General features: G+C 59.9%; 4 protein-coding genes and 1 long non-coding RNA gene across 8 annotated transcripts; 3 read left to right on the forward strand and 2 right to left on the reverse strand.

Annotated features, from left to right (window-relative positions):
* Positions 1-783: 783 nt before the first annotated feature.
* LOC120764163 (cilia- and flagella-associated protein 45-like) lies at positions 784-4,579 on the reverse strand. Its single transcript, XM_040087968.1, has 10 exons — positions 4,410-4,579; positions 3,929-4,070; positions 3,396-3,569; positions 3,069-3,247; positions 2,807-2,936; positions 2,417-2,563; positions 1,799-1,912; positions 1,405-1,598; positions 1,027-1,251; positions 784-862 (listed from the first exon to the last, which is right to left on the reverse strand). The coding sequence occupies exons 1-10, from the start codon at positions 4,577-4,579 to the stop codon at positions 784-786; spliced, it is 1,554 nt and encodes a 517-aa protein (XP_039943902.1).
* An 11,613-nt stretch (positions 4,580-16,192) lies between these two features.
* Positions 16,193-16,913, forward strand: LOC120764262 (uncharacterized). Its single transcript, XR_005704199.2, has 3 exons — positions 16,193-16,236; positions 16,692-16,712; positions 16,801-16,913. It is a non-coding gene; the product is annotated as an uncharacterized LOC120764262 (long non-coding RNA).
* Positions 16,914-16,917: 4 nt separating this feature from the next.
* FCRL6 (Fc receptor like 6) lies at positions 16,918-21,258 on the forward strand. The gene is made up of 9 exons (XM_058423757.1): positions 16,918-16,933; positions 17,278-17,492; positions 17,665-17,944; positions 18,774-19,043; positions 19,133-19,435; positions 19,787-19,873; positions 20,481-20,502; positions 20,587-20,657; positions 20,838-21,258. Exons 1-9 carry the CDS (start codon positions 16,918-16,920, stop codon positions 20,939-20,941), a joined length of 1,368 nt encoding a protein of 455 aa, XP_058279740.1. The 3' UTR covers positions 20,942-21,258.
* Positions 21,259-22,681: 1,423 nt separating this feature from the next.
* Positions 22,682-48,716, forward strand: SNX27 (sorting nexin 27). 4 transcript variants are annotated; one of them, XM_058423776.1, is made up of 13 exons: positions 22,682-22,946; positions 30,890-30,926; positions 31,951-32,145; positions 34,054-34,246; positions 36,101-36,165; positions 36,835-36,939; positions 38,172-38,250; positions 40,374-40,537; positions 42,639-42,728; positions 44,417-44,566; positions 45,750-45,878; positions 46,891-46,950; positions 48,578-48,716. In XM_058423776.1, exons 1-13 carry the CDS (start codon positions 22,687-22,689, stop codon positions 48,623-48,625), a joined length of 1,575 nt encoding a protein of 524 aa, XP_058279759.1. In that variant the 5' UTR covers positions 22,682-22,686; the 3' UTR covers positions 48,626-48,716. The 4 variants fall into 4 exon arrangements, with proteins under 4 accessions (XP_058279759.1, XP_058279758.1, XP_058279760.1 ...); XM_058423775.1 differs by lacking the exon at positions 30,890-30,926 and adding an exon at positions 31,639-31,675; XM_058423777.1 differs by lacking the exon at positions 30,890-30,926 and adding an exon at positions 31,822-31,858.
* Positions 48,717-53,638: 4,922 nt separating this feature from the next.
* Positions 53,639-65,668, reverse strand: CELF3 (CUGBP Elav-like family member 3). Its single transcript, XM_040088324.2, has 12 exons — positions 65,583-65,668; positions 63,576-63,624; positions 61,633-61,761; positions 61,268-61,347; positions 58,573-58,716; positions 57,660-57,798; positions 56,569-56,718; positions 56,424-56,489; positions 55,996-56,094; positions 55,432-55,575; positions 54,516-54,647; positions 53,639-54,063 (listed from the first exon to the last, which is right to left on the reverse strand). The coding sequence occupies exons 2-11, from the start codon at positions 63,622-63,624 to the stop codon at positions 54,520-54,522; spliced, it is 1,128 nt and encodes a 375-aa protein (XP_039944258.1). The 5' UTR covers positions 65,583-65,668; the 3' UTR covers positions 53,639-54,063; positions 54,516-54,519.
* Positions 65,669-68,060: the final 2,392 nt, after the last annotated feature.

Raw genomic sequence — 68,060 nt, forward strand, 5'->3', positions numbered from 1 at the left:
GCGGTTAATGTTGTTAATATTAAGATAATGATATAAGTTATAAAGTGGTTAATGTTGTTACAATAACCTAGTTGTGAAACTGGCTTTCACGAGGACAGTACGGTTTCGTGTGGTTGTAATGTGGGTTTACGTCGGACAGACTGTTGCTAGAAAAGCTTTGGAGACCTGACCTTAAAAGGAGCAGAGCTTCATCCGATGAGGACCTTGATGACCTCAGTGACAAAACTACACTGATGCTGGAAAGAGTGACACGGGGCGAGAACATGCAAAACCAGAAATGAATGTGCATGAAGCTGGGGTATGAAAGGCGGAGCCGCCATTTCCTGCACATTTTGCATTTTGGCGCACTCCCAGCGCTGCCCCTTTTGCTTTACCGACTTTTATTGCTCTCAGTAAAACTTCTATAACTCACCCCCACTGGGGTCTGAGTTGTTTATAACAGGTGGTCAGCCAGAGTGATCACCCACTTCTTTTGTTAACTCGCTCACCTGCCACCCATCCCCGGGGCATCATCCCTTCCTTCTTTCCTCATCCTTCAAACAGCTAATGGGAAAAATTCACTAACAGGCCTAAACCCATAAAACAACCCCAAAATGGGGCAGGGGGGACAGGGAACCTCAGGGCTCCTCCAGCTCTGTGGGCAGCTCCTCCCCAACAGCCCTGAGGAGAGGGAAGGACAGGAAACACCATCTTCTCGAACACATTGTTATTGGAAAATTTTGTCGGTGCAGATGGATCCCCAAATCTGCGGTGAATCGGAGCTGGTTCCTGGTGGGGCTGGGCCTAGGAGGAGGCAGCGCCAGGTCGGCTCTGGGCTTTGCGCTCCACATGGGCACAGTACTTTTCGGGCATTCCGGCGGCTCTGCAGAGGAGAGAATCCATCAGGCTCCCGATGGATCTGGCGCCCTGCAGCAGGCCCCGTGTGCTGAGGATGCAGAGGGAGCCGGGAGGTGGCCCGGGCTGGGACACCAGCAAGGACTCAGGGAGCCCAGGGAGCCCAGGAGAGCAGCGCCGGCAGCGCCTGACCTGAACTCCTGCAGCTTCTGCTGCCTGAGCTGGGCGAGGCACTGGCGGCGCTGCCGCAGCTCCTGCTCCTGCTGCCGGCCCTCCTCAATGACGGCCGCCCGCTCCCGCTCCCGCTGCTGCTGGAGCTCCTGGATCTGCTGCCGGAGATATTGGGCGTGGGCGCGCTGCCGCAGCTCCCTCTGCTCCCGCTCCAGCTTCTCCCGCTCCAGCTGCTCCTGATGGGCCCTGCGGGAGAGCCGGGCTGGCTCAGGGACCCTGCCGCGAGCCCTCACACCTGGCACAGCCCCCGGGCTGGCACCGGAGCCCCCAGAGCCACCAGCTGGCACCGGGAGCCCCCCGGCCACGGCCGCAGCAATCCCTGGGTCCCGTGTGCCTCACTTGAGCACCCTCTGGAACTCCTGGCGGTCCTGCTCCACCTGCATGGCCAGGTACTGCTCCTTCTGGGCCACCTGCTCCAGCCGGTCCTGCCTCAGCTGCTGCTCCAGCTCGGCCTTCTTCCGCGCCTTCTCCAGCTCCTGCCGGCGCCACTCCCGGTCTGCGACCTCTTGGTTCCTCTTGGCCCTCAGAGCGTCCTGCCCAAATCGGGGACACAGCCGGGCTTCCCTCAGGGGCAGCTCTGGAAGCCCTCGGCCACGGCTCTGGCTCTGCCGGCACCGCTCCAGGACATCCCCCGGCTCCGGGGGCCGCTCCTGCAGACCCCCCACATCCAGGCGCTGCCTCTCTGCCGGCCTGGGGACAGGGACGGTGACAGGGGAGCACCCGGGCCACTCACCAGCTCTGCCTGCCAGTCCTGGGCCTGCTCCTGCATGGCCCTGAGCCGCGCCAGCTCCTTCTCCTTCTCCAGGCGCAGCTGCTCCTGCTCGGCCTCCCAGGCGGCCTCACGCTCCTAAGGGGTGGGACAGAGCCCCGGGGTGAGGGACAGAGCCCTGGGGTGAGGGACAGAGCCCCTGGATGGGACAGAGCCGCGGGGTGAGGGACAGAGCCCCGGGGTGAGGGACAGAGCCCTGGGGTGAGGGACAGAGCCCCGGGGTGAGGGACAGAGCCCCTGGATGGGACAGAGCCCCGGGGTGAGGGACAGAGCCCCTGGATGGGACAGAGCCGCGGGGTGAGGGACAGAGCCCTGGGGTGAGGGACAGAGCCCCGGGGTGAGGGACAGAGCCCTGGGGTGAGGGACAGAGCCCCGGGGTGAGGGACCGAGCCCCAGGATGGGACAGAGCCCCAGGGTGAGGGACAGAGCCCCGGGGTGAGGGACAGAGCCCTGGGGTGAGGGACAGAGCCCCAGGATGAGGGACAGAGCCCTGGGGTGAGGGACAGAGCCCCAGGATGGGACAGAGCCCCAGGGCAGCTCCTGCAGCCCCTGCCCAGCCCACCAGGAGCTCGCAGCTCTTACAGCCTTCTGCCGCTGCTGCTCCAGCACCCGCTCGTCCTCCAGCCTCTCCCGCTCGTGCTGTTGATCCTTCAGCCTCTGGCTCTCCTCATTGAAACGTCGAATCTCGGCATGGATCTGCTTTAGTTTCTCCTGTTTCTGCTCCCAGGCCTGGAAATGCCATGCAGGGTTGAAGGCCACCAGGCTCAGTGCTCCTTCCTCCTCCTCCTCCTCCTCGCTCAGGGCAGGCAGGCTTTGGCTCATCTCCCAGGGATGCCACAAAGTCCCCATGGGACCACAGCTCTGATCCCGCTGGCTGCTGTCCCTGCTCCCTGAGCGTGGCTGATGCAGCACTGCCAGACCCTTTCCAGCCAGGTGGAAACCTCCCTGCAGCCCCCTGTTCCCTGCTCCCACCTTCCGATCCTCCCTCTTCATCTGCTCCAGGCGCTCCAGCTGCCTCTGGCCCTCCTGGTACAGCTCCTCGGCCCTCAGCGCCCTCTCCTCTGCGTTCTGCTCCATCTGTTTCACAATGTCCTGCCTGGCTCTGCAGTAGGAGAGCACCAGGTTCCCCCCGGCTCCATGCTGCTCCCCAGCGTGGCAGCGCTGGCACGGACGGGGCCGGTGTGGTGGGAACGGGCCGGATGCCTGCGTGGGGAAGAGGGAGCCCTGTGCCCACCTCATCAGCTCCTGCTTCCTGTGGCGCTCCAGCTCCTCCTGCACCTCCGTGCCCTTGTCCCGCTCCATTTCCATCATCTTGTCCAGGCGCTTCTCCTCCTCGGCCAGCTCCTTGTGGATCATCTGCTTCTCCAGCACTTGCTTGTCCCGGATCATGTTGCACTTGGCACTGAGGAACAGCTGCGGGGACCAGAGGTGTCTGTGGCTTGGAGCCGCCGCGGGGCACAGGGAGCAGGGAGGGCACGGGAAGGAGAGGAAGAGCCTGGCAGCACGAGGAGCAGGGGAGGCTCAGGCAGCGCCAGGTGACAGCGGGGAGCGCCGGCCCTACCGCGTTCAGTGCCCGCATCTCTTCATCCTGCTCCAGCCTCATCCTCGCTGCCCGCTGCAGCAGCTTCTGCTTCTCCTGCTGCTCCTGCTGCTCCTCCCGGTCACTCCCACGGTCCCTCTTGTCCTCCAGTTCTGCCTTTCTCTGCTCCTCCAGCTGGGCCTTTTTCAGGGTTTCCTGCGGGGACAGAGAGCGCTGCCCAGTCCGAGGGCTGGCCGGGCTCTCGCTCCAGGTGCCGCATTCCCGGCACAGGGTGGGGACGTGACGGGCTCCTGGGGCCCTGGCACGGCCGTGGGCACCCCTTCCCACAGCTCTGGGCAGACACTCCGTGCCTTTGGGAGGCTGGAAGCGCTGGGCACAATCCCAGGGATGCTGCCCGGCTCTCAGTGCAGCCCCGAGCCCTGCAGCCTTCGCTGTGCCCCAAACCGGGAGGGACAAAAGGGAGCCCCTCGGTGAAGCCCCCCCACCCCAGAGCCTGGCTGTGGAGCAGGAAAGGAGGGAGCAGGGAAGGAGGGAGCAGGAAAGGAGATGCCTACAAAAGCAGCGTCCTGTCTGGCTCTCAGGGTCTTCCGCCTGTCCCAGTGCTCCACCTCAGTCGGGGCTTGAGCTGATTCCTTGATCCTCTCATATTCCTTTTCCCCAATGATGAGACACGGCTCAGGCTTCTCCTGGGGAATGCTGGGGAGCACAGGGACAGAGCTCAGCGGCACCGAGCCCCCAGCAGCTCCCTGTGTTCCCTGAGCTGCCCGAGCTGCCCACTCGGCCCCGGCCAGCCCAGAGCAATGCGGGAAGCGCTGGGGAAGCCCTGGGCACCCGGCTCTCCTGATTTGGGGTGAGGCAGGAAGGGAAAGCGTGGTGAAAGTGGCACCAGGGGTGCAGGGGGGGCAGGATCCCCGTGGGTGGCCAGGGCACACTGCCAATCCCTGCTCCCCAGAGATTTTGGGATGGTGCAGTGACTCCCACGAAGCCCCAAACACCCCTCATAGCTTGACCAGACCCTTCTCAGACCCTTCTTACATGAGGTCCCGGATCTCGTCCTTGGTGATGATTCTGGTGGTCTTTGGTTTGTACCCGGTGGAGGGCAGCAATTCGGGATGCTTTGGGGCATCCTGAAGGATCACAATGGGGCTGCTGGATCCCGTGTCCTGCGGGAAAGGACGATGTGAGGGATCCTGGAACTCCCACATCCCACACTCGCCGGACACCGGCTGATCCTGGGAGGAGCCCTGGACTCTCTGGAGCACGGCCGAAGGGACCCGAGGGCCTGGGGGTCAGGTGGAAACTGGAATCCCGCCTGAGAAACCCCGGGTGGAGACCTTGGGAAGGAGCGGCCTCAATCCCGGCGGGCAAAGCTGCCGCCTTGGGGGGATGCGGGACCCCCGGGGGGAATCTCCGGGACGAGGGGCGCGGGATCCCGAGCCGGCGGTGGTGGCTGCCATGGCGCTGAGATGGAGTGTGGGAGGGGTGACAATGTCCCGCAGCCGACTGTCGCAACGAGACGGGACCCGCGGTTGCGATCTGTCCGGACCGATTGTGACAACGCGTCCGAAGCCGCTGTCGCGATTGTGTCGGGACCGACCGTTGCCGCGGCAACGCCACCGACAGCTCCCGGGGGCTCTGGGGGCGTCCCGGAAAGCGCCGGGGAGGAACGGGGATGCTGAGATCCGGGAAGGGAGAATTGAGGGGATGGCAGAGCTGGAATTACTGCAGCAAAAGGGAGCGAGAGGAACAGCGCTGCAGGGAGGAGAGAGGGGCACGAGGGGCTCCGGAGATCCCCCCGCAGCCCGTGGGGGTCCCCGGGGAGCAGAGACCCCCCTGCAGCCCCGCAGGAGCCCCCGGCCGAGCAGGGGATGCCCGAAGGGGGCTGTGAAGCCCCCGCTGGAGCAGATCCCGAGGCACCGAGCCCGGGCGAGGCAGAGCCCCAGCCTGGAGCAGTTCGGGCAGAGCTGCAGCCCACGGGAAGTTCTCCCGCTGGAGAAGTCCCTGGAGAAGGGTCTCCCGTGGGAGGCAGGGATCGCACCTCGGCGGGGCAGGGTCGAGGACTGCGACTGCTCTGGCTGAGCTGCGGCAGAAACAACCTGAGCTGAGCTGCCCGGGGCCCCCATTCCCATCTCCCTGCGCCGCTGGAGGGAGGAGGGAGAGCCCCGGGAAGGAGTTTGGGGTTGGGGGGGGGAAGATGTTTTGAAGGTTTTATTTGACTTCTTATCCTGCTCTGATTTTTGTGGGCAATAAATTCAGTTCATATCGCTAATTCTGAGACCATGTAAATCGGGGTTCGCCGAAGCTGTTGGGGGCTGTCCCCTCCCTCTCCTGATCCCCACTCGTTCCCCCATGTGGTTTCTGTCCTGAGGGGCTGGGACACTTTGGGTTTCGTGGGTTTTGGGAGAAATCCTGTTCCAGGCTTCTCCATTCTCGCTCGTTCCCTGCAGGAGCAGCTCGGGAATGGAGCTCCAGGCAGGAAGGAGCTCCCAAACTCCAAACTGCTCCTCCTCGAAGCCAGTGGCCATGCATTGGAGGGGATGAAACAGGAAAACCTTACAAACGTGATTGCTTAGCGAAAGATTCTAACAGCATGAAACCTGTGAGTGAAATGGAATCAAAAGCAAGCTTTGAGATGTAGGGCGTCAAGCCGGAAGACAGTGATTGAGTTAGCTGAAGGCAAGAGCCCTGTTGATTGAGCAATACCCCTACCAGACAAAAGGATGCCAGGGGTGCGAGGGGAGGGGCCCTGCCGAGGTATCAGGGAAAAGGAGTCTAGAAAGGAGTTTTTAATGTTTGGAATGTGGCGCTGTACGGTAATGTAAACGTTCCTATAGGCTGTAAGTAAATTCTGCAGGATTTGTGTCTTGTCCTGGTTGGTTAGTGCAAACTAGAATATCCAACACGGAAGGAGATGGAAAGTATTGTACCAAGAACTGAGCCCTCTTCGTTCACACGCTCTTAGCTGTGGCTGGCAGCTTAAGCAAAACTCTTGCACCAACGAACTACGCGACAAACCACGTGTTTCAAGAGCTGCCCTGGACTCCAGAGATCTCTCATGGCCACCCCTACTCTCTCTCACAGCCGTGCAAGTGTGGGGCACAGGCAGGGCCCAGCCCCACCGCACAGGGATGGGCATTGGCCAGCCCTGCTCTGCCCAGCCCCAGGTGGCCGCCAGCACCTGAGGGTCCCCCGCGCCCCCTCGGCTTTGATTCTGGCAGCTTCGGAGCTGCTGCAAAGGTGAGAATTCTGTGGGCAGAAAAGGCCTGCCTGTGGTTTGCTCAGCCCTGCCAGGAGCACAAAAGCCAATGGAAGGCCCAGCAGTGGCTGTGCCAGGGCCTTTGATGGTTTTCAGAGCAGGGCTGGCTGGAAACCCCCCCTGCAGGGGCAGCTGTGAGGGAACCAGTCCGGAAATGCAGCAACTGATGGTTTTGTCCCTCTCAGCGAGGGGCTGAGAGAGCCCCAGAAGTGCTGCAAATCCCACACCCCTCTGCTCAACAGCCTGAGCGGGACCCTCCTTCCTGAACAAAACCTGCAGCCCTCTGGAACCTGCCAGGAAGAATGTTTGGGTTCTGGATGTGGCCACCAGAAGACAGAGAAGTGTGACAATCTTGAGCGGGGGCTCCACACGTGGATCTGGGAATGTCCCAGCAGGAGCAGGGAATGCCCAGGCAGGGAATTCAGGGCAGGGTGGAGGGCATTGAGCAGGGAAGCAGACCCTGAGGGACACAGGGGCATTTCCACGGATTCCTGTGCGCTGTTCCAAGGATGGACAGAGTTTGTCCCCTTTTGGGAGCAGAACCCATGGGAAGTAAATCAAGTCTCAGGGTGGGAAGGAGAACAATGGGAAGAGTTCCTGGATATGGCCCAACCAAAGCCTTCCTCATGGGCTGGGTTGCTGCCCAGCGGGCGGGGAACAATCCCACGGAGCCGTTGGACACTCGGGGAGATTCCACACTCTGTTATCCACAAGCAAACGCTGCTGTGGGACGCACCAATGGGCTCGGAAAGGGAACCAAAAAGTCTCACTTCCCTGTGATTTTTTTCTGCTTTTATTGTCAGTGACTTGTTTATTTCTTACTGGGGAATAAATTGTGTGGAAAAGGTTTTCCCCTTTATTTCATGGATATGTAATTTTGTCTCAACCAATTGGACATCAGGGAATTCAAGCAAATTTAGCCTGGCATTTTACCATCATCAGGGCAAGGTCATATCAGGTGCCCACTTAAGTTTGGGCACCCCAGAGGTCACAGGACCCCACTGGGGACAGCGGGAATGCTCAGGGCCCCCCCAGGACAGATGTCCCCAGGATGTGCCACCTCTGGGACAGGAATCCCCAAGGACGTGGCACCCCCAGAAGGAGGAGCCCCCGGGGACAGGAGCCTGGGACAAGACCCAGGTGTCACCAGAGCAGAGGAGCCCTTTTCCCTCTGGATGTGCCCCCAAAGACAGAACCCACATCCTCAGCTCAGCACAAATGGCCTCTTCCTTCTGCTGCAGGAAAGAGAAAGAGAAAATCTTCCATCTCCCACAGCCCCCCAAACAGTATCTGAGCCCCCCACTCCCCTTTGTCCCTTCCTGGGATTCCCCCAGTGTTACCTGCTCTGGTGTTCCCTGGAATTGCTGAGCAGGGAAATGGGGGGAATGGGAAAAAGCCCAGCGCTGTGTGGGGCACAGACCCAGAGCCTCAACGCTGGGGTGCCGCCCTGGCCATGAGCACACTGTATTGGGCTGTGCTGGGCTCTGAGTCACCCCAAAATCGGAGGCACCCTGGGAAGGAGCCGCCAGCCCCTTGCACATACAGCACTGCCTGGGACCCCCATTCCCCTGGGAACCCAACCATGGCACCCCCATTCCCTCGCTCTCTCCTCCCTGGGACCCCCACCCAGGGCTGCCATTGCCCAGGACCACCATTGCCCTGATCCCATCCCATGGGCTGCTTCTTCCCCCAGAACCCCTCTTCCTGAGGATCCCCTTGTTTCCTCCTGCACCCCCAACCCTGGGACCCTCATCCCATGACCCGAAATCCCTGGGAACCATGTTCCCACAGGACCCCCATCCCTGAATCCCCCCAGGCATGGAGACCCCGGTTCCCCTGGATTCCCATTCTCCTGGACGCCCATCCTTGCTTCCCTGCAACCCCTGGGACCCCCACTCCAGGGAACTCCATCCCCCACGGAGCCCCCAGACTATCCCAAAATGTCCCCAGCCTGTCCCCTGCTGTGTCTCCACCCTGCCCCACCCTGCCCCCACCAAGGGCCACCTACACGTGGGGACGGACGTGACCTCGTTTCCTTCCTCTTCATCCCAAGAGCCGCCACCCAGGGGACCGGTGGCCACAGCAGCGAGTGACAGCCAGTCCCCATGGCCGGGGACATGGGGATGGCCGGGAAGGTGACACTGCTCCTGTGGGGTGAGTGCCCCGGGCATGGGCCTGACACCCCGGGGATGGGCCCTGGTGGGGCAGAGAGCGGTGGGGAGGGGGTCCAGGGGGGCTGTGGGGTCCCCTGAGGTCCCCAAGGCCAGCAGAGCCAGTGCATGGGCATGGAGCGAGTGTGACCAGAGTTGTGGGGTGGCTGTGGGGGCAGGAACAGGGGGACAGGAGGAGGGGAACTGGGATGTGGGGACAGGAACAGGGGGATAGAGGTGTGGGGACAAGGACATGACAAAAGGAACCTTGGGGCTGGGGCAGCCGTGGGGGAACAGGGATGCAGGGACAGGGAGAAGGGCCATGTAGCATGCAGATGGGGCATGGGCACAGGTGCCATGGGAATGGGATCATGGGCACAGGGCCATGGGGATGTGTGTGTGGGGACAGGTGCTGTGAGGATGGTGGAGGTGACCTGTGCAAGCATGGGGTGTCCACAGTGTCCCCATGTCCTGCCTCAGTCCTGGGTGACCGAGGTGTCCCTATCCTCAAGACCTCCATGCTTCAGCAGTGTTCCTGTGGGGACACTTTGGGGACAGACCCCACACCTCATGCCCCGGGTGCCGCTGTCCCCGCGGTGCCACCCCCACCCAGCCCTGTCCCTTCTCCCCTCCAGCCCAGACCCTCGGCCTCGCTGGTGAGTCCTCGGCGGATGCCCTGTCCCCAGCCCGCTGTCCCCAGCCCCGCGGTGGCCCTGGCAGGCTGGTGTCCCCTGTCACCCGCAGGAGCCCAGAGCACCCAGCTCCTGGTGGAGCCCCCCTGGACACCGGCGGTGCTGTGGGACCCGGTGACACTGACCTGCCAGGGCTCGGGGACAGCCGGTGCCACCACCTGGTACAAGGATGGGCAGTTCTGGTGGCCAAAGGGAGCCGACAGCTTGACTGTCACCAGCCCTGGCACCTACACATGTTTCAGACCCAGCACTGGTCTCAGCCCCGCCGTGACAGTCTCCAATGGTGAGCGGGGATTTTAAATGATCAGGGTGGCCCCTGACAGCTCTGGGTGGGCTCCGCTCCCTGGGTGGCCTCACGTCCCTCGTGTGACCAGAGCCTGTCCCCTGCACTCGGGGACATCCCAGTGCATGCCATTGCCTGCCAGTGGGATGGGAGCCCCGTGGTGACACCTGTGCCACGGGGCTGCTCCAGGTGTCCCTGGGATCCTGCCCTGCAATGGAGACTCCACCCAGATGTCCCCGGTGCCATGGGCACCCACCTTGGACCTGTCTGGAGCCCCTCAGTGTGATGGGTCCCTCCTGTCCCACAGACCGGCTGGTGCTGCAGGTGCCAGCAGTGACGCTGCTGCAGGGGGACACGGTGACACTGCTGCAGGGGGACACGGTGACACTGCGCTGCCGGGGCATGCAGAACATGTCGATCATCGGGCTGCGATTTTACCAGGACGAGAAGGATCTGGGGGGGTCCCTCAGGGGAACTGAGCTGCTCCTGTCCCCGGTGCAGCTGCACCACAGCGGCCGCTACCGCTGCCGGGGTTCGGTGAACTCCTGGCCGTCAGCGTCAGCACCGGTGACAGTGACAGTGCACGGTGAGCACCCCCACGGCTGCAACTCCAATATCCTGACACCCCCAACGTCACCTCCCAGTGGACTGAGAGTCACAGTCCTCACCTCCCCCCTGCTTCCCAGAGCTCCTCACGGTGCCGGTGTTGGCGGGTCTCTCATCCCCCCGTGCCGGGTGCCAGCACCTCCCCCTGGCCTCAGCCCCGTCCGTGTCCCCGCAGTGCCCGTGGCCAATGCCACCGTCACCCCCGGTCCCCCGGCGCTGCGGGTGCGCCCAGGTGAGCCCGTGACCCTGCGCTGCTCGGTGCAGGTGGGCTCGGCCCCTGTCACCTTCACCTGGCTGCGCGACGGGCAGGAGGTGGCCCGGGGTCCCCTCCTGGAGCTCGGGGACGTCGATGTGGGACAATCGGGCACCTACCAGTGCGTGGCCACCAACCAGCTGGGACGGGATGGGCACCGCGTGTTTCGGGCGCTCAGTGATGAGCTGGCCCTGGAGGTGACATCGCGGGGACCCTGGATCACAGGTGGGGTCACCCAGGGTCAATGAGATTGCAGGACCCCCAGAGTGACAGGTGAGCCTGACACGTTCCTTGTGTCCCCGGCAGTGGCCACAGGGGTTGGCGTGTCCCTCCTCCTCCTGGTGCTGCTCGTGGGCGCAGCTGTGGGCTGGCACCGGTGGCACAACATGGGTAGGTGACAATGGGGACAGTGTCCTGGGGAGGTGGAGGCCACCTGGAATGTGAGGGTGATGGGCAGCACCCACAGCCCCTGACTTGGGCAGTGCTGAGCGCTCAGCGTCCTCAAGGATTTGGGGTGGTGTTTTGGTGCATCTTTTGAAGATGTTGGGGTTCTTTCCATGATGCTGGGGGAATTTGGAGGGTGCCCCTCCATGCCAGGCTTGGGCTTCTGGGTGCTCAAGGGGTCCAGGGCACTGGGGGGGGGTTCAGGAATTCTGGGGGGCATCAGGGATGCTCAGGGAGAAACTGAGGCTCCAGTGGGGTTTCCGGATTCCTGAGGGGGCCTTGGGAACCCCCCAGTTACCCCTCCCCTCTTTCCTTTGCAGCTGCCAGGAAGCCCCAGGAAAGGTGAGTGTGGGGCTCAAACCCCACTGTCCCCTTTTACCCCAAACCCCAGGACCTCCCACTCCCCGCTCCCACACCCCTTTATCCCCGCAGGGCCCCCCCGGATCCCCCGGCCCCCGCAGAGGAGGGCGAGGTGCTGTACACCCACGTCGTGAGCGCCAGGCCGATGGGGGGTGAGTGCAGGGTGGGACACACGCAGAGGGACACCTCACCCACGAGTGTCACCCTGCCCAGATCCCACAGCCAGTCTCTCGCAGCGTCCCCCCGCGCCACCACGCTCCAGGACCCCCAGGTGACCTACGCGGAGCTGCGGGGACCCCACGGGCGACTGCGGGAACTCGGCGACATCTACGGGAACGCGCAGTGACGCTCAGGGCACCGGGGGGCTCTGGGGGAACTGGGGGGCAGTGGGGGACCCCAGCCGTGGGCAGCCACACGCGTGTGTCCCCTCCAGTGCTCCCGTGGGTGCCCAGCGTTCATGGGTATGTGGGCACAAGTGGGGGACACGTGTGAGGCTGCACAGAGCACCCAGAGCTCCCCATGCCCGCACCTGTTACCCTCGTTTTTCTGAGTTTCTTTATTAGCCTTTTGATTTTCATAAATGGAGTCAGATCTTTTAGTTACTCTACAATATTAGAGCAGTTTTTCTACCTTTCCCACAGAAGTAATATAAACAAATCCTTTGTTTTTCATTCTTTGTCCTTTGTTTGCGTATTTCTAACCTGAAAACAATTGTAACTGAAAATTCGTCTGGCCACTGAGGCTGAGGGGTGGAAACCCCAAAAAGCCAATCTTCTGCTAGACCCACAAACGTATAAAAAGTAAAAGAATAAACAAAGGGCTCTCTTCTCTCTGCCCTTTCAGCTGCCCTTTCAGAGGAACCTCTGCAGAAATCTCTTGTCTGTGTGTGATTTCTTTGTGTTTCACGGTGACACGGACCCATCCCCAATATTGGTAGAGAACCGGGGTTCGGGGTACAGAAAAGAGAGAACATCGATGCACAGAACCGGTAACTTACACAGACAGCAGATAACACAGATCACTGACAACCATGAACTCTGCACCGTCACCTTGGTTTTTCTGAGTTTTTTAAAGCCTTTTGATTGTTCATTAAATGGAGTCAGACCTTGTAGCTACTGCACAATATTAGGAGCAGTTTCTACCTTTTTCCCACACACGTAACATAAACAAATCCTTTGTTTTTCATTCTCTGTCCTTTGTTTGCATATTTCCAACCTGAAAACAACTGTAACTGACAGTTGGTTTAGCCACTTGGCTGAGGGGTGAAAAACCCCAGAAGCCAATCTTCTGCTAGACCCACAAATGTATAAAAAGTAAAAGAATAAACAAAGGGGTCTCTTCTCTCTGCCCTTTCAGCTGGGAGCTGGATCAGAAGGACCTCTGCAGAAATCTCTTGTCTGCGTGTGATTTCTTTGTGTTTCACGGTGACACGGACCCATCCCCAATATTGGTAGAGAACCGGGGTTCGGGGTACAGAAAAGAGAGAACATCGATGCACAGAACCGGTAACTTACACAGACAGCAGATAACACAGATCACTGACAACCATGAACTCTGCACCATCACCTTGGTTTTTCCGAGTTTTTTAAAAGCCTTTTGATTGCTCATTAAATGGAGTCAGACCTTTTAGCTACTGCACAATATTAGGAGCAGTTTCTACCTTTTTCCCACACACGTAACGTAAACAAATCCTTTGTTTTTCATTCTCTGTCCTTGGTTTGCATATTTCTAACCTGAAAACAATTGTAACTGACAGTTGGTCTGGCCACTTGGCTGAGGGGTGAAAAACCCCAAAAAGCCAATCTTCTGCTGGACCCACAAATGTATAAAAAGTAAAAAAATAAACAAAGGGGTCTCTTCTCTCCGCTCTCTCAGCTGGGAGCTGGATCAGAGGAACCTCTGCAGAAATCTCTTGTCTGCGTGTGATTTCTTTGTGTTTCACGGTGACACGGACCCATCCCCAATATTGGTAGAGAACCGGGGTTCGGGGTACAGAAAAGAGAGAACATCGATGCACAGAACCGGTAACTTACACAGACAGCAGATAACACAGATCACGGATAACCATGAACTCTGCACCGTCACCTTGGTTTTTCTGAGTTTTTTAAAGCCTTTTGATTGTTCATTAAATGGAGTCAGACCTTGTAGCTACTGCACAATATTAGGAGCAGTTTCTACCTTTTTCCCACACACGTAACATAAACAAATCCTTTGTTTTTCATTCTCTGTCCTTTGTTTGCATATTTCTAACCTGAAAACAATTGTAACTGATGGCTGGTCTGGCCACTGAGGCTGAGGGGTGAAAAACCCCAGAAAGCCAATCTTCTGCTAGACCCACAAATGTATAAAAAGTAAGAAATAAAACAAAGAGGCTCTCTCTCCGCCTGGATTCAGCTTTTGAGCTGGACGGAGAAACCTCTGCTCTGCAAAACCTCTCGTCTGCGTGTGATTTCTTTGTGTGTCTCGGTGACACGGGTGGATCCACCCCCGAAGGCACAAGCGCCGCTCCCACGCCTTCGCACTGGTTCCATTCAACGCCACCGGGCCGAAACGCCGATTAACGCGGTGGTTTTGGTGTTTATTCTTTTTCTGTGGGAGGGAGAGATTGGGAGAAAAAGCAGAGCGGGCTTCAAGCTTAAAGGTGAACAAAAAGTAATTTTATTAACGCATGCTAAAAGAAAGGGGAAGAGAAAATAATAAAGTTGAGAAAAAGAAAACTTAAACAGAGACAGAATGAAACTTTAAAACACTTTTCCCTTCCCCTACAAACTATGAACTTTCTTCTGAAACAACATAGAAAGACACAGCTTGTGCTTTTCAGTCAGTTTCACTATTTAAACGTAATTATTCATTACTTTAGGACAAAAGTCTCTCTGGAGTTTCATGGAGGCGTTTGCCACAAGATAACAGGGTCCAGTGGCTCCCAATGTCACACATCTGACACCGCCCGGAGTTTTTGCAGACGGTGATGTTCTGTCAGCAAGGCCTCTCAGTGTGTCTGGGGTACTGTTTATGAAAACTTCCTCTAGTCTAAAATCATCTTCGTCTCAAAGGCTGAGACCTCCTTTTCACCCAGGAGCGGGGGCTTTAAAGTTCTTAACTAAATCTCAGTTACGTCAGTCCTCAATTTTCATCAGAATTAGCATTTTAACCAACAACGCTAAGATGTTACAAAGAACAGTGCATTTCTCCATAATTTACCCCAGAGAAGATCGGTTATAAATGTCCACTTCTTCAATCCTATTCCAATATTATCAGTTCTTTCACTTCTAATCCAACTGACTTCATGCAGTGTCTCTTCCACGTACCCTCTGTTTCCTTTCTTCTCCCTCTCAAGGAAGAGTTGTGCTTTAGAAGCTCCATGTCGCTAAGAAAGGGTTAAATCCTCCTGGGCCTGCAAGGGCCATGTGCAAGCGCTGAGCTGTAGGAATTTCTTCGCTGCAGACTCCAGGACGGTGTAGATAAATGGAGACGAGAGATCTCTGAAGTTAGGTTTTAGAAGATGAGGTTTATTGTAAAGGATGTGAGGCCGTGCTCTGAGCTGCCAGGCTGCAGCTCGTGGCAAGGCCCAGGGAGTCGGGGAAGGGAGAGGAAATTCCAAGAGAGGAAAGCCCCAGGGGAGGGTGCCAGGCAAAGAGGGCATCCAGCCCCCTGGGGACCCCTTATCAGGGGGCTTTGAGGTGGGCTGGGATAGGGCTTGGGCCAATGGGGTCACAGATACCTGATACCTCAGGGGAGGGTCACAGGTGTGGGGTGAGCCATACATTGGGGTGAGACAGAACATCCCATCTGACCTCTGGGTCTGGCTGCAGGTGACCTTCAGCTGGCCACAGAACTGTTTTCCCAAACATCCAGTACCTGGCACATCTCAAACATCAAAACTTGCTTTCAATTCTATCCCACCTACAGGTTTCACATTCTCAGAATCCAAGCAGTCATATTTACAGGCCTTTCTGGCTTCAGCCTCCCCAACACTGGGCTGCAGGATCTGAAGAAAATACAGAGCTGTGCCGATGGAGGAAGCTGGCAGATGTCCTTTTTTCCACCCCTCGGTCTCACCCAGGGCGGCTCAGTCAGAGTTGTGATGGAGCTGCAGGATTTCTGTCTCTGCTGCCAGCGGCGATTTGGCCGAGCCGTGGTTTGTCCCCTTCTGCCGCGGTCCGAGCACGTGGCCGCCGCTGCCGAGCTGCAGCCGCTTCTTTTCTTTGCTGGCAGCAGGGGAAAAGGGCTCAGCCGGCCCAGACCCCCCCTGTGCGGGCAGAGACCCTCAGGGGCCCGGCTGAGCCCGGACCGGCCGCCCAGAGGGGCAGCAGGGTCTGCCCCGGCTCAGCCCAGCGCCCACGATGTCACCTCATGGCTGATTCCCCAGCGAGAGCGCGACTGATCAACAGCAGATCAGTTTTAAATGTCCCCTCCGAAGTCACATCGATATTTCCCATTGGTCAACGTAGATGCCACTATCCCGGCCAGCTTTTTGAAAGGTCGCTGTCCCTGCCCTGCCCAAAGCACTCCATGGTCGTGGCAGGGAAAAACAGCTCACATTTCTCTGTAACCAGAAAACAAAACCGTGCCCAGCCATGACAGCCACCCAGCCTTGTGCCCAGCCTGTCCCCACCCTGCCCGTGAGATGTCCCCAGCTTGTGGCCACCGTGTCCCCAGCAGGGGCCTCCTGCGCCATGATAAGATGTGACCTCGCTTCCTTCCCCTTTGGCCGAGGAGCTGCCACCCAGGGGACCGGTGGCCACAGCAGCGAGTGACAGCCAGCCCCCATGGCCGGGGACACGGGGATGGCCGGGAAGGTGGCACTGCTCCTGTGGGGTGAGTGTCCCGGGCATGGGCCTGACACCCCTGGGATGGGCCCTGGTGGGGCAGAGAGCGGTGGGGAGGGGGTCCAGGGGGGCTGTGGGGTCCCCTGAGGTCCCCAAGGCCAGCAGAGCCAGTGCATGAGGTGACCGGGGTTGTGGGGTGGCCGTGGGGACGGGAGAGGGGGGACAGGAACGGGATGACACTAACGGGGGACAGGGATTTGGGGAGGCACCGTGGGGCTGGCGGGGGTGACCCGTGCCAGCACCCAGGGTAGCCGCGGCTTCCACATATCTGGGGTGTTCGGTGTCCCCGTGTCCTGCCTGAGCGTGGGGCGGCCGAGGTGTCCCTGTCCCCAGGGGTCGGTGCCACACAAGGACAGTTTGGGGACAGACCCCACACCTCATGCCCCGGGTGCCGCTGTCCCCGCGGTGCCACCCCCACCCAGCCCTGTCCCTTCTCCCTTCCAGCCCAGACCCTCGGCCTCGCTGGTGAGTCCTCGGCGGATGCCCTGTCCCCAGCCCGCTGTCCCCAGCCCCGCGGTGGCCCTGGCAGGCTGGTGTCCCCTGTCACCCGCAGGAGCCCAGAGCACCCAGCTCCTGGTGGAGCCCCCCTGGACACCGGCGGTGCTGTGGGACCGGGTGACACTGACCTGCCAGGGCTCGGGGACAGCCGGTGCCACCATCTGGTACAAGGATGGGCAGCGCTTGGGGCAGGAGGGACGCGACATCTTTAATGTCACCGAGAGTGGCACCTACACGTGTGACAGACCCGGCAAGGGGCGCAGCCCCCCCGTGACAGTGTCAGATGGTGAGGGGGGTTTGGGTGTCCCCAGCGTGGCACCTGTGGGACCCCGAGGGCTCCGGGGGGGCTCCGCTCCGTGTGTCACCCCCCGGTGTGACCAGAGCCCGTCCCCTGCACTCGGGGACATCCCAGAGCATCCCAGTGTGGGGGGAACCCCGCGTTGGACTCGGGGAGCGCTGGTGCTCTGGGAGTGACCCCATGGGGGTGTCCCGGTGACATCCGGTGTGACAGGACCCCCTCCGTGTCCCCCAGACTGGCTCGTGCTGCAGGTGCCGCTGTGGCCGCTGCTGGAGGGGGACACGGTGACACTGCGCTGCCGGGGCTCGGGGGACAAGTCTGTCACCGGGGTGACATTCTACTATGGGGACGAGGACGTGAGGAGGATGTCCCTCCGTGGGACCGAGCAGTCCCTGTCCCTGTCCCCGCTGCAGCTGCACCACCGCGGCCGCTACCGCTGCCGGGGCTCGGTGAGCTCCTGGGAGTCAAAGTCAGCGCCGGTGACCGTGAGAGTGCACGGTGAGCACCCCACAGCCCCACAGCCCCACACCCCCACAGCCCCACACCCCCACAGCCCCACACCCCCACAGCCCCTCCGCAGCCACCGGGGGTCACAAATCCCCCTCCCCATCTCCTTCCCAGAGCTCTTCACCGTGCCGGTGCTGGAGGGTCCCCCCCGAGATCACCGAGGGGTCCCCCCTCAATCTCAGCTGCCTCAGCACCCCCAGCCCCCTGCGGCCCCGAGCCCCCCTCCTGCACCTCTTCTACCGGGACGGGCAGAGGGTGGGGGGCCCGCAGGAGTCCCCGCAGCTCCGGGTGCCCGCCGTGGGGGTCTCCGACTCGGGGAATTACAGCTGCCAGGTGCGCTCCGAGAGCGGAACCGTGCGGAAGAACAGCAGCAATGTCCACGTCACGGTGCGCAGTGAGTGCGGGGATGGGCACCGGGACCCCCCACAGCCCCCTCGGGTCCCCTGCCTGGGGACCCCCAACCCTTCCCTGACGGGTTTCCCGGGTCCCCCCCTCCCCTCCCGGCTCCCCCGGCCCCGACTCGGTGTCCCCAGCCCTCGCCGAGTCCTTCCTCGGGTTCCCCATCACTGCCGCCATCTCCCGCTCTGTTCCCGGATCCCTGCCCGGGTCCCTCCATCCCTGTCCCGGTCACCCCATCCCAGCCCGGGCCCCTCCATCCCTGTCCCGGTCACCCCATCCCTGTCCCGGTCACCCCCATCCCTGTCCCGGTCACCCCCATCCCTGTCCCGGTCACCCCCATCCCTGTCCCGGTCACCCCCATCCCTTCCCGGGCCCCTTCCCGGGACCCCCAGCCCTCCCTGACCCCATTCCCGACTCTCCCCATCCCTGCCCTGGTCCCTCCCCGGGTCCTTCCGTCCTTTCCCGAGTCCCTCCCAGGGTCCCCCAGCCCCGTCTGGGTCCCCCCAACCTTCCCCCACACCTTTCCTGGGTCCCCCCATCCCTTCCTGGGCCCCTCCAACCCCTCCCGGCTCCCGCTCCGCGTCCCCTCGTCCCTGCCCTGGTCCCTCCCCGGGTCCCCCCATCCCCTCCCTGTGTCCCCACGCCCTCCCCGGTGTCCCCCCCATCCCTCTCCACGTGTCCCCTCCCTCAGCCCCCCATCCTTCCTTGGGGTTCCTTTCCCTGCCGCCCCCAGCTCTGCGCCCCCTCTTCCTCTCTGGGGTCCCCCGGCCCCTCTCCGTGCCCCCCGTGTCCCTCACTGTCCCCTGGTGTCCCCCCTCCCGCAGGGGTCCCGCCCTCGGGGGTGTCCCTGCGGGCGCAGCCCCCCGGGGCACAGGTGGCACTGGGGGACCGCCTGGAGCTGCGCTGCGCGGTGGCCGCGGGGACAGGTCCGCTGTCCTTCAGCTGGCACCGGGGGGGCTCGGGGGCACCGCTGGGCACCGGCCCCCGCCTGGAGCTGCGCCGCCTTGGGGACAATGACAGCGGCCGCTACCACTGCCGGGTCAGCGACGGGGACAGCGTGGCCGAGAGCGTCCCCCTGAATGTCACCGTCCTGGGTGAGCGGGACCCTGGGGCCGGGGGTGACCCCACCCGCGGCACCCCCGTCCCGCCCCGCCCGGTGCCAGCCCCGTCCGTGTCCCCGCAGTGCCCGTGGCCAATGCCACCGTCACCCCCGGTCCCCCGGCGCTGCGGGTGCGCGCAGGTGAGCCCGTGACCCTGCGCTGCTCGGTGCAGGTGGGCTCGGCCCCTGTCACCTTCACCTGGCTGCGCGACGGGCAGGAGGTGGCCCGGGGTCCCCTCCTGGAGCTCGGGGACACCGAGAGGCGACATTCGGGCACCTACCAGTGCGTGGCCACCAACCAGCTGGGACGGGACGGGCACCGCGTGTTCCAGGCGCTCAGCGCCGAGCTGGCCCTGGAGGTGACAACGTGGGGACACCGGGACACAGGTGGGGTCACCCGGGGACACTCTGGGGGGGGCTCGGACAGCCGGGATTGTCCCCGCCGTGTCCTTGGTGACACCGAGGGGACACGGAGGGGACACGGAGGGGACAGGGCACACGTGGCATCACCCAAGGTCACTGTGGGGTCCAGGACCGCCAGGATTGTCCCCGCTCTGTCCTTGGTGACACCGAGGTGACAGGGAGCAGGTGGCATCACCCAAGGTCACTGTGGGTGGGGTTCGTTCGTGGAGGTGACACAGAGGGGACACGGAGGGGACACGGCTCAGGTGTCACCCCCAGCTCCCTGTGGGGCAGCAGCACCCCTGGGTGACGCCGAGGTGTCCCCTCTGTCCCCAGCAGTGGCCGCAGGCGTTGGCGCGTCCCTCGTGTCCCTGCTCCTGATCGCGGCTGCCATCGCGGGCTGGCACCGCCACCACCGCCGGGGTGGGGACAGTGGGGACACGGAGTGGGGACAATGGGGACACGGGGTGGGGACAGTGGGGGGACACGGGGTGGGGACAGTGGGGACACGGAGTGGGGACAATGGCGACACAGGGTGGGGACAGTGGGGACACGGGGTGGGGACAGGGGGGACGCTGGGGTGGGGACAATGGGGACACGGGGTGGGGACAGTGGGGACACGGGGATGGGGACAATGGGGACACGGGGTGGGGACAGTGAGGGGACACGGGGGTGGGGACAATGGGGAGACACGGGGGTGGGGACAATGAGGGGACACCCACGGACCCTGAGCTGAGCCCGCTGTCACTTCGGCTGGGGGTCCCGAGCGGGCTCGGGGACACTTTGGGGACATCTCAGGGGACTCCTGGGGGTGTTTGGGGTCTGGGGGAATTCGGGATTTCAAGGATTTTTGGGTATTTTTGGCTTTTTGTGGGTTCTGGGCGGTTCAGGATTTCAGGATTTTTGAGGGAATTTCGTGGTTTTGGGGGGGAATTCCGGGACATTTTTGGGGTTTCCGGGGGAGGATTTTGCTGTCCCCACGCCCTGACCCCATTGTCACCCCATTGTCACCCCATTGTCACCCCCGCAGCCCCCAGGACCCCTCAGCACAGGTGAGTGTGGGAGGGGCCCGGCGCTGTCCCCGTGTCCCCAAATGCCACCTGGAGGCCACCGCGATGTCCCCGCTGTCCCCGCAGGAGCCCGGCGGTGCCACCCGACGAGGGGGAGGTGCTCTACAGCCACGTGGTGCCCGCCCAGGGGACAGCGGGTGAGCGCGGGGACAGCGACAGCGACAGGGGTGACACCGGGGGTGACACTGGGCGTGGCACTGGGGGACACAGGAGGTGGCACCCTGTCCCCAAATGCCACCCAGGAGACAGGGGGCGGGGTTGGGGACAGGGACGCGCCACCCGCGGGTGGCACTGGGTGGCACCGGTGTCTCCCGCAGGGTCCCCGGGTGCCACCCCCGAGGTTCCCCAGGTGACCTACGCGGAGCTGGCGGCACCGCGGTGGCACCCGGGGGACAGCGGCGACTACGAGAACGTGCTGTGACGCCGGGGGGTGGCACCGGGTCCCCAAACGCCACCCCGGGGACAGCGGCGACACCCAGGAGAACGTGCTGTGACACCGGGGGGTGACACGGGGCGCGCGCACACGCGTGTCCCCTCGTCCCGGGGGTGCCCACCCTGCCCGTGGCACCAGGAGCCGGCTCTGTCCCCTCTCTGTGGCCACCAGGAGATGTCCCCTGTGCCCTGCCCGCGGTGACACGCGGGGGTCCGCGGGGGGACACGGTGGGGACAGGATGGGGACACTGGGAACAGGATGGAGATACCCTGGGGACACTCTGGTGACACTCTGGTGACACTCTGGGGACAGGACGGGGAGCAGGTGTACCCGGCTGTCTTTTCCTCCTCATTTTCCCTATTTTTTCCTAATTTTTCCCCCATTTCCCCCCATTTTCCCCCATTCCCCCCCCATTTTTCCTCATTTTTTCCCCATTTTCCCCCCATTTTTCCTCATTTTTCCTCATTTTCTCCCATTTTTCCCCCCATTTTTCCTCATTTTCCCTCATTTCCCCTTGGACAATAAACGCCTTTAACGCCCCCAGACCCCTCCGGCCCCGACCCCACCGCGGCACCCCGGGGCGCTCCTGGGCTGGGGAGGGGACACGGGGGGACACTGGGGGGACACGGGGAGGGGACACGGGGAAGGGACACGGGGAGGGGACATGGGGAGGGGACACGGGGGGACACTGGGGGGACACGGGGGGACACGGGGGGGGACACGGGGAGGGGACACGGGGAGGGGACACGGGGGGACACTGGGGGGACACGGGGAGGGGACACGGGGAGGGGACACGGGGAGGGGACACGGGGTGGGGGGGACACAGCCGCTGCACCTTCCACCCCAGCGGTCACTCCGGGCACGGGGACCCCTGGACGCCCCAGGACCCCCTGGATCACAGACCCCCGGGAATGACAATGGAACTCATGGACCCCCAGGACCACTGAGCCCCCTGGTGACGTCACACCCGTGGAACCCCCAGAACCTGACACTCCCCCGACGGTGGTGGCGATGCCCAAGGACCCCCGAGACCCTCAGCCCGCCCAGCCCCGGCAATGAGCCCCGGGTGACCCCCGAAGCCCCAGGCCTGGCCCTGACCCCCCCACACCCCGCTGTGACGTCACGCAAGTGACGTCACCACACAGCAGCGCGGCAAACAGCGCCCCCTTCCGGTTCCCATGGAGACACCACCCCTCCATTCCCATAGCAACAGCATCCTGTCTCCATGGCAACGGTCCCCCGTTCTCAGGCCGGCAGCCCCCTGTCCCCAGGCCCTCAGCCCCTCCATCCCCATGGCAACAACGCCCTTCTGTTCCCATGGCAACAGTCCCTCCCCTTTCCAGTGTCAACACCCCCCCGTTCCCATGGTAACTGCCCCCCCGACCCTCGGTCGCTGTAACCCCCCGTTCCCACGACCACCCACCCCCATTCCCATGGCAACAGCCCCTCGGTTTCCATGGCAACACCCCCTCCTTCCCATGACAACAGCCCCGTTCCCATGGCAACACCCCCATTCCCACGCCCACGGTGCATGCGCCGCGCTCTCCCCGCCCCTCCGTCTCTCCGACTACACTTCCCGTCACGCCCCGCGGCCCGCAGCGCGCTAACGGCGCTCGGCAGCTCCGCGGACTCCATTTCCCATCGCGCCCCACGGCGAGGACGGTGTAGGGCGGGTCCGTACGGCGGCCGTCGCGGGTCCGGTCTCGTGACGCGCGCCGTGCGCGGAGGCCAAGATGGCGGACGAGGAGGGCGAAGCGCGGCCGGGGGCGCGGAACGGGGCCGGGGAGGGACCCCCGGGCGGGCCCCGCGTCGTCCGCATCGTCAAGTCCGAGTCCGGTTACGGCTTTAACGTCCGCGGGCAAGTGAGCGAAGGCGGGCAGCTGCGCAGCATCAACGGCGAGCTGTACGCGCCGCTGCAGCACGTCAGCGCCGTGCTGGGCGGAGGAGCCGCCGACCGCGCCGGGGTGCGCAAGGGGGACCGCATCCTGGAGGTGTGAGTACGGGGGGGCCGCCCACCCACAGCCCCCCGGCACCCGGCCCCGGGAACGGCCCCCACACGCACGGGCACGGCGGGAGGAGGGGGGAAACGGGGGTCCTGAGGGGGCTGGGGGCGATGAGGGGGCTGGGCTGAGGGGACACTGAGCTCTTGGGGGTGCTGAGGGGGCGATGAGGGGACACTGAGCCTTGGGGGTGCTGAGGGGGCGATGAGGGGACACTGAGCTCTTGGGGGTGCTGAGGGGATTCTGAGAGGACACTGAGCCTTTGGGGGTGCTGAGGGGATTCTGAGGGGACACTGAGCCTTTGGGGGTGTTGAGAGGATTCTGAGGGGACACTGAGCCTTGGGGGTCCTGAGAGGCCGATGAGGGGACACTGAGCCTTTGGGGGTCCTGAGAGGATTCTGAGGGGACACTGAGCTCTTGGGGGTCCTGAGAGGCCGATGAGGGGACACTTAGCTCTTGTGAGTCCTGAGCGGATTCTGAGGGGACACTGAGCTCTTGGGGGTGCTCAGAGGATTCTGAGGGGACACTGAGCTCTTGGGGGTGCTGAGGGGATTCTGAGGAGCCTTCGGTGAGGGTGTCATCAAGGGTGTTGAGAACCCCGGAGCCTGGGGGCATTTTCTGGGGGGTCTTGAGGGGGCTGAGGATCGGGTGATGAAGGTGTCGTGAAGGGGCTGAGACCCCCGGCCCCTGCTGGGGGTTTGGGGGGGAATCCTGAGGGGGCTCATGGCCCTTTGGTGACGTTTGGGGGGTGTTGGGGGTCCTGAGGGTGAGGGTGTGACTGGGGAGGAGGGAGAGCCCCCGACCGACCCTTGCTGGGGATTTGGGGGGATCCTGAGGGTCCCTTGCTGAGGTTTGAGGGGGTGTTTGGGGGTCCTGAGGGGACAGAGGGTCCCTTGGTGAGGGTGTCATGAGGGGGGGGTTTCAGCCCCCGGCCCCTGGGGGGAATTTGGGGGATCCTGAGGGGACAGAGGATCCCTTGGTGAAGTTTGAGGGGGTGTTTGGGGGTCCTGAAGGGACAGAGGGTCCCTTGGTGAGGTTTAGGGGTGCTGAAGGGGGGTCTTGTGGTCTCTCCCCCTTCATGACACCCTCAGCAAAGGACCCCCAGCCCTTGGTGGGAATTTGGGGGGTCCTAAGGAGGGGGGGCTGGGCTCCCCCAACCCTCGCTGGGGGTTTTGGGGGGGTCTTACAGGAGCCTCTAAAGGGGGAGCACTTGGGTTTGAACATGGGGACCCTGCTGGGGAGGTCAGGGCGGCATTTTTAGGGATAAACCCCTCGGATTTCAGTGTGAGGACCATCCTGAGGAAGGCAAAGGAACATTTTTAGGGATAAACCCCTCGGATTTCTATGTGAGGATCCTCCTGGGGAGGTCAGGGCAGCATTTTTAGGGATAAATCCCTTGGATTTCAGTGTGAGGACCATCCTGGGGAAGGCAAAGGAACATTTTTAGGGATAAACCCCTCAGTTTTCAGCCTGAGTACCATACTGGGGAGGGCAAAGGAACATTTTTAGGGATAAACCCCTCGGATTTCAATGTGAGGACCCTCCTGGGGAGGTCAGGGCAGCATTTTTAGGGATAAACCCCTCGGATTTCAGTGTGAGGACCATCCTGGGGAGGTCAGGGCGGCATTTTTAGGGATAAATCCCTTGGATTTCAGTGTGAGGACCATCCTGGGGAGGGCAAAGGAACATTTTTAGGGATAAACCCCTTGGTTTTCAATGTGAGGACCATCCTGGGGAGGGCAAAGGAACATTTTTAGGGATAAACCCCTTCTATTCCGACTTGGAGACACTTCCTTCCCATTCCCGGGTCTCGTGTTCTCCAGCTGCTGCTTTCTGACACCCGAAATTGTAACTCTGACCTGGAAAACGCCTTCCCGTGGGAATATTCCTGCCGTGTGGAAACTCATCTTCCTTTCGCCGCCATCCAGAAAAATCCCTTAAACTTCGTGGCTGTTTTGGGGCTGGCTGAAATCCCTCCGATCCCAGCGTGGGGGTTGGTTTTCAGGGATCCCTCTGGATCCTCCCACCGCCGCCCTTCGCTCCGGGTCGGTTAAGTCCAATTACTGATTAATTCCAGGGATTTCCGAGCTGCAGGAATGTTTTGCTGCCAGCTCTGGAAGTTCCGAGGGGTGTGAGGAGCTGCCCGCGGCCGGTGAACCCCGCAGAAATCCCAGCTGGGATTTGGCTCTGTCCCAGCTGACCCAAATTCCCGATTCGCTGATTTTTTTTTCCGTGCGGGAGGAGTTGGGAGCGGAGGGAATTCTGCACCTGGATGATCCAGCTTTGGGGGAGCGGCATTCCCAGGCTGAGTGGGGAGGGTTTTGTGGGCATTGGGATGAAATTTTCCCTCGCTTTTGAGCATTTAAAATGCTGGGTTTGGGATCAGAGGGAGGTTTGGAGCTTGGTGCTGGAATTTTGGGATTCAGTGGCTGGTGCCAGCTGAGGAACGGGGCATGGTGTTGGAAATAATTAAACCCTGGCGTTAATGAGGGTTAATGAAGGAGATTTGCTTGTGGTCTCCCAATCCCTGGTGTCCCTATGGGAGCTGGAAGCATTGGGAATTTCCTCTTGGTTTATCCACTTATTTCCTGGGAGGAGTGGCTTTAATTTGTCCCTGTGTCCTGTAGGGATTCCAGGTTGGCTCTTGTCGTATTCCAGTATTTATGTATCCCGGTATTTCAATGTTCCAGTAACCTTATAGCCAAATATTCCAATTCCAATGTTTGAATATTCCAATGTTTCAATATTCCAATGTTTCAATATTCCAATGTTTCAATATTCCAATGTTTCAATATTCTGATATTCCTATGTTTCAATATTCCAGTATTTCAATATTCCAATATTTTGATATTCCAGTATTTCAATATCCCAGTATTTCAGAATTTTGGGATTCCTATGTTCCAGTATTTCAACATTCCTATGTTTCGATATTCCAATGTTTCGATATCCCAATATTTCAGTATTTCGGAATTCTTGTGTTCCAATATTTCAGTATTGCAATATTTCAGTATTGCAATATCCCACTATTCCTATTTCCCTATATTCCGATATTCCCATCATTCAATGTCCCTATATTCCAATATCCCTATTTTTCCCATATTCCGAGATTACTGAATTCCCATATTCCAGCATTCCCACCTTTTGCTGCAGAAACCACCCCAAAATTCCACGAAATCGGCATGAAATCCCCCCGGGAGGATCCCACCCTCATTTTCCTCACATCCCTTAAAATCCCAACTCCTGGAATTCCGGGCCGGAGGAGGAAACAATAACCCGGGATTCCCAAAATAGCTCCGGTTTCCCTTCCTTTTGCCCGGGAGCAGCGGGAAAGGGGGGGCCCATCCTCCTTCCCAGTTCCTCCGGAGGGAATTCCCAAAATCCGGGCCCTGGAGCTCTGGGAGGAGCTGCCTGCGTGCATTTGGGATTCCGTGTGGGATTTCCCTCCTGGAATTCCCAGCAGACCGGCCCCGAGGAGGGGAATTTTGGGGAAGGAGGAGCCTGAGCGAGGAGGTTCCACTCCTGAGGAATTCCTGCTGGGATTTGTGGGGGTATTTGGGATGTGGAGGTTCCGCTCCCGAGGAATTCCTGCTGGGATTTGTGGGGGTATTTGGGATGTGGAGGTTCCACTCCTGAGGAATTCCTGCTGGGATTTCTGGGGGTATTTGGGATGTGGAGGTTCCACTCCCAAGGAATTCCTGCTGGGATTTGTGGGGATATTTGGGATGTGGAGGTTCCACTCCTGAGGAATTCCTGCTGGGATTTGTGGGGGATATTTGGGATGTGGAGGTTCCGCTCCCGAGGAATTCCTGCTGGGATTTGTGGGAGTATTTGGGATGTGGAGGTTCCACTCTCGAGGAATTCCTGCTGGGATTTGTGGGGATATTTGGGATGTGGAGGTTCCACTCCCGAGGAATTCCTGCTGGGATTTGTGGGGGATATTTGGGATGTGGAGGTTCCATGCCCAAGGAATTCCTGCTGGGATTTGTGGGGATATTTGGGATGTGGAGGTTCTGCTCCTGAGGAATTCCTGCTGGGATTTGTGGGGGTATTTGGGATGTGGAGGTTCCACTCCCGAGGAATTCCTGCTGGGATTTGTGGGGGTATTTGGGATATGGAGGTTCCGCTCCTGAGGAGTTCCTGCTGGGATTTGTGGGGGTATTTGGGAAGTGGAGGTTCCGCTCCTGAGGAGTTCCTGCTGGGATTTTCATGGATGCTGCCTGGTCCTTTTTCCATCCCTCCCTCCCGGATCCAGCATCCAGCTCCTCCCTGTGCCTTCCCAAGGCCCTGGAATGCTCCGGAATGCTCCGGAACCACCGGGGACAGACGATGGGAGCTAACTGAGCTCTTGATCAGCGCCTGCAACGTCCATCATCCCCGATCCTCCGGGAAACAGAGGGAAAACGGGGTTTATCCCTAACGCCGAGCGGGAAATCGGCCGGATCCAGGCGGGGTGGGGTCTCGGATCCCACCAGACTCATTCCTGCAGCAGGGAAACCTCTGGAGCAGGCGCAGCGCTGGGAAGGTGTCGGGTTTTGATGGAATAACCCCCGGAATTGGCGTCACGTGCGAGGCCCGAGGCGTTTCCCTCTCTCCCTGGGCTCAGTTCCCGTTTTACGGGATGGGAAAAGTCGGGAATGCTCGCTGTGCCGCGCTGGGAGCTGCTGGCTCGGCGCATTCCCGGTGTTGTGCTCACCAAGGGCGCCGCGGGGAATTCACTCCGGGAATGGGCAGCGGGAATTTCCTCATCCTGAGGCTCCGAGGGGGGGTCTTTAACCTTGGAAAATTGAGGAAGTGGATTGGAAATGGAAGATAAAATCCCGCTGATCACCAGCTGATTCCTCTTCCTTTTCCCAGTCTTTTCTTTCCCGTTTCTTCCTTTCCCCTTTTCCCATTTCTTTCTTCTCTCCTTTTACCATTCCTTCTTCCTTTCCCTTTCCCTTCCCTCGGGAATTTCTCAGATCCATCCCATCCCTTGGATCTCCATCTCCAGGATGCTCCTTGCCCAGTTCCTCACTGTGAATTCCCCTGGCAGACCCCGAGTCCGGGAATTTTCCCAGGTCCTGGTGGAAAATGACTCAATCCCTGTCGGAACAGGAACCCCGGAATGTTTTCCGTGTCACGGGGCCCTTGCTCATCCCTGTCGGCGTGATGGGAATTCTGCTTCACCCTCAGCCTTTCCTGCAGCTCCGTTCTTCCTCATGGAGATTCCCAGATCCCAGGATCTCCCGGCCTTTCCCTGCCGCTCCCTTTTCCCAATGGAACATTCCAGATCCCAGGAACTCCCGGCCTTTCCCTGCAGCTCCATTCTTCCTGATGGAACATTCCAGATCCCAGGATCTCCCGGCCTTTCCCTGCAGCTCCGTTCTTCCCAGTGGAACATTCCAGATCCCAGGATCTCCCGGCCTTTCCCTGCACTCCGTTCTTCCTGATGGAACATTCCAGATCCCAGGATCTCCCGGCCTTTCCCTGCCGCTCCGTTCTTCCCAATGGAACATTCCAGATCCCAGGATCTCCCGGCCTTTCCCTGCAGCTCCGTTCTTCCTGATGGAACATTCCAGATCCCAGGATCTCCCGGCCTTTCCCTGCCGCTCCCCTTTCCCATTGGAACATTCCCAGATCCCAGGATCTCCCGGCCTTTCCCTGCCGCTCCCCTTTCCCATTGGAACATTCCAGATCCCAGGATCTCCCGGCCTTTCCCTGCAGCTCCGTTCTTCCTGATGGAACATTCCAGATCCCAGGATCTCCCGGCCTTTCCCAGCAGCTCCCTTTTCCCAGTGGAACATTCCAGATCCCAGGATCTCCCGGCCTTTCCCTGCCGCTCCATTCTTCCCAATGGAACATTCCAGATCCCAGGATCTCCCGGCCTTTCCCTGCAGCTCTCTTCTCCCAATGGAACATTCCAGATCCCAGGATCTCCCGGCCTTTCCCAGCAGCTCCCTTCTCCCAGTGGAAGATTCCCAGATCCCAGCCCGGCTGGTGGATGAGACGTTTTCCACTCTGCCTCCGATATTTCCCGGGAATATCGCGCTGGGCTGAGGAGCCTCTTCCCAGCTCCCTGGAAGAGGTGTTGGGAGCCCCTGGGAGAGGAATTCCACCAGAAATCCAAACTCCAGCTTCCACCATTGAATCCCGAGCGTTTCCCGCTGCAGCCTCCCTGTGGAATGAAGGGAAGGAGGCTCCTCCGTGCCAGGTCCTCCTGCTCCGGGTGGAACCCCTTCCACCTTCCCAAAAAAGGGAGTTATCGCAGGAATTTGCTCCTGGAATGCTGTTGGGAACGGCTCCCCTCAGTTTCCCATCCCGTGGCTGCGGATCCGCATTCCCAGCGGGAAGGATCCCTTGGATCTGGTGTCATCTCTTGGACCTCGATGTCCTTCCCGGAGGGACCCCGCTCCCCTGGAATTCCCTGGATTCCCTGAAGGATCAGAGCAACACCTGAAGCCGTTTTCCAGCTCCAAACGGAGCAAAACAATCCCGGTGTTCCTTTTCCTTGGGAAGAGGATCCCGCGGATCCGCGGCTGCCGCGCTTCCCGCCTGGATTTAACATTCCTGGATTCCAGCCTCGGTTGCCATGGTGACTTTATCCCAAAGTTCTGACTCCTGCTCCTCCTCGGAGACACGAGCAGGGAAACATCCGAGCTTGGGAAGATCCTCTGGGAGCGACGGGAGCCGGCATTTTTGGGAATTCCGGGTCCTGTCCGTGCCCCTTTCCCAGAGTTTGCTGTTGGCTCGGGGGGAAAACATCCGAGGGTTGCTCCATTTTCCCTTTTCCATGGAATTGTACGGAAGCTCCAGCGGGTTTGGATAGCCTTGGGTAGTGTTGGAGCCGGAGGAAACTTTTCCAGCTCCTGGAGCAGCTGGAATTGTCAAACCTGGGTTTGTGAGCGGAGATCTGACCTTTCCAGGGTGATTCCTGTAGGGAGAAATTCCATAAAAATGGGTGGGTGGGGCCAGTCAGAGTTATTCCCTTCCCTTGGAGAGCTGGGGACCGGAGGCCAAATCCCACTCTGGATCCTGGGACCGGCCAGCGGCACGGGATGGGGACAGTTCCAGACTTTTCCGTGGGGAAATTCCTCGTTGGGAATTCCGAGCGACTTCTGCGGGAGGGATCCCTCGCCTCGGAAGCGGCTCGGGAACGTCTCGGGTCTCCAGCACTCCGTGGGATTCCCGGAGGTTTGGGGTTGTCTGGGATGAGTTTTCCTGGGCAGGTTTGATCCATGTTTTCTGGGCAAAGCCAGATCCTTTCCATGAGGTTCTTGGAAATGTCAGGAATGTTCTAGAGGTGGCTTGGGAATATTTTCTGTGTTTCCGTGGGGTTTCCCAGTGTTTCTGGGAAGTTTGGAATTGCTTGGGATGAGTTTTCCTGAGCTGGTGTGATCCAGATCTTCTGGGAAAAGCCTGATCCAGGCCCTGGAGCTCTTGGGAATGTCTTGGGATTGATTGGGATGAGTTTTCCTGGGCATCTTGGCCAAGGTTTGATCCAGGTTTTCTGGGCAGAGCCAGATGGGGCTCCTTGGAACATCAGGAATGTTCCAGAGGCTGCTTGGGAGCGTCGTGGGTCTAAAGCGCTTCCGTGGGATTCCGGGAAGTTGGGATTGCTTGGGATGAGCTTTCCTGAGCAGGGGTGATCCAGATTTTCCAGGCAAAGCCAGAGCCAGGCCGTGGGATTCTTGGGAATGTCAGGAGTGTTCTCTGGAGGCAGCTCAGGAATATCTTCAGCACTTCCATGGGAGTTTGGGATATTTTTCCATGCAGGAACAGGGTGAACGTGGAAGGGGCCACGCACAAGCAGGTGGTGGATCTGATCCATGGGAATTCCATAGGAATTTGGGATTTATTTCCTTTAGGAATGGGGTGGACATGGAAGGAGTCATCCACAAGCAGGTGGTGGATCTGATCCGTGGGATCCTGTAGGAATTCCGGATATTTTTCCCTTTAGGAACGGTGTGAACGTGGAGGGAGCCACGCACAAGCAGGTGGTGGATCTGATCCATGGGAATTCCATAGGAATTTGGGATTTTCTCTCCTCAGGAACGGTGTGAACGTGGAAGGGGCCACGCACAAGCAGGTGGTGGATCTGATCCATGGGAATTCTATGGGAGTTTGGGATATTTCTCTCCTCAGGAATGGTGTGAACGTGGAAGGAGCCACGCACAAGCAGGTGGTGGATCTGACCCGTAGGAATTCCATGGGAATTTGCGATTTATTTCCTTTAGGAATGGGGTGGACGTGGAAGGTGCCACGCACAAGCAGCTGATGGATCTGATCCGTGGGATCCCGTAGGAATTCGGGATTTTCTCTCTTTAGGAATGGTGTGAATGTGGAAGGTGCCACGCACAAACAGGTGGTGGATCTGATCCATAGGAATTCCATAGGAATTCCATAGGAATTTGGGATATTTTTCCCTTTAGGAATGGTGTGAATGTGGAGGGAGCCACGCACAAGCAGGTGGTGGATCTGATCCATGGGATAATGTAGGAATTGGGGATATTTCTCTCCTCAGGAACGGTGTGAATGTGGAGGGAGCCACGCACAAGCAGGTGGTGGATCTGATCCATGGGAATTCCATAGGAATTTGGGATATTTTTCCCTCTAGGAACGGTGTCAATGTGGAAGGTGCCACGCACAAGCAGGTGGTGGATCTGATCCGTGGGATCCTGCAGGAATTCAGGATATTTTTCCCTCTAGGAACGGTGTGAACGTGGAGGGAGCCACGCACAAGCAGGTGGTGGATCTGACCCATAGGAATTCCATAGGAATTTGGGATTTTCTCTCTTTAGGAACGGTGTGAATGTGGAGGGAGCCACGCACAAGCAGGTGGTGGATCTGATCCGTGGGATAATGTAGGAATTTGGGATTTTCTCTCTTTAGGAACGGTGTGAACGTGGAGGGAGCCACGCACAAGCAGGTGGTGGATCTGATCCATGGGATCCCGTAGGAATTTGGGATATTTTTCCCTTTAGGAACGGTGTGAATGTGGAAGGAGCCACGCACAAGCAGGTGGTGGATCTGATCCGCGCCGGCGAGAAGGAGCTGGTGCTGACGGTGCTGTCGGTGCCGCCGCACGAGGCCGAGAGCCTGGAGCCGCCCGAGGAGCCGCTGGGGCCGCCCTTCTACGACTACAGCGAGAAGCAGGCGGTGCCCATCTCCATCCCCACCTACAAACACGTGGAGCAGAGCGGGGAGAAGTTCGTGGTGAGGCTCCTCCCCGCGCCCCCATCCCGCGGGAATGGGGGGGAAAATCCCGCGGATTTGGGGGATTTCACAAAGCGGGGTTCGGTTTGTGCCGAATGGTGAAAAAACGGCAGGGTTCTGCCCCAAAAACTGCAGGGTTTTTTCCTAAAATGGCAGGGTTTTGCCCAAAAATAGCAGGGTTTTCCCAAAATAGCAGAGGTTTTGCCCAAAACCAGCAGGGATTTGCCCTAAAATAGTAAGGTTTTTCCCTAAAATATCAGAGGTTTGCCCAAAAATAGCAGAGGTTTTGCCCAAAAGTGGCGGGGTTTTGCCCAAAAATAGCAGAGGTTTTCCCTAAAATAGTAAGGTTTTTCCCTAAAACAGCAGAGGGTTTTCCCTAAAATGGCAGGGTTTTACCCAAAATAGCAGGGGTTTTGCCCAAAAACTGCAGAGGTTTGCCTTAAAATAGCAGAGGTTTGCCTTAAAATGGCAGGGTTTTTCCTAAAATGGCAGGGGTTTTCCCCAAAAATAGCAGAGGTTTTGCCCAAAAATGGCAGGGGTTTTTCCCTAAAATGTCAGTTTTTTTCCAAAATATCAGGGTTTTTCCCTCGACTAGCAGAGCTTTTGCCCGAAACAAAAGAATTCTTCCTCACAACAGCAGGATTTTTCCTCAAATAGCATAGTTTTTCCCTAAAACCGCAGGGGTTTGCCCAAAATACCAGGATTCTTCCTCAAAACAGCAGGCTTTCTCCCAAAATAGCAGAGCTTTTTCTCTAAAACAGCAGGATTTTCCCCAAAATATCAGGAGTCTTCCTCACAGCAGCAGGGTTTTCCCCAAAAAAAGCAGGGTTTTCCCAAAACCAGCAGGATTCTTCCTCAAAACCAGCAGTCCCTCCATGGTGTCACTCCATGGATCTCCATGAACCTGAATCCCAGGATTTGGGGCTTCGGATGCCACATGGGAAATTTGGGATCTGTCTGTGTCCTGCAGGCAGTAGCTGTGATCCAGAATCCCAAAACTGGGGGTTTTGGGTGGAACCCGGGGAGTTTGGGACTTTCTCCGTGTCTCGTGGGCAGTATCCACGATCCTGAATCCCGAGTTTTGGGGGTTGGATGGGAAATGGGGAGTTTGGGATCTCTCTGCATTCCACGGGCAGTGTCCACGATCCTGAATCCCGAGTTTTGGGGCTTTGGATGGAACCTGGGGAGTTTGGGATCTCTCTGCATTCCATGGGCAGTGTCCACGATCCTGAATCCCAAATTTTGGGGGTTGGATGGAAAATGGGGAGTTTGGGACTTTCTCAGTGTCTCGTGGACAGTATCCACGATCCTGAATCCTGAGTTTTGGGGCTTTGGATGGGAAATGGGGAGTTTGGGATCTCTCTGCATTTCGTGGGAAGGAGTCAGGAACTTAAATCCCAAGATTTTGGGCTTCAGATAGAAAATGGGGAGTTTGGGATCTCTCTGCATTCCATGGGAAGCATCCCTGATCCTGAATCCCGAGTTTTGGGGCTTTGGATGGAAAATGGGGAGTTTGAGACTTCTCTGCATTCTGTGGGAAGTATCCATGATCCTGAATCCTGAGTTTTGGGGGTTGGATGGAACCCGGAGAGTTTGGGATCTCTCTGCATTCCACGGGCAGTATCCCTGATCCTGAATCCCGAGTTTTGGGGCTTTGGATGGAACACGGGGAGTTTGGGATCTCTCTGCATTCCACGGGCAGTATCCACGATCCCGACTCCGCAGATCTGGGGTTCCCGAGGCGCTGGAATGCCGGGATCAGCAGGGACACCCCACAGCTGCGGGCTCCGTGCATTTCCCTCTTTCCCCAAACCCCTCTCTCCAGGAGGTCGGGCGGGGCTGAGCCACAGGGAGGCATTTGGGAATTTTGGGGGAATTTTTGGGCACGTCTGGGGGCTCTCCCCGCAGGTGTACAACGTTTACATGGCCGGGCGCCAGCTGTGCTCCAAGCGCTACCGGGAATTCGCCATCCTGCACCAGAACCTGAAGCGGGAATTCGCCAACTTCACCTTCCCGCGCCTGCCCGGCAAGTGGCCGTTCTCGCTGTCGGAGCAGCAGCTGGACGCCCGCAGGAGGGGCCTGGAGGAGTACCTGGAGAAGGGTACGGAGCAGGGCTGCCCCACATCCCTCCCGGTCACAAATTCCTCACCCGAAAATCCGTCATCGTCACAGAATCCATCACCCAAAAATCCATCCTGGTCACAAAATCCGTCACCCAAAAATCTGTCATTGTCACAGAACCATCACCCAAAAATCCGTCATCGTCACAGAATCCATCACCCAAAAATCTGTCATCCTCACAAAATCCGTCACCCAAAAATCCATCATCGTCACAAAATCCGTAACCCAAAAATCCCTCATTGTCACAGAATCCATCACCCAAAAATCTGTCATTGTCACAGAATCCGTCACCCAAAAATCCATCCTGGTGACAAAATCTGTCACCCAAAAATCCCTCATTGTCACAGAATCCATCACCCAAAAATCCATCCTGGTCACAAAATCTGTCACCCAAAAATCCATCCTGGTCACAAAATTCCTCACCCAAAAATCCATCCCGGTCGCAAAATCCTCACCCGAAAATCCATCATTGTCACAAAATCCGTCACCCAAAAATCTGTCATCGTCACAGAATCCATCACCCAAAAATCCCTCACCCAAAAATCCCTCATTGTCACAGAATCTGTCACCCAAAAATCCATCCTGGTCACAAAATCCTTACCCAAAAATCCATCCTGGTCACAAAATCCTTACCCAAAAATCCATCACCCAGAAATCCATCCTGGTCACAAAATTCCTCACCCAAAAATCCGTCATTGTCACAAAATCCATCACCCAAAATCCTCACCCAGAAATCCCTCACCCCAAAATCCTTCACCTCATCACAAAATCCATCACCTCAAAACCCCTCCTCACCTCAAAATCCCACCTTGTCCCAAACCCCTCCTGGCCCCAAACCCCTCCTCACCCCAAACCCCCCCCGCCATTCCCAGGGCTGTCCCGGCGTTCCGCACCCACGGGGTTCCTGCTCCCTTTGTGGGATTGCTCGGGGCGGTTTGGGGTGGCTGGGTGGGATTTTAGGGTGAAGCTCCTTGGATCCGCCTCGGAGAGGGTCTGGATCCATGGGGGGACACCAGGACATGGAGAACATGGGGTTAACATGGGGTGACACTGGGGACAGGAGGTGACAGAGGTGACCCTGGGGACAGGAGGGGACACTGGAGGTGACCCTGGGGACAGGAGGGGACACTGGAGGTGACTCTGGGGACAGGAGGTGACAGAGGTGACCCAGGGGACACTCAATCACGTCATAGAGGGTCTGGATCCATGAGAGGACACCAGAACATGGGGTTAACGGTGACACTGGGGACAGGAGGGGACACTGGGGACAGCAAATGGCACACTGCAGGTGTTGGCCTGATCCACCTGGGATGGGTTTTGGATTCATGGAAGGACACCAGGGCTTGGAGAAGACGGGGTTAACAGTGACACTGGGGACAGGAGGTGACAGAGGTGACGCAAGTGCAGGAATTCTCCTCAGGATGAGTCGGGATGACGGGAAGGGGTTGGTGGGGTGGCCCAGGAGGGGACGTTCCGTGTGACGTTCTGTGTGACGTTCCGTGTGATCTTCCCCGTGTGACGTTCCGTGTGACATTCCCCATGTGACGTTCCGTGTGACATTCCCCACGTGACGTTCTGTGTGACATTCCATGTGGTGTTTCCCGTGTGACGTTCCCTGTGACGTTCCCCATGACGTTCCCTGTGTGACGTTTCCTGTGAGACGTTTCCCGTGACGTTCCGTGTGACATTCCTCGTGTGACGTTCCCCGTGACGTTCCTCGTGACATTTCCCGTGTGACGTTCCCCGTGTGACGTTCCGTGTGACGTTCCCCGTGTGACGTTCCCTGTGTGACGTTCCGTGTGACGTTCCCCGTGACGTTCCGTGTGTCCCGCAGTGTGCTCCATCCGGGTCATCGGCGAGAGCGACATCATGCAGGAATTCCTGTCGGAGTCGGACGAGGTGGGTGATGTCATCCCGCAGAATTCCATGGAAAAAACCCCTTCCATGGAATGGCCAAGGTGGGAAAACCCCTCCCGTCCAAACGTCTCCAAGGCCACCCCCGATCCCTGTCCCCAGCTGCCACATCCACGGGGTCTGGGGACAGTTCCTGCTGATTTTTATGGGATTCAGGCTTGGTCCAACAGAATTCCATGGGAAAACAACCTTCCATGGAATCATGGAAAAGCCCTTGGAGCTCCTCGGTCCAACCGTCCCCAAGTGCCACATCCACGGGATTTGGGGACAATTCCAATTGTTTTTTATGGGATGGAGGCACCCCAAGCTCCCAGAATTCCTCCAACCCCCCCCAATCCTTCAGGATCCAGGGAACAGGCTGGGAATGAGCGGGAATTCCAGAGGGTGAATTGGTCCCAGAGCCCAATCTGGGACAAATCCCGGGATGGCGATTCCGCAATGCCCCGGCCACGAAGGGATGGAGGAATTCCACGGGGGAATTTTCCCAAATATCCCACCTGGAGCTCCCCTGGCCATCCCCTTGGGAGAAGATTCCAACCCCCATCCCTCCTCCCACGCTGAATCCCCGCTGGGGGGGGATTTGAGGGATCACACGTGGCTGGGAAAAGCAGGAATTCCTGATGTTTGGGGGGGGATTTCCTCCCTTTTCCCCAGAATTACAACGGCGTCTCCGACGTGGAGCTGCGGGTGGCGCTCCCGGACGTCACCACGGTGACGGTCAGGGTGAAGAAGAACAGCACCACGGACCAGGTGTACCAGGTGAGACATTCCCGCCGGGAATTCCCATCTTTCCCACCGGGAATTCCCATCTTTCCCACCGGGAATTCCCATCTTCCCCCACCTGGATTTTCCTTTTTCCCACTTGGATTCTCCTTCCCCCACCTGGATTTTCCTCTTTCCCACCTGGAATTTCTTTCTCTTCACCTCAGTTTTCCTTTCCCACCTGGATTTTCCATCTTTTCCCACCTGGATTTTCCACTTTTCCCACCTGGATTTTCCATCCTTTCTCACCTGGATTTTCCACTTTTCCCACCTGGATTTTCCATCTTTTCTCACCTGGATTTTCCATCTTTTCCCACCTGGATTTTCCTCTTTTCTCACCTGGATTTTCCTCCTTTCCCACCTGGATTTTCTGTCTTTCCCCACCTGGATTTTCCATCTTTTCCCACCTGGATTTTCCATCTTTTCCCACCTGTATTTTCCTCTTTTCTCACCTGGATTTTCCTCTTTTCCCACCTGGATTTTCCATCTTTCCCCACCTGGATTTTCCTCTTTCCCACCTGGAATTTCTTTCTCACCTCAGTTTTCCTTTCCCACCTGGATTTTCTATCTTTCCCCACCTGGATTTTCTTTTCCCACCTGGATTTTCCTCCTTTCTCACCTGGAACTTCCATCTTCTCACCTCAGTTTTATTTTCCCTGCTGGATTTTCCTCTTCCCACCTGGATTCTCCTTCTTTCCCTCTGGATTTTCTTTTCCCCACCTGGAATTTCCATTCTCCACCTGCATTTTCCTTTCCCCCACCTGGATTTTTCTCCTTTCCCCACCTGGAATTTCCTTCCCCTCACCTCAGTTTTCCTCTTTCCCACCTGGATTTCCACCCCCACCCTGTTTTTTGAGGATTGGGATCCACTGGATCCATGAATTACGGGGAATAAAATAACACAGGGGAGAGACCCTTGGGAAAAAGGAGGTGAAAACCCCACCAGAAAAGAGCAGGAATTCCGGGATTTGGCTGCTCTCAGGACACAGCCCCTGGAATTCCACCCCGAGTTCCGGCCGTGGGACGATCCCAGACGGAATTACGGGAATTTCCCCGCTCCTTTCTTCCCCTCGGGGGAATCCCGGGCTGGAATCGTGGAGCCGCCCCCGGGGAACGAAGCAGCTCCTCCCGCTTTTGCTGGCAGAATTCCAACCGGGTTTTCCCGTGGTCAGGGAATTCCCGGGAATGGCCCGGCCTGGCGCTGATCCCGTTTTCCCGGCGTTTTCCAGGCGGTGGCAGCCAAGGTGGGCATGGACAGCGTCACCGCCAACTACTTCGCCCTCTTCGAGGTCATCAACCACTCCTTCGGTGAGCCCGGAATTCCGCGGGAATTCGGGGGAAAGGAGGAGCTGGGAAGAAGAGGGACGGAGGGGATCGGCGGGTCCTGAGGGTGGGATTGTGGAATTTGTGCTTCCCCCCATCCCAGGCTGGTTTGGGATGATTCCAGGGTATGGGGGATCCATGGAATGACCTGGAAGAGGGAAGGGTTTATCCCCAAAATCCCATGAGGCCGGGACAGGGAATCCTGGAATGGTTTGGGATGGAAAAAAAATCCTTAAAGATCCTCGGGATCTTGGGATCTCCCAGCGTCCCAGGGGTGATCCAAGCTGGAATCGAGCATTCCCAGGGGTGGGGAATTGTCCTGGCTGGAAAAGCCCCGAGGCTGAGGCCAATCCCACCAAATCCCATCCACCTGCTGCTGCTTCCGGGAGATTTTCTGGGATAATTCCCGGGAATGGCGGCTCCGCCCCGCCCTGAGCAGCTCCTTCCAACATCCGATCACCTTTTCCACGGGGAAACATTCCAACCTGGAATATTCCACTTTATTCCAAATATTTCCATGGAAATATCCAACCTGGACCTCCCCTGGCGCAGTTTGAGGGGGGAAATCCAGGTTGGATATTCGGGAATATTTCCCCATGGAAATCCCGATCCCTTCTCCCGCCTCACCCCGGCTCTGTCCCAGCTCTGGGCTCCTCATCCCGGCTGGAATCCTGAGGGATTTGAGCCTCTGGAATTCTGAGGGATTTGAGCCTCTGGAATTCTGAGGGATTTGAGGCTCTGGATCCTGAGGGATTTGAGCCTCTGGAATTCTGAAGGATTTGAGGCTCTGGAATTCTGAGGGATTTGGGGCTCTGGAATTCTGAGGGATTTGAGGCTCTGGAATTCTGAGGGATTTGAGGCTCTGGAATCCTGAGGGATTTGGGGCTCTGGAATCCTGAGGGATTTGGGCTCTTCTGTGCCCGGCTGGGGTCACCCAGCTCTGCTCAATCCCGATTTCCCGCAGCATTCCTGATTTCCTGGGGATCCTGGGATGGATTCCCTGGGATGGAATTCCCTGGGATGGGATGGAATTCCCCTGGATGGATGCGTTGTGGCCTCACCACGGGATGAGGGATGTGGATTATTTGGGATTTGGAGCCAAGGTTTCGTTCCCAGCCGGAGCCTCCATCCCTGGATCCTCATCCTGGCGTTGGGAGAGGATTTTTGGGATGTTCCTTGAGATTTTGGAGGATTTAGGAGCCATTTCGAAGGATTTTGGGAAACATTTTGGAAGATCTGGGATCATTTCTGATGGTTCCCTGTGGGAAAATCCCATTTTAACGCCAATTTTTGGGATGCTCCTCCAGATTCCAGGGGATTTTTCGTTGATTTGGGATCATTCTGGGAGGGTTTGGGATCATTCTGGAGGATTCAGGATTGATTCTGGGATCATTTTGGAGGATTCAGGATTGATTCTGGGATCATTTTGGAGGATTTAGGAGCCATTTTGGAAGACTTGAGCATAATTTTGGGAGGTTTTGGGATCATCTCTGATGGTTCCCTGTGGGAAAATCCCATTTTAACGCCGATTTTTTTGGGCTCTCCCGCTCCCCGACCCCGACATTCCGCGTCTTTCCCGGGTTTTCCCAGTGCGGAAGTTGGCTCCCAACGAGTTTCCCCACAAGCTCTACGTGCAGAACCACACCCGGGATTTTTGGGATGCTCCTCCAGATTCCAGGGGATTTTTCATTGATTTGGGATCATTCTGGAAGCATATGGGATCATACTGGGAGGATTTTGGTATCATTTTGGAGGATTTAGGAGCCATTTCAGAGCATTCTGGGATCGTTCTCTAAGGACTCAGGATCATTTCTGACGGTTCCCTGTGGGAAAATCCCATTTTAACGCCAATTTTTGGGATGCTCCTCCAGATTCCAGGGGATTTTTCATTGATTTGGGATCATTCTGGAAGGTTTTGGGATCATTTTGGAGGATTTAGGAGCCATTTCAGAGCATTCTGGGATCATTCTTGAAGGACTCGGGATAATTTCGTATGGTTCCCTGTGGGAAAATCCCATTTTAACGCCGATTTTTTTGGGCTCTCCCGTTCCCCCCTCCCTTCCCGCTCCCCGACCCCGACATTCCGCGTCTTTCCCGGTTTTTCCCAGTGCGGAAGTTGGCTCCCAACGAGTTCCCCCACAAGCTCTACGTGCAGAATTACACCTCGGCCGTGCCGGGCACGTGCCTGACGCTGCGCAAGTGGCTCTTCACCACCGAGGAGGAGGCGCTGCTCAACGACAACGACCTGGCCGTCGCCTACTTCTTCCACCAGGTACCGAATTCCCGCCCGGAATTCCGCCGGAATTCCCGCCCGCCTCAGCGAAAAGTCCCTTAGAAGGGGGTTGGGTCCAAGGGTTGATCCCGGCGTTGGGAATTCCGCCAGGTTTTATGGGATTGAGGCAGCCCAAAGTTCTTGGGCTACCCCGAGATCGCCCGGGTGAGGAATTCCCAGCTGGAATTCTCCCAGAGAAATTCCCCAGAGAAATTCTCACCTGGTGAGGAATTCCCAGCTGGAATTCTCCCAGAGAAATTCCCCAGAGAAATTCTCACCTGGTGAGGAATTCCCAGCTGGAATTCTCTGGAATTCCCGTTCGGGTCAGGAGAACCCCTCCTAAGGCAGGTCCCGAAGTTGATCCCGAGGCAGTTTGGGATTTTTGGAGGTTTTTTTATGGGATTGAGGCGCCTCAGTGTCCCCAAGTGAGGAATTCCCAGCTGGAATTCTCCCCAGAAATCCCCCCGAGAAATTCTCACCTGGTGAGGAATTCCCAGCTGGAATTCTCCCCAGAGAAATTCCCCAGAGAAATTCTCACCTGGTGACGAATTCCCAGCTGGAATTCCCCTGGAATTCCCGTTTGGGTCAGGGAAACTCATTAGAAGGTGGCTGTGTCCAAGGGTTGATCCCAACGTTGGGAATTCCGCCCATTTTTATGGGATTGAGGCAGCCCAAGGTCCACAGGTGAGAAATTCCCGGCTGGAATTCCTCTGGAATTCCCATTCCTGTTGGGAGAGGTGGTGGAGTGCAGCAATTGATCCCAACTTTGGGAATTCCGCCCGTTTTTGTGGGATCGGGGCACCCCGAGCTCCCAGATGGGCACCACCAGGTGAGGAATTCCCGGCTGGAATTCCATTGGAGGACTCGTTCCACTCGGGAAGGGTCCTTGGTCCCGATGGTCGATCCCAACTTTGGGAATTCCGCCCATTTTTTTGGAGCTGAGCTCCCAGAAGAGCTCCATCAAGCAGGGAATTCCCAGCTGGAATTCCAGTGGAATTCCCGTTCAGTTTGGGAGGAGGTTGAGTCCAACCCTTCATCCCAACGTGAGGAATTCTGGGAGCTGAGCCAGCCCAGGCTGGGGAATTCCCGGCTGGAATCCTTTCGGAGAACTCCTTCAGTTTCCGAAGGGCGCTTGAGTCCCAAAGGTTGATCCCAACATTGGGAATTCCGCCCGGTTTTTGTGGAGTTGAGGCCGCCTGGCCTTCCCCAAGTATGGAATTCCCAGCTGGAATTCCGTTGGAGATCTCACTCAGGTCATTGGAAGATGGTTGGATCCCAATGGTCGATCCCAACATTGGGAATTCTGCCTGGTTTTTATGGGATTGAGGCACCCTGAGCTCCCAGAAGGGCCCCACGGGTGAGGAATTCCCGGCTGGAATTCTCTTGGAGTTCCCGTTCAGCTTGGGAAGGGTCATTGGGAGGTGGTTGATCCCAACTTTGGGAATTCCTCCCGGTTTTATGGGATTGAGGCGCTCCCGGACGCGCTCCGAACCCCGCTGTGCTTTGGGATGCGGGGATTGGGGTGGGAATTCCAGAGCTGGGTCCCAAATCCCGGATTTGGAGAATTCCAGGGGTGGGATCCCAGCACTGCCCCAATTTCCACGGAGGAATTGTCCCAGTTTTCCCACCTGGAACAACTTGGAGCCGTTCCTTGGGAAAAGAGCCCCATCCCTCATTTCCTGGGAGATTTATTTCCATAAATGGATGGAAAATCCGGGATTATCCAACATTTCATCTCCCAGCCTGGACCTTTCCCGGTTTTCCTCCTCTGGAAGTGGGAGAAGGACGCATTCCTGCTCCATCTCCCTTTTTTCACCCAAATTCCCCACATTTTGTGCCTGGACCATCCTCACCCATTCCCAAGAGTTCCCAACCTTCCCAAATCCATCCTCTCATCCCAAGGGACCTTTTCCCAAACTCCCTGTGGATATTCCAGCACCTCCCCGAGGCCCTCGTGCCGGGAATCGGGATGGGAAAATCCCCCCTTGGAGCATTTTGGGGCTGGAATTTGGGATCAGAACCCCTGAGGGTGGTGCAGGAGGGGGCTCCTCCTCCTCCCATCCCAAATCCCGGATTTTTCCCGGATTTTTCCCGTTCCCAGGCCGTTGATGACGTCAAGAAAGGCTACATCAAAGCCGAGGAGAAATCCTACCAGCTCCAGAAGCTCTGCGAGCAGAGGAAGATGGTCATGGTGAGTTAGCCCGGATTTTCCCGGGAATGCGGCCGGGAAGAGGCTCTGGAATGGATCCCGGCCTCCCTGAGCTCTGGCAAATCCGTGGATTTACCCTTTGGAAGCGCTGACTGTAGGAAGATCCACGGAATTCCCCTGTGGCAGCGCTGCCCGTGGCTGCATCCCAGTAAATTCCATGGGATGTCCCTCTGGGATCCCTGCCGGTGTCTGAATCCCAGGGAATTCCCTGGAATCCCATTGGATTCCCTGGAATCCTGGTGACTCCTGGTGACTCTCGAAATCCCAGTGACTCCCGGTGAATTCCCTGGAATCCCGGTGACTTTTGGAATCCTGGTGACTCCCGGTGAATTCCCTGGAATCCTGGTGACTCCCAGAATCCCGGTGACTTCCTGGAATCCTGGTGACTCCCGGTGAATTCCCTGAAATCCCTGTGACTCCCTGGAATCCCGGTGATTCTTGGTGACTTCCTGGAATCCTGGTGACACCCGGACTCCCGGTGACTCCTGGTGACTCCCGAAATCCCGGTGACTCCCAGTGAATTCCCTGGAATCCTGGTGACACCTGGAATCCCGGTGACTCCTGGAATCCCTGGAACCCCGGTGACTCCCTGGGATCCCGGTGACTCCTGGAATCCCGGTGACTCCCGGTGTGTCCCTGCATCCCGGTGGCTCTCTGGAATCCTGGTGACTCCCAGTGGATCCCTGGAGCCCCGGTGACTCCCTGGGATCCTGGTGAGTCCCTGGAACCCCGTTGTGTCCCTGGGATCCTGGTGGCTCCCGTTGCATCCCTGGGCTAGCGGTGACTCCCGGTGACTCCCTGGGATCCCGGTGACTCCCGGTGATTCCCTGGGATCCCAGTGATTCCCCGGGATCCTGTTGCGTCCCTGGGCTGGCAGTGACTCCCGGTGATTCCCCGGGATCCCGGTGACTCCTGGTGATTCTGGTGGCTCCCGGTGATTCCCTGGGATCCTGGTGATTCCTGGTGATCCCGGTGGCTCCCAGTGGCTCCCGGCAATTCCCTGGGATCCCAGTGGCTCCCAGTGATTCCCGGTGATTCCTGATGATCCCAGTGGCTCCTGGTGGCTCCCAGCGATTCCCAAATCCCGGTGTTTTTCTGGCAGTACCTGACGATGCCGCGCACGTGCAAGGGGTACAGTGAGATCACCCTCCCACATCCCGGTGATTCCCGGTGGCTCCCGGTGATTCCCTGGGATCCCAGGGAACCTGGTGGCTCCCGGTGATTCCCTGGGATCCCTGGGATCCCGGTGATACCCTGGGATCCCTGGGAACCCGGTGGCTCCCGGTGATTCCTGGTGACTCCCGGTGATTCCTGGTGATTCCCCGAGCTCCCGGTGACTCCCGGCGATTCCCGGCGATTCCCAAATCCCGGTGTTTTCCCGGCAGTACCTGACGATGCCGCGCCCGTGCGAGGGCTACAACGAGATCACCCTCCCACATCCCGGTGATTCCCGGTGGCTCCCGGTGGCTCCCAGTGATTCCCTGGGATCCCAGTGACTCCTGGTGACTCCTGGTGATTCCCTGGGATCCCTGGGAACCCGGTGGCTCACGGTGATTCCTGGTGACTCCCGGTGACTCCCGGTGATTCCCTGGGATCCCGGTGACTCCTGCTGGCTCCCGGCGATTCCCTGGGATCCCGGCGGTTCCCACACCCCGGTGTTTTCCCGGCAGTACCTGACGATGCTGCGCACGTGCGAGGGCTACAACGAGATCACCTTTCCGCACTGCTCGTGCGACTCGCGGCGCCGCGGCCACGTCATCAGCGCCATCAGCATCCGGCACTTCAAGCTGCACGCCTGCACCGAGGAGGGGCAGCTGGAGGTGCGCCCGGTCCCGGCGGGATCGGGTCGGGATCACGGGGCCGTCCCAGCGTCCACGGGGCCACCCCAAACCTCTGGGGTCGGCCGGGATCCGGGCGGTCATCCCAACATCCCAGGGGTTATCCCAAAGTCTGTGGGGTTGTCCCAGTGTCCCGGGGATTGGCCAGGATCCATGGGATCATCCCAACATCCCTGGGGTTATCCCAACGTCCATGGGGTCACTCCAAACCTCTGGGATCGGCCGGGATCCGGGGGGTCATCCCAACATCCCTGGGGTTATCCCAAAGCCCGTGGGGTCATCCCAACATCCCAGGGGTTATCCCAAAGCCCGTGGGGTTATCCCAGCGTCCCTGGGGTCATCCCAAAATCCATGGGGTCATCCCAAAATCCATGGGGTCATCCCAAAATCCGTGGGGTCATCCCAAAATCCATGGGGTCATCCCAAAATCCATGGGGTCATCCCAAAATCCGTGGGGTTATCCCAAATCAATAGGGTCGCCCCAAACCTCTGGGATCGGCCAAAATCCATGGGATCGGCCCAACATCCCTGGGCTTATCCCAACATCCCTGGGCTTATCCCAACATCCCTGGGGTTATCCCAACATCCATGGGGTCATCCCACATCCCGAGGATTGGCCCAAAATCCACGGGATCGGCCCAAAATCCACAGGGTCCCCACAAATCTGTAGGGTCGGCTCCAATCCATGGGGTCATTCCCCAGTCCATGGGATTGGCCCCAAATCCCTGGGATCATCCCCAACTCCCTGGGATCACCACTAATCCATGGGATCATCCCAAATCCCTGGGATCATCCCCAACTCCATGGGATTGTCCCCAAATCCCTGGAGATCATCCCCAAATCCCTGGGATCATCCAATTCCCTCACACCTTTGGATTTTTTGGATTTGCCCCTGCCCCGTTTCCCCAAATCCCTGGAATTCACCCGGGACCATCCCCATTCCCTCACACCTTTGGATTTGCTCCTGTTCCACATCCCCAAATCCCTGGGACCATCCCAAATCCCTGGAATTCACCCGGGACCATCCCCATTCCCTCACCCCTCGCCTCTCCCCACGCCCCCGAGCCTTTGGGATCCCCCCAGGGAGGGATTCGGGAAGCGCAGCCGCTGCTCTCCGGGTCAGCTCCGGGACAAATCCCGCTTTTCCCTGCCGGAATTCCCGCAGAACCAGGTGATCGCGTTCCAGTGGGAGGAGATGCAGCGCTGGGACACGGACGAGGAGGGGATGGCGTTCTGCTTCGAGTACGCGCGCGCCGAGAGGAAACCGCGCTGGGTCAAGATCTTCACCCCCTACGTGAGTGTCCATGGATCCTGCTGGAATTCCATCGGGAATGGGACCGGGAGTGTGCCCGGATCCCGCCGGAATTCCGTCGGGAATGGGACCGGGAGTGTGCCCGGATCCGCCGGAATTCCATCGGGAATGGGACTGGGAGTGTGCCCGGATCCTGCTGGAATTCCATAGGGAGTGGGACCGGGAGTGTGCCCGGATCCCGCCGGAATTCCGTCAGGAGTGGGACCGGGAGTGTGCCTGGATCCGCCGGAATTCCATCGGGAACGGGACCGGGAGTGTGCCCGGATCCTGCCGGAATTCCATCGGGAGTGGGACCGGGAGTGTGCCTGGATCCCGCCGGAATTCCATCGGGAGTGGGACCGGGAGTGTGCCCGGATCCCGCCGGAATTCCATCGGGAATGGGACCGGGAGTGTGCCCGGATCCCACCGGAATTCCATCGGGAATGGGATTGGGAGTGTGCCCGGATCCCGCCGGAATTCCATCGGGAGTGGGACTGGGAGTGTGCCCGGATCCCGCCGGAATTCCATCGGGAGTGGGACTGGGAGTGTGCCCGGATCCTGCTGGAATTCCATCGGGAATGGGACCGGGAGTGTGCCCGGATCCTGCTGGAATTCCATCAGGATTGGGACTGGGAGTGTCCATGGATCCTGCATGGAATTCCATTGGGAATGGGATTGGGATTGGGAGTGTCCCTGGATCCTGCATGGAATTGCCTCGGGAATGGGACCAGGATTGTCCATGGATCCCGCCGGAATTCCTTCGGGAATAGGTTGGGAGTGTCCCGGATCCCGCCCGGAATTCCTCAGGCAGGATGTGGGACACTCCCGATCCCATTCCCCAGGAATTCCAGGTTCCTCCCTGGAGCTCCAGATTCCTTCCTGGAGCTCCTGGTTCCTCTCTGGAATTCCTCTGGGGCTCCCGGTTCTTCCCTGGAGCACCCAGAGCTCCCAGTTCCCCTCTGGATCTCCTGGATTTTCCCTGGATTTCCCCTGATCCCCGTTTTTCCCCCGGCAGTTCAATTACATGCACGAGTGCTTCGAGCGAGTGTTCTGCGAGCTCAAGTGGAGGAAGGAGGTGAGAATTCCAAACTTTTCCCTTTCCCAGGCGGTTTCCAGTGGGAAGTGGTTCCATGAACGTGGCTCCAGCTGGGAACGACTGGAAAATCCCTGGATGGGGGAAAAGCAGGGGAGGAGCTCTGGAGGGGGGGAAGGTTTCATGGAGCAGCTGGAAAAAGGAGCTGCAGGTGGTGGGAAAAGGCTCCTGGAGCTGGGAATGACCTGGGATAAACCTGGGAAAAGGCTCCTGGAGCTGGGAATGACCTGGGATAAACCTGGGAAAAGGCTCCTGGAGCTGGGAATAACCTGGGATAAACCTGGGAAAAGGCTCCTGGAGCTGGGAATGACCTGGGATAAACCTGGGAAAAGGCTCCTGGAGCTGGGAATGACCTGGGATAAACCTGGGAAAAGGCTCCTGGAGCTGGGAATAACCTGGGAAAAGGCTCCTGGAGCTGGGAATGACCCGGGATAAACCTGGGAAAAGGCTCCTGGAGCTGGGAAAATCCTGGGATAAACCTGGGAAAAGGCTCCTGGAGCTGGGAATGACCTGGGATAAACCTGGGAAAAGGCTCCTGGAACTGGGAATGACCTGGATAAATCTGGGAAAAGCCTTGAGGAGTTGGGAATGACCTGGATAAATCTGGGGAGTTGGGAATGACCTGGGATAAATCTGGGGAGTTGGGAATGACCTGGATAAATGTGGGGAATTGGGAATGACGCGGCCATTCCCAGTTCGGGATTTACCCTGGAGCATTTGGGATGTTTTAAATCCCAGCTGCTCCTGGTTTTTTGGGAAAACCCAGGCCTTCATCCTTTTCCTGGGATCCTGAGGGCAGGGGAGGCGCGGCAGGGAATCCCTTCCCTTTTCCCGTCCCAGTTCTGGAGCTGCCGGGAGAACTGGGAATGCTCCGGGAGGGGCTGGAGCCCGGGGCTGGGATTGGGATCGGGATCGGGATTGAAACCGGATTTGGGACTGCAGCTGGGATTGGGATGGGGATTGAAATCGGCATTGGGAATGGGATCAGAATCGGAACTGGGACTGCAATCATAATTGGGATTGCAATGGGATTGAAATCAGAACTGGAATCGGAGTTGGGATTGAAATGGGGATTGCAGTCGGAATGGGGATTGGAATTAAAATCGGAATTGAAATTGGGATTGAAATCGGAATCAGAATTGGAGTTGGGATTGGGACTGGATTCGGAGCTGGGATTGGGATTGGATTCGGAGCTGGGTTTGGGGTTGGATTCGGAGCTGGGGTTGGGGTTGGATTCGGAGCTGGGGTTGGGGTTGGATTCGGAGCTGGGTTTGGGATTGGGTTTGGAGCTGGGTTTGGGATTGGATTCGGAGCTGGGATTGGGATTGGATTTGGAGCTGGGTTTGGGATTGGGTTTGGGATTGGGTCCGGAGCTGGGTTTGGGATTGGGTCCGGAGCTGGGTTTGTGACTGGATGCGGAGCTGATTTTGGGATTGGGTTCGGAGCTGGGTTGGCACCAGGACGCTCCGGCCGCGCCGCAGCCCCGTCCCAGCTCCGGAGCCCTTCCAGCCTCTCCTCGATCCCACTTTTCCGGGAATCTCCCCCGTTTCCCCAGCGGCAATCCTGAGCTCCTGCCGCCTCCACCTCGCCCCTTTTCCTTCTTTTCCAGAACCTTTTCCAGCTGGTCAGGTCACAGCAAAGGGACGCGGCCACTTAACCCCGGGAGCTTTTCCAGGAATCCCAAAAAAATCCCCGTTATTGTATTAAAGCCCCCCCCCGAAAACTAAATCTCATTAATTTCAAATCCATTCGTGCCCGTCATCTTTATGGAATTCCAGAAAACCACAAAAAAAACCTGGGAAGAGCCACCTGAGGGGGCTCCTTTTTCCCTCTCGGATCCAGCTCCAGGCTGGGAATTTTGGGAATTTTTTTTTTTTTTTTTAAATGACTGGAATTTAAAAAAAAAAAAAATTGTTTTTTTCTGCTGGGTCAGACATGGAAAAAATGGGGGAGAAAAAAAAAACAGGTGAAAAAAAAAAAAATCTCTGGGAATGTTTGATTCCTGCCTGGGAATAATTCCTTTCAAACCCCACGGGGCGGCAGCAGCTTTTTAATGGGATTTTCCCGCCCCTTTCTCCTCCCAATCCGTTTTATTTTTGATCGCTACGGATTGAAAACAACAGAAAACAAACGGGAAAAGCATCCAAAAGGAGTAAAATCCCAAGGAAATTCCTCTCCTGGCACAAGGATCTCGCTCATGGATTCGTATTCCCGCTTTTTTGGGGGGGGGAATTTGGGATTTTTTCCCAGGGATGGGATCTGGAACATTCCGGGATCCCGAGGCTGCCCCTGGATGGGGATGAGCAGCTCCAAGGAGGGGAAAAAAATCACCTGGAAAAGCCGTTTTTCCCTATCTTTGAGTGGGATTTTTCCGTGGATCCAGTGGCTGGGCAGCTCCCAGGAGATAAAAAAAAACCGGAAAAGCCGTTTTTCCCAATTTTTGAGCACTTTTTATCCGTGACTTGGGTGTCCAAGCAGGAAAAATAACCCGGGAAAAACGTCTTTCCCTCGTTTCGAGCAGGATTCTTCCGCAGTTCTGGAGGAAAATTCAAGTGGAAAATTCGTTTTCCCTGCTGTTGGACGGGATTTTTCCACGGATCCCGTGGCTGGGATGTTCCCAGGAGGAAAAATAAGCTGGAAAACCCGTTTTTATTTCTTTTTTTCCCCCTGGTTTGGAGCAGGAATTTTCCATATCTTGGGTGGACGAGCAGCTGCCAGAGGGAGAAACCCTCTGGAAAAGTTTTCTTCCCTCATTTGGAGCGGATTTTTCCCGTATTTTGGGAGGAAAAAGAAGGTGGAAAAGCCGTTTTATCCCATGTTTTGAGAGGGATTTTTCCATGGATCCAGCAGCTCAGCAATTCCCGGAAGGAAGCTGATGCGGAAAAATCGTTTTTCCCTGGTTTTGAGTGGGATTTTGCTGTGTTTTGGGAGGAGAGAATCTCCTGGAAAAGCCGTTTCTCCCCGTTTTTGGGCCGGCCTGGAGCCGGATCCGCCGGGGTTTGGGGTGGATTTGGGAATTTTTGGATCCAAACCCAGCAGGAGCATCCTGGAATGTTCCGGAATTGCTCCAAAGTGGGATTTTTTTCCCCCAAAATTCCCGTTTTGGGAAGTGGTTTTCCCCACTCCTCCCCCTGGAACCGCGATGGGGGAGAATTTTTTTGGGGGGGGGGGGGGAGAGTTGGGGAGTGAAAATCCCAAATCCTCGGCTCTGGAGCGGCTGAGAGCCGGGAATTAATTCCAGTAATTGGATCGCTGTAATTAATTGGATTTCCGTTGTCCTCGGGAGCCCCGAGCCGTGGAAAACCCAGGAATGGGAGGGGAAAAAACCGGGAGAGGTTTGGGAACCCCCCCTAAAATCCCCAATTTGGGTAAAACCCCAGCAAGAGCCCGACCTGGATCCCAATTTTCCTGCTGCCCCCAAATTCCAGCGGATCAGGAGCTGAACCCGTCGTCCTGCGGATTTTTTAATCCATTCAAAACAAAACAAAAAAAACACCTGGAAAAGGGAGAAATTTAAAAAAAACAAACCCCAGGAACGAAACTTTGTCCGGTTTTTCCCTCTTGCAGCTGCTCCCGGCGTTCCCATTCCTCGGGTCCCGGGCGGGAAAAGCCCCATTAGTGTAATTAATTGTAACATATTCTTTTAAATAAATTGATTTATTGAGGAAATTCCCGAGGGCCGTGCTCCTTCCCCTGGGGGGGACTGGGGGGCTCCCACAAAACCCGGGAGAATCCAGGGGTGGTTTGAAACTTCTGGATTTTGGGGAATTGGGGGGGGGGGGGTGTTTGTTTTTTTTTTTTAAAGGTGTTGGGGTTTCTTCTTTATTTTCTTTTTTTTTTTTTTTTTAATTTATTTTGACAGAAAAACCAAAAAAAAAAAAAAGAGAGAGAGAGAGAAAGAGAGAAACAAAAGTGAATTGTGAAAGGAACTGCAATAAATAGCAAATAAATAAAGCCTGGAGCCCAGGGGGCTTCACAGCCCCGACCCCCACCCCAAAATCAACCCAGCGGGGCCCAAAGCCCCCCAAAACGGGGGGGACGCGGGGGGGCCCCGACCCCCTTCTGTACAGCGGGGACGGCGGGAGGGTGGGGGGCACTGGTCTGGGGGGGGCTGTCCCAGTTTGGGGTCACTGGTCTGGGGGGGCTGTCCCAGTTTGGGGTGCTGGGGGCACTGGTCTGGGGGGGCTGTCCCAGTTTGGGGGCACTGGTCTGGGGGGGCTGTCCCAGTTTGGGGGCACTGGTCTGGGGGGGGCTGTCCCAGTTTGGGGGCACTGGTCTGGGGGGGGCTGTCCCAGTTTGGGGTGCTGGGGACACTGGTCTGGGGGGGCTGTCCCAGTTTGGGGTCACTGGTTTGGGGTGCTGGGGTCACTGGTCTGGGGGGGCTGTCCCAGTTTGGGGGCACTGGTCTGGGGGGGGGCTGTCCCAGTTTGGGGTGCTGGGGTCACTGGTCTGGGGGGGCTGTCCCAGTTTGGGGGCACTGGTCTGGGGGGGCTGTCCCAGTTTGGGGGCACTGGTCTGGGGGGGGCTGTCCCAGTTTGGGGTGCTGGGGACACTGGTCTGGGGTCACTGTCCCAGTTTGGGGGTCACTGTCCCAGTTTGGGGTGCTGGGGGCACTGGTTTGGGGTCACTGTCCCAGTTTGGGGTGCTGGGGGCACTGGTTTGGGGTCACTGTCCCAGTTTGGAGTGCTGGGGGCACTGGTTTGGGGTCACTGTCCCAGTTTGGGGTCGCTGTCCCAGTTTGGGGTCGCTGTCCCAGTTTGGGGTCACTGGTTTTGGTTTCGGGGTCCGGGTGGCTCCGGGCTGGACACGGCCCCGTTTGGCTGGTGGGGCCGGAACCCCCGGGTTTGGGATTGTTTGGGATTGTTTGGGATTGTTTGGGGTTTGGGGACGGGAAACGCGTGTCCGTGTCCCTGTGTGTCCGTGTCTGTGTCCATGTGTGTCCGTGTCCGTTCCCGTGTCCGTTCCCGTGTCCGTTCCCGTGTCCATTCCCGTGTCTGTTCCCGTGTCCATGTCCATTCCCGTGTCCATTCCCGTGTCCATTCCCGTGTCTGTTCCCGTGTCCATGTCCATTCCCGTGTCCATTCCTGTGTCCATTCCTGTGTCCGTTCCCGTGTCCGTTCCCGTGTCCATTCCTGTGTCCGTTCCCGTGTCCGTTCCCGTGTCCGTTCCCATGTCCCCGCTCCGGCCGCTCCCGAGTTTGGCTGGTTTGGAATTCCCAGGAATTCCCAGGATTGGTCGCTGTCGCCATCCAGCTCCTGGTGGGGACATCCCGGAGTGGGGACATCCTGGGATCAGGACGTCCTGGAATGGGGACATCCCGGAGCAGGGACATCCCGGTGCCGTGGTGTCCCAGGGTCGGGACATTCCAGGATCAGATCATTCCAACGTCAGAGTCTCTGCTGGACGTTCTGGTGTCGGAACATTCCGGTGTCGGAACATTCTGGTACTGGAACATTCCGGTACTGGAACATTCCGGTACTGGATCCCTCTGATCTTGGAGATCCCGGTGTCGGAGCATCCCCAGGGTGGAACATTCCAGGACGTTCTGGTGTCGGAACATTCCGGTGTCGGAACATTCCGGTACTGGAACATTCTGGTACTGGATCCCTCTGATCTTGGAGATCCCAGTGTCGGAGCATCCCGTGGGTCGAACATTCCAGGATCCGTGCTGGGGTGTCCCAGTACTGGAGCGTTCCCGGATCCGAGCATCCCGGTCTGGGATCATCCCGGTCTGGGATCATCGCTGTGGGATCATCCTGGTGTGGGATCATCCCGGTGTGGGATCATCCCAGTGTGGGATCATTCCGGTGTGGGATCATTCCGGTGTGGGATCATCCCGGTCTGGGATCATCGCTGTGGGATCATCCTGGTGTGGGATCATCCCGGTGTGGGATCTCCCTGTGGGATCATCCCGGGATCGGAGCATCCCCATGGTGGAACATTCCAGGATCGGAGCTTCCTGGTGTTGGGGTGTCCTGGTCGCAGAGCGCCCCAGTGTCCGAACGTCCCAGTGATGGAAAATCCCAGCGTCCGAACGTCCCAGTGATGGAACATCCCAGTGTCCGAACGTCCCAGTGATGGAACATCCCAGTGTCCGAACGTCCCAGTGATGGAAAATCCCAGTGTCCGAACGTCCCAGTACCGATCCATCCCAGTGCCGATCCATCCCAGTGCCGATCCATCCCAGTGCCGGAGCATCCCAATGATGGAATGTCCAAGTGATGGAATGTCCCAGTCCCAGTCCATCCCAGTACCGGTCCATCCCAAAACCAGCCCATCCTAGTCCCAGTCTATCCCAGTCCCAGTCTATCCCAGTCCCAGTCTATCCCAGTCTCAGTTTATCCCAGTACCAGTTTATCCCAGTAACGGAGCATCCCAGTACTGGTCAATCCCAGTCCCATCCCAGTCCCAGTTTATCCCAGTACCGATCCATCCCAGTCCCAGTCTATCCCAGTACCGATCCATCCCAGTCCCAGTTTATCCCAGTCCCAGTTTATCCCAGTCCTGGCCCATCCCAGTCCCAGTTTATCCCAGTCCCGGCCCATCCCGAGGGGAAACTGAGGCAGCTTGGGGGCGGAGCGGGTGGCAGTGGCAGTGTTGGGGTCCCGCTGCACCCCCGGGAGGGTTTGGGCTGGGGGGGGGGCCGTGACCCCCTTTGGGACCCCCGTGACCCCCGTGACCCCCGTGACCCCTGTGACCCCCCAGTGACCCCCCCGTGACCCCCCCGGTTTGGAGCTGCTTTTGGTCCTGTTTGGTGAGAAAAGCCCCAAGAGGGGTCCCGGGGGGGGGGGATGGGGGGGGTCGGGTCCTTTTGGGGCCCCCCAGGGTGGGCACGACCCCCCCCCAAAAATGGAGTGGGCGTGGCTGCTGGGGTGGGGGGGGCACTGGCACCCTGCGCTGGGCTGGACTGGGATGGACTGGGCTGGACTGGGATGGGGCCTGGAGGGGGGGTCCATCCTTCCTGAGCGTGGGGGGGTCTGGGGTCCCCCCCCAGCAGGACCGAGCCCCCCCCCGGGCACCGCTGGGGTTGGGGGGGGCGCTGCTCTGCAATGGGGGTGGGGGGCACCCAAAGGTGCTGCTCCGGAACCTCCGGACCTGGGGAGGGAAAATTTGGGGGTGGTGAGGGGGTTAAATAGAGGGGGGGGGGCATTTCCAGCCCCCCCCCAAATCCCTGGGACACCCCAAATCCCCCCCGGGGCACTTCCAGCCCCCCAAATCCCAATGGGGAACGTCCCAACCTGGGGGGCTCCAGGGGGATCCCGGGGGTTTCCCAGCCCTGGGGAGGTTCTGGGGGGTCCCAGGTGGCTCTGGGGGGTTCTGGGGGGTCCCAAGGGGGCTCCCAGATCCCGGGGGGATCTCTGGGGGTCCCAGGGAGGCTCCCAGAGAGATCCCAGGAGGGTCCCGGAGCTGAGGAGGGTCCCCAGGGTGTCCCAGGGTGTCCCTGGGGTGTCCCAGGGTGTCCCCGGGGTGTCCCCAGGGTGTCCCCGGATGTCCCCAGGGTGTCCCCAGGGTGTCCCCGGGGTGTCCCCGGTGTCCCCGGCTCTCACCATCTCAGTAGGGTCGGTTGGCGTCTTTGGGCCTCTTGAGCTGCACCTTGAGCCGCTTCATCCCGATCTGGAACCCGTTCATGGCCTGGATGGCGGCCTGGGCGCTGGCAGGGTTGTCAAAGCTGACGAAGCCTGGGGACACGGGGACACGGGGACATGGGGACATGGGGACATGGGGACACGGGGACACGGGGACACGGGGACATGGGGACATGGGGACATTGGGGACACGGGGACATTGGGGACATGGGGACACGGGGACATTGGGGACATCAGGTAATGGTGTCCCTGGCCATGGTGTTCCCAAGTGCTGATCATGGCGCTGCCACCCCTGTCCTTGCTGTCCCTCCTTGTCCCTGCATTTCCCACATCCCAGTGTCCCCAGTGTCCCCAGTGTCCCCATAGCCCATATCCCACGGTCCACATTGTCCCTGTGTCCCATATCCCCATGTCCCCATTATTCCCAATGTCCCCATTGTCCCTAATGTCCCCATTATCCGTGATGTCCTCAATGTCCCCATGTCCCCAATGTCGCCATTGTCTCTGTTATCCCCATGTCCCCATTGTCCCATGTCCCCGTGTCCCAATGTCCCCAATGTCCCCAATGTCCCCATGTCCCCATGTCCCCGTGTCCCCCGTGTCCCCGTGTCCCCCGTGTCCCCGTGTCCCCTCTGTCCCCGTGTCCCCGTGTCCCCATGTCCCCCGTGTCCCCTCTGTCCCCGTGTCCCCATGTCCCCGTGTCCCCGTGTCCCCGTGTCCTACCGAAGCACTTGCTCTGGTTGGTGGCCCTGTCCCCATTGTCCCCAATGTCCCCCGTGTCCCCTCTGTCCCCATTGTCCCCGTGTCCCCGTGTCCCCGTGTCCCCAGTGTCCCCATGTCCCCTCTGTCCCCGTGTCCCCGTGTCCCCGTGTCCTACCGAAGCACTTGCTCTGGTTGGTGGCCCTGTCCACGAAGACCTTGGCGGAGATGACGTTGCCGAAGGGGAGGAACATCTGCAGGATCTCGGTGTCGGCGAACTCCTGGGGCAGGTGGTAGATGAAGATGTTACAGCCCTCGGGGCCTGCGGAGAGGGGTCACACCTGGGGCTGCGTCCCCAACGGGCACGGGACCCCGAAACCGACACGGGACCCCAAAACCAACACAGGACCCCGACACGGGACCCCGAAACCGACACGGGACCCCGACACGGGACCCCGAAACCGACACGGGACCCCAAAATGGGACCCTGAAACCGACACGGGACCCCGACACTGACACGGGACCCCGACACGGGACCCCGACACGGGACCCCGAAACCGACACGGGACCCCAAAACCGACACAGGACCCCGAAACTGACACGGGACCCCGACACGGGACCCCAAAACTGACACGGGACCCCAAAATGGGACCCTGAAACCATCATGGGACCCCGAAACCGACACGGGACCCCAAAAGGGGACCCCGAAACCGACACGGGGGGGGTCCGGGGGGTGTCTCACCTTCGCGCTGCTGCTGCTGCGGGGGGGGCGGGGGGGCGAGCAGGGGTCCCGGGGGGGCGAAGGCCGGGCTCACCAGCCCATAGGCGGCCGGGTACGCGGCTGGGGCATGGGGGGCACAGGGGGCACGGGGTCACCGGGGTCACCCCGGTGCCACCAGTGCCCCCCAACACCCTCCCAGTGCCCCCAGTGCCACCAGTGCCCCCAACAACCTCCCAGTGCTCCCCAGTCCCTCCCAGTGCCCCCCCAGTACCCCACAACACTCCCCCAGTCCCTCCCAGTGCCCCCCCAGTGCCCCCCCAGTACCTCCCCAGTACGCTCCAGCCCCTCCCAGTGCCCCCCACTGCCCTCCCACTGCCCCCAGTGCCCCACAACCCTCTCCCAGTGCCCCCCATTCCCCCCCAGTCCCCCCCAGTCCCCCCAGTACGCACCAGTGTAGTGCTGCATGCCCGCGTACGCCTGCTGCAGGGGGTCCCCGGGGGTCGCGGGGCTCTGGGCTGGGGGCACAGGGGGCGTTAGGGGGGGAGCCCCGGGTGGGGCTCGGGGGGCCGGGGGCTCGGGGGGCTCGGGGGGCACCTGGGAAGGGGGGAACCCCCCCGGCGTAGACGGCGTCGGGGGCCGGGGGTCCCGCGGGCTGCGCCGGCACCGGGCTGTAGCCGTTAACGCTCAGCGGGGCCGCGATGGCCGGGACCGGGGTGGCCGCCATGGCCGGGGGGGTGCTGGTTCCTGGGGACAGCGCGGGGGTCACCCGGGGTCACCCAGGGGTCACCCGGGGTCACCCAGGGGTCACACTGCGGGTCAGCACCGGGAGATCCATGGGAGACCCTCGGGACGCTGCTGGGTCACCCATGGGTCACCACCGGGAGACCCCCAGGAAGCCCCCGGATCACCGCCAGGAGACCCTCGGGTCACCCATGGGAGACCACTGGGTCACCCCCAGGTCACCCCTGGTCACCACGGGTCACCCAGGGGCCACCGCCGGGTCACCGGGGCTGTGACCCCAGGGACCTGGCTGTGCAGAGGGTGGGGAACCCCCCACGGGTCCCTGTCCCACCCCGGCGTCCCCATTCCATCCATGGTGTCCCACCCACGGTGTCCCCACTCCACCCGTGGTGTCCCCCCATGTCCCATGTCCTACCCATGGTGTCCCAGCCCTGGTGTCCCCATTCCACCCGTGGTGTCCCCATCCCGCCCGTGGTGTCCCCATCCCGGCCCTGGTGTCCCCACTCCACCCGTGGTGTCCCCCCGTGTCCCGTGTCCCATTCTTGGTGTTCCCAGCCCACCCCGGTGTCTCTGTCCCAACCCCAGCATCCCCCAGTATCCCGTGTCCCAATCCCTGTGTCCCCACCCCAATCCCCTCCCCACTGTCCCCTCTGTCCCCTGTCCCCGTCCCCTGTCCCTGTCCCCTGTCCCTGTCCCTGTCCCCATCCCCCGTCCCCTGTCCCCATCCCCTGTCCCCATCCCCTGTCCCCTGTCCCCGTCCCCCATCCCCTGTCCCCATCCCCTGTCCCCATCCCCTGTCCCTGTCCCCATCCCCTGTCCCCTGTCCCCATCCCCTGTCCCCTGTCCCCATCCCCTGTCCCCATCCCCTGTCCCTGTCCCCATCCCCTGTCCCCTGTCCCCTGTCCCCGTCCCCTGTCCCTGTCCCCTGTCCCTGTCCCCGTTACCTGAGGACGGTGGCAGGGGGGTGGCGATGATGCCGTTGGGGTTGACGGTGCCCATGTGCTGCATCTGCACCGCCATGGTGGCCATGGGGCTGAGGTAGGCCGAGTGCGCGGCCACCAGCGCGGCCTGCTGCTGCATCAGCTGTGGGGACACGGCTGGCACCGCGCGGCCACCGCGGCCACCGCGGCCACCACGGCCACCGCGGCCACCACAGCAAATACATCCACCATGGCCACCATGGCCACCACAGCAAATACATCCACCACAGCCACTGCGGCCATCACGGCCACCACAGAGCCCAGCCCAGTGCCACCAGCGCCCCGGGATTTGGGACCGGCACCTCCCCAGGGATGTCACCCCAGTGCCACCAACACCCTGGGGTATGAGGACATGGGCTCCCCATGGATGTCACCAAAAGGCCACCAACACCCTGGGTATGGGACTGTCATCTCCCCCGGGATGTCACCCCAGTGTGACTGGGGACTGTCATCTCCCCCGGGATGTCACCCCAGGGATGTCACCCCAGTGTCACCAACACCCTGGGGTATGAGGACATGGGCTCCCCATGGATGTCACCAAAAGGCCACCAACACCCTGGGTATGGGACTGTCATCTCCCCCGGGATGTCACCCCCAGTGTCACCGGGGACTGGCACCTCCCCAGGGATGTCACCCCAGTGTCACCAACACCCTGGGTATGGGGTCATGGGCTCCCAGGGATGTCCCATCACAGGATTTGGGATGTCACCTTGCCCTGGATGTCACCCCAGGGTCCCATCCCCTCCCATCACCCATCACCTTGACCGTGTCAGACTGGGGTTTGGGGGGGGGGTCCCACCTCATTCCCCTTGATCCCCCCAGTGTCCCTGGTGTCCCCGGTGTCCCCAGTGTCCCCAGTCCCTCCCAGTGCCCGTACCGCCTGCGTGTAGGCGCTGTAGGCCCCGAACTGGAGGGCGATGGGGCTGAACATCCCCAGCTGCGTCGCCACCTGCTGCATCCGCCGCAGCCCCCGCTCCTTCTCCGTGTCCGCAAACTTCACCACCAGGCTGGAGGAGGCGCCCTGGGGGACACCGCGGTCACTGGGGACACTCGGGGACACTCGGGGACACTCGGGGACACCGCGGTCACTGCGGCCACTCAGGGACACTCGGGGACACCGCGGTCACGGGGGACACTCGGGGACACTCGGGGACACTCGGGGACACCGCGGTCACTGCGGGCACTCGGGGACACTCGGGGACACTTGGGGACACTCGGGGACACCGCGGTCACTGCGGCCACTCGGGGACACCGCGGTCACTTGGGGACACTCGGGGACACTCGGGGACACTCGGGGACACCGCGGTCACTGGGGACACTCGGGGACACTTGGGGACACTCGGGGACACCGCGGTCACTGCGGGCACTTGGGGACACTCGGGGACACTCGGGGACACTCGGGGACACCGCGGTCACTGCGGGCACTTGGGGACACTCGGGGACACTTGGGGACACTCGGGGACACCGCGGTCACTGCGGCCACTCGGGGACACCGCGGTCACTTGGGGACACTCGGGGACACTCGGGGACACCGCGGTCACTGCGGCCACTCGGGGACACTCAGGGACACTCGGGGACACTTGGGGACACTCGGGGACACTGCGGGCACTCGGGGACACTTGGGGACACTCGGGGACACCGCGGTCACTGCGGCCACTCGGGGACACTCGGGGACATCGCGGTCACGGGGGACACTCGGGGACACTCGGGGACACTTGGGGACACTCGGGGACACCGCGGTCACTGCGGGCACTCGGGGACACTCAGGGACATCGCGGTCACTGCGGCCACTCGGGGACACTCGGGGACACTCGGGGACACTCGGGGACACTTGGGGACACCACGGTTACTGCGGGCACTCAGGGACACTCGGGGTCATTCAGGGTCACTCCCAGTCATTCATGGTCACTCCTGGTCACTCGCGGGCACTCGGGGTCACTTGGGGACACTCAGGGACACTTGGGGATACTTGGGGACACTTGGGGACACTCCTGGTCACTTGCGGTCACTCCCGGTCACTCTGGGTCACTCGGAGTGGGGCCGTGGTGGGAGCGGTGGTGGGGGCGTTGTAGTGGGGTGAGGATGATGATGGCGGTGACAAGGGAGGGGATGAAGAGGATGAGGATGGGATGATGGCAGGCATAGGGGTGAGGATGATGATGGGGATGATGATGGGCACAGGGGTGAGGATGATGATGGGGATGATGATGATGATGATGATGGGATGATGATGGGATGATGATGGGCACAGGGGTGAGGATGATGATGATGGGGATGACAAGGGAGGTGATGAAGAGGATGAGGATGGGGACAAGGGTGAGGATGATGATGGGGATGATGATGATGGGATGATGATGGGATGATGGCAGGCACAGGGGTGAGGATGATGATGATGATGATGATGATGGGATGATGATGGGCACAGGGGTGAGGATGATGATGGGGATGATGATGATGGGATGATGATGATGATGATGATGGGATGATGGCCAGCACAGAGGTGAGGATGATGATGATGATGGGATGATGATGGGATGATGGCAGGCACAGGGGTGAGGATGATGATGATGGGGATGATGATGGGAATGATGATGATGGGGATGATGGCAGAGAAGATGAAGGGGATGATGAAGGAGACGAAGGCGAGGATGGTGGGCGCGGTGAAGGGCGTGAGGAAGGTGCTGATGAGGTGACGGTGCAGATGATGAGGACGATGGTGGGGGCGATGGTGGCGATGACGAAGGTGATGAAGAGGATGATGATGGGATGGTGACAGGGACAGCGGTGGGGACGATGGCTGGGTTATAACGGGGTGAGGATGATGGCGGTGGAGATGGCAAGGAAGGGGGGCGTGAGGAGGATGATGGTGGGACAGGCGTGGGGGTGATGAAGAGACGATGACAGCGATGGTGGTGAGGAAGGTGATGGGGACAGTGGTGGGGACGAAGGTGGGGACGATGAGAAAGGATGATGGGAATGATGAGGAGGATGATGGCGGAGAGAGTGGTGAGGACAATGAAGGGGACGATGATGAGGAAGGACAGTGATGAGTGATGAAGAGGATGATGAAGGGGATGGTGACAAAGGTGACACTGGGGGTGGTAGTGCCAGAGATGATGAAGAGGATGATGGGGATGATGAAGGGGATGGCGATGAGGATGGTGATGAAGGTGACCTGGGGGTGGCAGTGCTGGGGTGATGATGATGATGAGAATGGTGATGAAGGTGACCCGGGGGTGGCGGTGCTGGGGTGATGATGAGGATGGTGATGAAGGTGACCCAAGGGTGGCAGTGCTGGGGATGATGATGATGAGGATGGTGATGAAGGTGACCCGGGGGTGGCAGTGCTGGGGTGATGATGATGATGAGGATGGTGATGAAGGTGACCCGGGGGTGGCGGTGCTGGGGATGATGATGAGGATGGTGATGAAGGTGACCCGGGGGTGGCAGTGCTGGGGATGAGGATGAGGATGGTGATGAAGGTGACCCGGGGGTGGCAGTGTTGGGGTGATGATGAGGATGAGGATGGTGATGAAGGTGACCCGGGGGCGGTGCTGGGGACGGTCCCTCACCGGCAGCGTGCGGCTCCCGTGCAGGGCGGCGATGGCGGCCTGGGCCTCGGCGTGGCTCTGGAACTTGACGAAGGCGCAGCCTGGGGACAGCGGCTGCGTGTCGGCCCCGGGGGTCCCACAGCACCCCGGGGACCCCAGGGACCCCCAAACCCCATCCCCACAGATCCCCCCTGCCCACCACAGGGACCCCCAAACCCCATCCCCACAGATCCCCCCCTGCCCACCCCAGGGACCCCATGGACCCCAGGGACCCCCAAACCCCATCCCCACAGATCCCCCCTGCCCACCCCAGGGACCCCAGGGACCCCAGGGACCCCATCCCCACCCCGCAGCCCCCCGCCCACCCCAGGGACCCCCCCGCCCACCCTTGCTGGTGCCGTCGGGGCCGCGCAGCACCGTGCACTCGTCGATGGTGCCGAAGGGCTCGAACATCTTGCGCACGTCCTCGTCCGCCTGCTGCTTGCTCAGCATCCCCACAAAGAGCTTGCGGTCCTCTGCGGGGACAGCGCATGGGGACAGCGCATGGGGACAGTGTGGGGACAGCGCGGGTGGCACCGCATGGGGACACTGGCATAGGGACACCGTCATGGGGACAGCGGCATGGGGACACCGCATGGGGACAGTGCGGGTGGCACCGCGGGGACAGCGCATGGGGACAGCACATGGGGACAGCACATGGGGACAGCACATGGGGACAGCGCGGGTGGCACCGCGACACCGTGAGAGGACACCGCGAGGGGACAGTGTGGGTGGCACCGTGGGGACACCACATGGCGACAGCACGGGTGACACCGGGACACCGCGAGGGGACACCCGCATGGGGACAGTGCGGGTGGCACCACATGGGGACAGCAGCATGGGGACATCGCATGGGGACAGCATGAGTGGCACTGGGACACCATGAGGGGACAGAGTGGGTGGCACTGGGACACCGGGAGGGGACACCGGGACACCCCATGGGGACAGTGGCACTGGCACAGGGACACAGTGAGGGGACAATGCCACTTGGACACTGCGTGGTGACACCGTGGGTGGCACCGAGACACCGCATGGGGACACCACCATGGGGACAATGGCACTGGCACCAGGACACCAGCATGGGGACACCATGGGTGGCACCAAGACACCGCATGGGGACAGTGGCATGGGGACAATGGCACTGGCAGCGGGACACCGCGGGTGGCACTGGGACACCGGCGCTGGAACACGGCCACCGGCACCAGGAAATTGGCACGGGGACATCGCGAGTGGCACCAGGACACTGCCACTGGCACCGGGACAACATGGGTGACACTGGGACACCGGCACGGGGACAGTGGCACACAGGGGGATGTGACATTTCCAGGAAGGGTGGGGGGGGGGAGATGGGGACATTGGGGTGGGACAACAGGATGGGGACACTGGGATGTGACACTGGGATGGGGACACTGGGATGGGGACACTGGGATGGGGACACTGAGATGGGGACACTGGGATGGGGACACTGGGATGGGGACATTGGGATGGGGACACTGGGATGGGGACACTGGGATGGGGACATTGGGATGGTGACATTGGGATGTGACACTGGGATGGGGACACTGGGATGGGGACAATGAGATGGGACATTGGGATGGGGACATTGGGATGGGGACATTGGGATGGGGACACTGGGATGGTGACATTGGGACGGGGACATTGGGGTGGGACAACAGGATGGGGACACTGGGATGGGGACATTGGGATGGGGACACTGGGATGGGGACACTGGGATGGGGACACTGAGATGGGGACACTGGGATGTGACACTGGGATGTGACACTGGGATGGGGACACTGAGATGGGGACATTGGGATGGGGACATTGGGATGGGGACACTGGGATGGGGACATTGAGATGGGGACACTGGGATGGGCTGGGAACCCCGGGAACGGGAACAGGGTGACAATTCCCGGGATGGGGACACGGGGGGTGGCCCCAGCCTGGGGACGGGGACAGCGCGGTGGCCCCGGGGGTCTCACACCGGGGGGTGGCCATGGGGTGACGTGGGGACACCGGGGTTTGGGGACGGAGGGTGCGGGGTGAGTTTTGGGGGGGAGGAGGAGTTGGGGGGCAGTTGGGGATGTTTGGGGGGGATTTGGGGTGAATTTGGGTGGTTTTGGGAGGAGGAGGTGTTGGGGGACTTTGTGGGATTTGGGGAGTGTTCGGGAGTGATGTGGGGGTGACTTTGGGGTGACTTTGGGGTGACTTTGGGGTGATTTTGAGGTGATTTTGGGGGTGACTTTGGGGTGATTTTGGGGCGATTTTGGGTTTTTTGGGGGGGCGGTACCTCCTCGGCTCTCACTGTCCGCCGGCTTCACCTGGATGGGCCGGTTCATCTGGGGGGGGACACGGGGGGGGGTGAGGCCACCGAGACCCCCCCGGGACCCCCCCGAGACCCCCCCGAGACCCCCCCCATCCCCTCCCCTCGCCCCCCCCCAAGATGCTGCGGTCTCCATGGCAACGCCGGGCCCGCATCCCGTTACCTGGCAACCGCGGGGGGGGGGGGCGTTAATGAGGGCCCCTCCCCCCCGCGTTAATTGGGGGGGGTGGAGCCGCCCCCGCCCCTCCCCCCCCCGGAACCCCCGAGGAGCGCGCGGGGGGGGGCGGGGAGGGCGCAGATGCGCGGTTGCCATGGCAACGGCCGGCCCGGCTCCATGGCAACCGCCCACTCAGCCCCAATTTACCCATCGCCGTTGCCCGGCAACGCCGCTGACGTCATCAGCGCTCGCGATAAACAATGACGGGGATGGGGATGGGGGGGGGGAATGGGGGGGGGGGGGGGACCGGTGTGACCCCCCCTCAAAATGCCCGGGGTGGGGAGGGGGCGCTGCCGCGGGGGGATCTGGGGAGATTCGGGGGGAATTTTGGGGGGAATTCGGAGAGATTTGGGGGTGTTCGGGAGAATTCGGGGAATTCGGGGGGAATTCAGGGGGAATTTTGGGGAATTCGGGGGGATTCGGGGGGATTCGGGGGGATTTTGGGGGAATTCTGGGGAATTTTGGGGGAATTCGGAGAGATTTGGGGGAATTCGGGGGAATTTTGGGGGAAATTTTGGGGGAATTCGGGGGAATTTTGGGGGAATTTCGGGGGGATTTCGGGGACTGAGGGGCGCGGGCCCATCCCCGGCTGACCCCGCGCGTTCCTTTCGCCGCCGAAAGCGAAGGTGCCCCCCCCCCAGCCCCCCCCGAGCCCCCCCGAGCCCCCCCGGCCCAGATGGCGCCGTTAATGCCCCCCCCGGGCCGGGGGCGGGGGGGTTAATCCCCCCCTAATCCCCTCCCCCCCCCCGGATCGGCCCCGGCAGCGGGGGGGGGCACAAAGGGGAGGGGGGGGCGGACAAAGCCCCCCAACCCCCCCCCCAAAATCCACACCGGGACCCCCCGGGCTCAGCGCGGCTCGTGGAGGGGGGGCTGCGGGTGCCGCCCCCTCCCCAAATTAGCGGCGCTGTGCGGGCGCAGCTGCCGGGGGCGGGGCCGCCACTAATCCATCACCACACCCCCCCCCAAAAAAAACCCCCTCACCCCAAATCCCCCCGGGATTGGCGGCCCCAAATCCCGGGATTATCCCGGAGAAGCCAAATCCCGCCCGGGCCCGGCGGGACACGCGCGGAGCCCGAGCCCCCTCCCCACCCCGGGGACCCCCCGAACCGCCCCCCCCCGACCCCCCCCGGGAGCCGCGAACCCCCCAAAATCAGCGTGGGGGGAGGGAAAGGGAGGTGGGACCCCACCCCCCAAAAATAAATTGGGGGTGGGGGGCACCAAACCTCCCGCCCCCCCCCCAAATCCCGGGCTTTGTTGTGTCCGTGCCCGCCCGGCAGCGCCTCATTAGCGCCGGGCCCTCATTAGCGGCGCTAATTAAACACCCCACGGATGTTCGGGGGGGCCCCCAACACCCTTCCAAAAAATCCAAACCCTCCCCCCCAAGTGGGGTCCGGGCGGGGTAAAAGGGGGGTGGGGGGATTTTGGGGGGGATTTTTTGGGGATTTCAGGGTGATTTGGGGGGGTTCTGGGTGATTTGGGGGGGTTCTGGGTGGTTTTTGGGGGGGTTCAGGGTGATTTGGGGGTTTGGGGATGATTTTGGGGGGATTTGAAGTTGATTTTTGGGAGGGTTCAGGGCGATTTTTGAGGGATTCAAGCATAATTTTGGGGGGCTTCAGCATGATTTTTTGGGGGGTTGCAGGGTAATTTTTTTTGGAGTTTCAGGGTGATTTTTGGGGCCACGCGGGTGATGTCGGGGTGTCACGGGTTGGGGGCTCACGGGGGGGGTCCGGGGGGGGATCCCCGCGCCCCCCACTCACCCCCGGGAGCGTTTTCTGCTCGTGCAGGGCGCTCTGGGCCTTCAGCGCCGACTCGCGAGCGCAGTAGGTCAGGAAGGCGCATCCTGGGGGCAGGAAAAATGGGTCTGGGGGCGTGGGGGGGGGCACGGGGGGGACCCCCGGGGTGTCCTGAGCCCCAGCCCCAGGTGACACAGAGGGGCTGGAGTGGACTGAGAGCCCCAAAAGTAACCGGACCCCCCCCGAACAACCAGAGACCCCAAATCCCCCCCCAGAGACCCCAAATCCCCCCCCCAAACCCCCGGACCCCAAACAGCCCCTGGAGCCCCCCCAGTTCCGGCGCCCAGCAGGGGCTCAGGCGGTGCCGGGGGTTGGGGGGGCTCGGGGACCCCCCGGGTGTTGGGGACAGGGTTGGGGGGGGGTCCCGGCCTTGGGGACACCCCCGGAGTGGGCAGCAGGGCCCTGTCACTGTGACAGCCCCGGCTGTGACACCCCCAGGGACCCCCAGAGCCGGCGTCACCCCCAGGGACACACGGGGTGACCACGTGACAGCCAACGACGGACACGACACCCCAAAACAGCACCCGGACACCCCAAAACAGCACCTGGACACCCCAAAACAGCACCTGGACACCCCAAAACAGCACCCGGACACCTCAAAACAACACCTGGACACCCCAAAACAGCACCCAGAAACCCCAAAACAGCACCCAGACACCTCAAAACAGCACCCGGACACCCCAAAACAGCACCCAGACACCCCAAAACAGCACCCAGACACCTCAAAACAGCACCTGGACACCCCAAAACAACACCCAGACACCTCAAAACAACACCCAGACACCCCAAAACAACACCCAGACACCCCAAAACAACACCCAGAAACCCCAAAACAGCACCTGGACACCCCCAGGGACACCCAGAGCCGGCGTCACCCTCACAGGGACACACGGGGTGACCACGTGACAGCCAACACCCGCCTGGCACCCCCAGACAACACCCGGCACAACACCCCCAAACAACACCCCAACACCTCCAGGGCCGGGTGTCACCCGCAGGGGCACCCAGGTGACACCCGACACCCGCCTGGGACCCCGGAACAACACCCGGCAGCCTCCTGGCACAACAGCCTGACACAGCACCCCAAAAACACGGCAACAACACCCAAAAAACACCTCAGAAACACCCAAAAACCACCACAAAAAACCACCCCAACAACACCCTAACAGCGCCCCCAGAACAGCCCAACAACACAACAAAAATCACCCCGAAATCCACCACCACAACATCCCAACAACACCCAAAAAACACCTCAGAAACACCCAAAAAAACACCACCACCACAACAACACCCCCCACGCTCACCCAACCCCACAACAGCCGGACACAGCACCCCGGTACAGCACCCTGGGTGTGACACCAGCACCCCACATCCAACACCCCACACCCGACACCAGCACCCCGCACCCGCCTGACACAACCCCCGCACGCTCTGTGACCCCACAGCCGCCCCCACCCCCAAAACCCGGGGTACAACCCCTGACACGGGGTACCCCAGCTGGGCTGGGGGCTGCGGCTGTTCCCGGGGCCGTTCCCAGTGCCCCCGGTTGTACCCGGGGCTGTTCCCGGTGCCCTCGGTTGTACCCGGGGCCGTTCCTGGTGCCCAGGGCTGTTCCCGGTGCCCTCGGTTGTACCCGGGGCCGTTCCCGGGGCCTGCGGCTGTAGGTTGAGCTGCGGGTGTTGCTCAAGGCCTTTGGCTGTTCCCGGGGCCCTCGGTCGTACCCAGGGCCGTTCCCGGTACCGGGGGTTGGATGTGGAGCGGTTCCCAGTGCCGCGGTTGTTCTGGTTACTGGGGGCTGTTCCCGGTACCGGGGCCCTGGGTTGTGCCCGGGGCTGTTTGTGGGGCCGTTCCCGGTACCGGGGCCTGTTCCCGGTGCCCTCAGTTGTTCCCGGTACCGTTTGTGGGGCTGTTCCCAGTACCGGGGGTTGGATGTGGAGCGGTTCCCAATGCCGCGGTTGTTCTGGTTACCGGGGGCTGTTCCCAGTACCAGGGCCCTGGGTTGTTCCTGGTACCGGGGCCCTGGGTTGTGCCCGGTACCGTTTGTGGGGCTGTTTCCGGTTACCGGGGCCCTGGGTTGTGCCCGGTACCGTTTGTGGGGCTGTTCCCGGTACCGGGGCCCTGGGTTGTTCCCGGTACCGGGGCCCTGGGTTGTTCCCTGTACCGTTTGTGGGGCTGTTTCCGGTTACCGGGGGCTGTTCCCAGTGTTGGAGGCTGTTCCCGGTGCCGGTGGCTGTTCCCGGTTACCGGGGGCGTCCCCTGAAGCCATTCCCGGTACCAGGAGCTGTTCCAGTTACCGGGGCCCTGGCTCGTGCCCGGGGCTGTTCCCGGTTACCGGGAGCTGTTCCCGGTGCCGGTGGCCGTTCCCAGTCCCCGGGAGCCCATCCCGGGGCCGTTCCCGGTACCGGGGGCTGTGTCACGGGGCCATTCCCGGTGCTGGGAGCT

Source organism: Hirundo rustica, chromosome 29 (assembly GCF_015227805.2).
Source record: "Hirundo rustica isolate bHirRus1 chromosome 29, bHirRus1.pri.v3, whole genome shotgun sequence".
In the NCBI taxonomy this organism is placed as follows: Eukaryota; Metazoa; Chordata; class Aves; order Passeriformes; family Hirundinidae; genus Hirundo; species Hirundo rustica.

Excerpts from the sequence above, each read along its gene's own strand:
- LOC120764163 (XM_040087968.1), bottom strand. The coding sequence starts at position 4,579 with ATGTGGGAGTTCCAGGATCCCTCACATCGTCCTTTCCCGCAGGACACG. Across the intron at positions 3,248-3,395 it reads AGATGCGGGCACTGAACGCG|CTGTTCCTCAGTGCCAAGTG; the intron begins GTAGGGCCGGCG and ends TGGTCCCCGCAG. Across the intron at positions 1,599-1,798 it reads AGGACTGGCAGGCAGAGCTG|GACGCTCTGAGGGCCAAGAG; the intron begins GTGAGTGGCCCG and ends CGATTTGGGCAG.
- FCRL6 (XM_058423757.1), top strand. Across the intron at positions 19,044-19,132 it reads CCTGAATGTCACCGTCCTGG|TGCCCGTGGCCAATGCCACC; the intron begins GTGAGCGGGACC and ends GTGTCCCCGCAG. Across the intron at positions 20,658-20,837 it reads GCCCGCCCAGGGGACAGCGG|GGTCCCCGGGTGCCACCCCC; the intron begins GTGAGCGCGGGG and ends TGTCTCCCGCAG.
- SNX27 (XM_058423776.1), top strand. The coding sequence starts at position 22,687 with ATGGCGGACGAGGAGGGCGAAGCGCGGCCGGGGGCGCGGAACGGGGCC. Across the intron at positions 38,251-40,373 it reads GGTCATCAACCACTCCTTCG|TGCGGAAGTTGGCTCCCAAC; the intron begins GTGAGCCCGGAA and ends GGTTTTTCCCAG. Across the intron at positions 42,729-44,416 it reads AGCAGAGGAAGATGGTCATG|TACCTGACGATGCTGCGCAC; the intron begins GTGAGTTAGCCC and ends TTTTCCCGGCAG.
- CELF3 (XM_040088324.2), bottom strand. The coding sequence starts at position 63,624 with ATGAACCGGCCCATCCAGGTGAAGCCGGCGGACAGTGAGAGCCGAGGA. Across the intron at positions 61,348-61,632 it reads CCCCGACGGCACCAGCAAGG|GCTGCGCCTTCGTCAAGTTC; the intron begins GTGGGCGGGGGG and ends CGCTGTCCCCAG. Across the intron at positions 58,717-61,267 it reads ACGGGAGCCGCACGCTGCCG|GGCGCCTCCTCCAGCCTGGT; the intron begins GTGAGGGACCGT and ends GGTGTCCCCCAG.